This window comes from Symphalangus syndactylus, chromosome 24 (assembly GCF_028878055.3).
Source record: "Symphalangus syndactylus isolate Jambi chromosome 24, NHGRI_mSymSyn1-v2.1_pri, whole genome shotgun sequence".
Taxonomy (NCBI): Eukaryota; Metazoa; Chordata; class Mammalia; order Primates; family Hylobatidae; genus Symphalangus; species Symphalangus syndactylus.
The window spans coordinates 16,724,693-16,796,781 of record NC_072446.2 but is presented as its reverse complement, the minus strand read 5'-3'; the positions used below and the strand labels follow the sequence as shown (position 1 = coordinate 16,796,781).

Here is a 72,089-nt window from a genome sequence, read left to right as displayed (position 1 = left end):
TTATTATTTCTTGATCATATGCTAAACAAAGTGTAGATAATTCATGAGTTTTTCAGGGAAAGTATGGGAGATTCCTAGAACTGACCCCCCAACCCCACCCTTTTGGGTCATATAAACTTCCAGATGTTGCCATGACATTTGTAAACTGTCATGACACTGGTAGGAGTTTTCTTTAGTATGCTAATGTGTTATAATTAGCATATAATGAGGAGCCAGAAAGGCCACTGGTCACTTTCATAGCCATCTTGGTTTGGGTGGGTTTTGTCTAGCTTCTTTACGCATCCTGTTTTATTAGGAGTCTGCACGACCTGTATCTTATGAAAGCAGTCCTGCCAAATTCTAATCTCCTAGAGGTTTCCATAATATCATGGAGTTGGAGTGGAGAAATGTGCAAAAGCTGATAATATAGTTCTACTCATGCACAAATCATTTTGGACAGCCCTCGATTACAAATGTGCCCAGGGTATGGAGGGTGGTAGTAGCAGGACAGGTAAAAGGTGAATGATGCTGTTCTTTGGGTCCTTCATATTTTGAGATCCAGAGAATATGGATTGGCCCCCAACTGACTTCAAAAGGAAATGTCTCTTAGATGACTGGCACCAATAAACCAGCCCTTGTGGTTTTGCTAGAGGCAACTGACCTGTCTAGTGATGGCCCCTTTTAGTGGCTCCGAGTGTTACCCAAGACTTTTCATCAGTGATAGCAGTTGCTGCTGAGGGTCACAGAGAGCCACTTTTAAATACACACTCTTTCAACTGAGACCACAATAATGCTTCAACCATTTAAAATTTGTCATGTGCACTTCAAAGAACAAAGTCTCCCTCTGTTACTACATCGCTGCTTAAAAAAAAAAACCTCTCAAAATCAATTTAGCTCATTGCTCTTCAATATTCAAACTCTGTCATTACAAAATCCAAAACATTCTTTTGAAACAATTTTTATAAGTATCGAGCTTGCTAATGGCTTTCTAAAACCAGCACCTATCGGAAGCATAATAAAATTCTCTTTCAGGGACTGAAGATTTTTCAGTGATTCCCCCCAAAATCAACTTAGATGTGACCTTCCTGCTTCAGGGTCATGGAACTACTCTGGGATCTTTCACTGTGCTCAGGTGAGGCAGGAAAATTAGATCTGGTGTCAGGGAACCTAAGGCCAATTCACACTTCAGCTGTGACAGGAAATATTTTCTCCATAGGGCATACGCCGAGTAAATGACTAACTTTACTTCATCCTCTTCATTTACATAGGGCATATACCAAGTAACCAATGGAATCCTCTAAAGGGTATTTAAACTCCCCAAAACTCTGTAACAGGGCCCTTGAGCTCCTATGCTCCAGCCCGCTCGCAAACTGTGGAGTGTACTATCATTTTCAATAAATCTCTTCATTCCTTCTTCACTTTCTTTGTGCTTTTTGTCCAATTCTTTTTTCAAGACCCCAAGGACTTGGACACCCTCCACTGGTTACATAAACACTATGTCCCAGTTTGCCTGGCATTGTCCCAGCTTGTGCTGTTGCCCTGGCCTAGTGCCTCCTTTCATCTTAAATGTGTCCTAGTCTAGATGATAAATTTCATGGTCATTCTCGCCATCAGTCCATGCAGGCTATGGCTGACACATCTACTTCTTTGTATTCCTGAGCCTTCCAGGTACAGGTGCTAGGCTACTCCTGAGCCGTTCCTGGGGAAGGCCATCTCCTCAGAGGCCTTGACCCTTGCATAGGATTCTGCTACCAAAGTGTAAAGGGTCCCTGCTTTCCTGGCTGCCTCACAGAATTCCTCCTTCCCCTTTCCTACTTCTCCCTGACTCCAATTAGAACTCCTTCCAAGCGTTAATTTCTTCATACATGGAAGAATAACATGGCAGCTGGCTATGGCTTTGAGCCTGTGAAACAAACGTCCCTAGGGCCAAAGAGACACAAAGAAGATTAGCAGACATCCTTTCATGGATGTGGGAGACTCTTCACAGATTTAATTATCCTATAGGGGTATGCACATTTGTTTAGGCTATTTTACAACTCTGTAGAGACACAAGTTAACTTGTAGAAAACTGGTTAGAGCAAAAATAGTTCATGTCTATACAAATGCAAAGTCTCTCCAGAGAAGGCAAAATTATTTCTCTCCCCAGTGTAGAAAAATTCAGTTTGTACCTATTTGTCAATTTATGTCAGCATCTTTAATCTATAGAAGCATTGTACTCAAATTCTCCTTTGAACCAGTTGTTACAGTTCCCTTATTAATAAGTAAAATCTTTGGCAATTGTTCATTTTTATCTGTATGAAAGCCATGATCCTTTTATTTTTTTTTCTTGAAAATTATCCTTTAACACCTGGTTAGCTGCTTGAACCAAAACAGCAGAGAGAGGAAAATAAAGGAACAACACAAGCTAATAGTTCAATAAAATATCTTGTCACCTCTGCTTATTCTTTCCTTTTTCCCATCACATACAGTCTAGGGGTGACTGTGGCTCTGTACAATACAGCTTTTAACTTGAGATGCGGATTCTATTTAGTTCTGGATTTTCCTTTCCAGTCCTTGAGGCTAATTCTTAGACTTTACACTCTGAACACCAGCTCTCAACAAATCTATGGATTCCTCCCTTGGTGGTCTACATTAACAATTTCCCCAGAGAGTAATTGCGAAGACAATTTGTGTTCGTTTTGCATAAATATGACAGAACCGAACAGAACTTGCATAGGCATTCATCTGCCATGCTTGAGCTAAAATACTACCCTTCAAAAATCCCAATTCAACCAATTTTGAGTGACTGCCCAAAATTTGTGGCCAAGCCTGTCACCTCTCTTCTCAAATGACATCCACGGTACCCTGTTGCCTGAAGAGTAGGTTCCAAACCACTTACTTCGATGCATTCAAAGTCCTTTGGCATCTGGCTCACTCTATCCTGTGACATAGCACTCCCCACGGAACACAGAAGTTATACAAAAGACCTATCATTTCCAAGCGTAACAGGTGATTTTTGTGTCTTCTATTATCAATTCATGCTGTGCCCTCCACCATGCGACCCCTTTCTCTGCCTTCTGAACTTTCACTCTGCAAATCTGAGTTTAGATTAACCTGACCGTTTGTTACCCTTTCCTCCCCAGTAAAATTCAATGGACCTCACTCACATCTGTAATCTTGTAACACTTTGACCATATCACAAATAAAACACCTGGGCATAGTTAAGATCAGCTACAACATTTGCAGGGCTCAGGGCAAAAAGAAAAATTGTGGGGTCCCTCATTCAAATTTTAAGATGTCAATAGAAGCATTAAACCAAGAGCAAGGTCCTTCTGAATACAGGGTCCGTGGGACTGCACAGGTCACACTCCCTTGAAGTCTGGTCACAGTTCTCATAAGTATTTGCTCACATGTCAGCCTGAGCCCCATGGCTTTTCACAGCCTCAGAATTAAAAATCAAATCCTAAGCTCCCCAAGTGGACAGAATGGACCCCCTCTTGGTCAACGGGAACCAAGAGAAGTTTTTTTTTTTTTTTTTTTTTTTGAGACAGCATCTTGCTCTGTCGCCCAGGCTGGAGTGCAGTGGCATGATCTCAGCTCACTGCAAGCTCCACCTCCCAGGTTCATGCCATTCTCCTGCCTCAGCCTCCCAAGTAGCTGGGACTACAGGCTCCCACCACCACACCCAGCTAATTTTTTTTTGTATTTTTAGTAGAGACGGGGTTTCACCATGTTAGCCAGGATGGTCTTGATCTCCTGACCTTGTGATCCTCCCGCCTCGGCCTCTCAAAGTGCTGGGATTACAGGCGTGAGCCACCGCGTCCGGCCCCAAGAGACGTCTTAAAAACTGAGTTCCTGGCTATGACTGGTCGGAAAGTCAGGCAAGCCTCATTATAGCTCCTCCCTCACTAACTGCCATTCAACTTGCTTTCCTAAGGGCTAAACAGAAACCAGCCCTTTTGAAAGATGTGCCATACTCCCCCCTCCCTTGTTGCGGTTTTGACAAAACAACTGACTGGCATTTCTTCTTGATAAGGGACTGGCTCTGGCCAGTCTGTAGAGACTGTGCATGGGATGCCGCTGTGTCCCTCATATCACCTTTTCATGTATAGAGCCAAACTGGAATGCATTTAAATGTTAAGCCTCCACCCCAAAGTGAACATGGGACATATGCAACACACATTTACTTATTACACACGTGTGCACCCTCCTTTGTGAATGTTTATACTTCCTCCTGTTACCTGTTGATAGTGTATACTTTGCCTACCTGTTCAGCTTCCATTCCTGTCTCATCTTTCCTTCTCTGAAGTGCTCGCTTCTGGTTTCTGCCAGAGGCTGTGCTTCCCAGCCTGCAGGATGGCCGGGCTGCAGGCTGCAACCCTTTATAAAAAATAAAGAGGGGAGGAATAGCATCAGGATAAATAGCTAATGCATGTGGGGCTTAACACCTCAGTGATGTGTTGATGTGTGCAGCAAACCACCATGGCACACGTTTTCCTGTGTAACAAATCTGCGTGTATTGCACATGTATCCCAGACTTAAAATTTAAAAATTAAATTAAAAAAAGGCAGTGTCAGAGGCATTGGAACCAGAGTGACTCCATCTTGAGTGAGGGCTGGAAAATGAGGCTGAAACCTGCTGGGCTGCTTTCCCAGAAAGTCAGGCATTCGGAGCCCCTAGATGTTTACGGTTAAGGAACAAATTAATAATGTTTACTAAACAGACCCAGACTTGGGAGTGTCCAGATAGCCCACCATCTGGAGAACAAAGGCGTTCCTAATTTTGTTTTAAAGATAATAGTATCGATTCTTGCAAAATATAATAATTAAGAAAATTAATCCTTACCACAAAAATTAATACCACAAACCGTTGTAACGGAACACACCTGCCCACATATTCAAGCATTGTACCTAGGGTGGACGCATTCCTCCTCTTACTTTCAGGAACATCCTACTCTGTCTGTGGAGTAGCTGTCCTTTCACCATTTTCCTTTTTTTTTTTTTTTTTTTTTTGAGGTGGAGTCTCACTCTGCCGCCCAGGCTGGAGTGCAGTGGCGCGATCTCGGCTCACTGCAAGCTCCGCCTCCTGGGTTCTCGCCATTCTCCTGCCTCAGCCTCTCTGAGTAGCTGGAACTACAGGCGCCCGCCACCACGCCCGGCTGATTTTTTTATATTTTTAGTAGAGACAGGGTTTCACCGTGGTCTCGATCTCCTGACCTCGTGATCCGCCTGCCTCGGCCTCCCAAAGTGCTGGGATTACAAGCGTGAGCCACCGCGCCCGGCCCACCGTTTTCCTTTCTCAATAAAATTGCTTTTACTTTGCACTGAGGACTCGCCCCGAAGTATTTCTTGTGTGAGATCCAAGAACCCTCTCTTGGTGTCTGGATCAGGACCCCTTTCCTGTAACAGCAGACTTTGGAGGGGAAATTGTTACAATATTTTTGAAAAATAATGGACATTATCTAATAAAATTTAAAATATATTAAAAAAATAAAGCTGTCCTTTCCAGTATAAACATTGTGGTTCACCAGTTGATAGCCCTGCCCCCATTGCAAATCTGCAGTTTTCTCATTCTGAACCTCTTGGTCACTGTGAGTTTTTTTTCTCTTGCTGATGTAACAAATTACCAAAAACTTGGTGGCTTAAAACAACACAAATTTATTCTCATACATTCTGGTGGCCAGCAGTCCTAATTCCCTGTAACTGGACTAAGATCAAGGTGTCAATAAGGTTGGTTTCTTCCGGAGGCTCCAGGGAAGAATACATGTCCCTGCCTGTCCCAGCCTCTAGAAGCTGCCAGCATTCCTTGACAGATGGCCCCTTCCTTCATCGTGAAAGCACATGACTCCAGTATTTTCTTGCATTGTTACATCACCTTCTCTCTGATTCTGACTTCTCTTGCCTTCCTCTTATAGACTCCTATGGTTACATCAAGCCCACTTGGATAATCCAGCATAATCTCCCCATCTCAAAATCATTAACTTAATCACATCTGCAAAGCCATTTCGTGCTATATAAGGTAATAGTTACAGGTTCTGAGGATTAGGACATGAATTTGTTGGGGATAGGGGAGGTTATTTTTCTGTCTACCACAGTCTCCAAGGCAGGGTATCAAGTGCAGGGCTCAGGCACACAACACAGAGGCAACACAGTGCAGGCTGGAAGGCCCAAGTGCTGGATCAGCAGGAAGTCCTAAGCAACACATAGCGAGGCATGATTGGCCTGGGTTCGGAGGGGTAGACTCTTTTCACTACTCTCCCTGTAGTTGGAATCTTGGGCAATCAGCCTTGTAATATTGTAAGAAGAGGGGTGAGCAATGGGGAGGTGGGAGAGGAACCAGAGGCAAAGTGGCAGAGTGTTGAGTCAGAAATGGAGAGAGAAGTTGACAGGGAGAGGACACTGAGGGGACAGAGTGGGGGCAGCCTTGTAATCTGAGCCTGGACACTAGCTGTTCAGAAGAACTGCATGGCACTAGTAGAATCTGGAAACCAGGAGGTTGAGAGAGAGGGCCCCCAGTCCCGGATAACTCATTGCAAGACAGCCTATAGGGCTGAAATAGGGCTGCAAGATTTAGCAAATGAAAACACAAGATGCCAAGCTAAGCTTGAATTTCAGATGAACAATTAATTTTTTAGTTTAAGTTGGTGCCATGCAATTTTATCTGGCAACAGTAACCTAGAGAGAGCCATTATAGGCCATTCAGCATAAAAACGCTATTCCTAGGCCACACATAGACAGAATTAGAATTCACTGGGCATTCTAAGTCCTAACAGGGGACCTATTTACCACTTTCTTAATATGCTCATGCTTTCTCTTTCTCAGCCATCTGCAAGGAATGAGCTTCTTCTATTCCAGCATGAGAGAGCTTGGTCATCCTTCAAGTCCCAGTCAAGGTTGAGAAATTGATTCACCTATCCCCACACTCAGCCTGGACACTAAGAGCTGAAAACAGGTCCCCTTCCCAGGTAAACTGTTTGAATGTTCATTACAGGAACCTCCCAAAAGATCTATCAACTTTTTAATGGAAAACATCCACACACAGTTTAACCCTAAGATTCTTTGAAGCCATCACCCCAAAATTGCTATTTCCACGAATTCTGGTAATCCTTATCCAATCCTAATCAAGACCCTCTTTCTTAAAAAAAAAAACAAACAAAACAAAACAAAAAAACTTTCTTAAAATTTCCAGTTCTCAACAAATTCTGACCTTACTTTTCCCTCTCTGAGATAGTTTCAAAGTTTGGGAGATGATGGTCTTCCTTACCAGGGCAAGCGAGAAACTCAGCTTTGTCTTATCAATAAGTTGTCCTGGTGATATGTGAGGAGCCAGCTGTTAACAAGGTGCCACCTCCTTTGGGAAGCCCTCCTGGTTAATTCCAAGGGTAAGACCTCTTCATTAGGTCCCATCAGGTCCCTATAGCAAGCATCACAGGCTTCCTTGGAACGGAGTTACTAGTGAGCACAGCTGAACAGAGCTGAGCACCCTCCCACTGGCAGAAGACCTGTCTCCTATGAGTCTATACGTTCCGTGGGAACCAAGGCCCTTACCTCCCTTCGAGAGCTGCTGAAACATCACTGACATGAGGCAGACTAATAAGAGAAAAGGCACACAAATGTATTTAATGTGCATACACAGAACCTTCAGAATGAAGACTCAACCCCCACAACAAGGAACAGAAAAGTATATACCATCGTGAGGTTACAGAAAAAAATGCAGGCTCAGCACATGGCCAAAACCAGATTATTTTGGTAAATCAGGTTTTAGTGGCAAATCAGGTTATGGGAGGGAGAAAGGAGGAGGCTTGGCCAGCAAAGGCGGCCTTCTTATGTAGATAAAGCCTCATAGGTAGCGGCCCTCAGAAAGAATAGACAGTAAATGCTTCTTCTCAGACTTTTACAGATGTCAGACTCTCAGTTTCTCTCTCCTAGACCCTGGAAAGGCCTAGAAAGAGAAGGCCTGGCTGCATTAATGGAGATTCTCTACAAATGCAAATTTCTCTCCCCTCTCTGCTGCCTCTGCAACAGCCATTTCAAAATATGTCAAAGAAATGTATTTTGGGGTAAAATATTTTTTATTTCCTTTAACTTCCAGTATGTCTGACCCACAAAGGGTAATCAATATACATGTATGAAAGAAAGGTTAACAAGGAACTAGAGAAATAATGTTTGATTGTAGTGAAGTCCTATAAAAAAATCTGTGCTTCAGTGGAAAATGATGCTCTGCCTGCAACAAACCAGTCAGGGCTACCTAACTCTGATTCTAGGGGGGCTACTTACAACTCTGTAAATTGGAGATAACTTCTAGCAGTCCAAAATAATTCTTATGTATGGACATGCAAATCCCGTCCAGTACAGACCCAGCTGATCTCTGTATTAGTCTATTTTGCATTGGTATAAAGGAATATTTGAAACTGGGTAATTTATAAAGAAAAGATAATCGTTTGGTTCATGGTTGTGCAGACTGCACAAAAAGCACAGTACTGGCATCTGATTCTAGCGAGGCCTCAGGAACCTTCTAATCACGGCAGAAGGTGAACGGGAACATGTTACATGGTGAGAGAGGGAGCAAAAGAGAATGGCAGGGGTGTGACACCCTTTTTACAACCGGCTGTCACGTAACTAACAGTGAGAACTCATTCATTACCATGAGGAAAGCGCCAAGCCATTCTTGTGGAATTTGCCCCCATGACCTAAACCCTTCTCACTAGGCCCCACCTACAACATACGGGGACACATTTCAGTGTGGGATTTGGAGAGGACAATTGTCAGAGGCATGTGAACCACAGCAATTCCATCTGGAATAGGAGCTGGGTAAAAGAAGGCTGAGACCTATTGGGCTGCATTCCCAGATGGTTAAGGCATTCTAAGTAACAGAAGGAGACAGGGGGTTGGCACAAGACCCAAGCCATAAAGACCTTGCTGATAAAACAGACTGCAGTAAAGAAGCCTGCCAAAACCAAGACGGCAATGAGAGTGACCTCTGGTCGTCCTCACTGCTACACTCCCACCAGCACCATGACAGTTTACAAATGCCATGGCAACGTCAGGAAGTTACCCTATATGGTCTAAAAAGGGGAGGCATGAATAATCCACCCTTTGTTTACCATATCATCAAGAAATAACCATAAAAGTGGGCATAGAGTCCCACTTTTATGTCTATGGAGTAGACATTCTTGTATTCCTTGACTTTCCTAATAAACTTGCTTTCACTTTATGAATCACTCTGAATTCTTTCTTGAGCAAGATCCAATAACCCTCTCTTACGACCCTCTTTTGGGGTCTGGATCAGGACCCCCTTTCCTATAACACAACCATCCAAACTATATGAATGTCCCTCCCTTGGTATGGAAAAAGCTAGTGTTGCCTCCACATGCACCCTCATTCCAATATTTCTGATGTATAAATGTCTGTTATTTCCATTTTCATTTGAGCCAGTTATAAAATCTTTCTGGCTTTCTCATTTAATTAATGAGCTCAGTAAATTTTTTAAACATGTATTTCTTTCTATATCTGCACAAAAATTATTTTACATTTTTAAAAATTGCTTTTTCACAAAGTCTAATTCTAATATAAGAAACACAATTAAGATTTTTAAAAGCGGGGTCATATGGAGGGAGGGAGACTAGGATGTTCTTTCAATGTTCCACTCAGTTGGATCAAACTTTAGAGAGGTTTCTGACTATAGCCCTCACACCTCCTTTTATCTTAGAGAATTTACTTTAGAAAACTTTCTCAAGGACTTGGGAGCCAACCCTTTGAAATGTCATTATCAAAAATGACAGGGCCCCTATCTCCCAGTCTTTGCAGGTTTGTGGGTGAGGAGGAGACAAGTGGCCTAATCTAGAAAAGTGCTCATTAGCAAATGCAAGTGGCATAATCACATTGACCAGCCCCACTCCCTCACACTCCAGCACTTAACAACTTGCCCACCTTTTGTTTCAGTGGAATTGAGTTCAATCTTTTTTTTTTTTTTTTTTTTTTTTTTCAGATTTATTTATTTATTTATTTATTTTATTATACTTTAGGGTTTTAGGGTACATGTGCACAATGTGCAGGTTTGTTACATATGTATCCATGTGCCATGTTGATTTCCTGCACCCATTAACTCGTCATTTAGCATTAGGTGTATCTCCTAATGCTGTCCCTCCCCCCTCCCCCCACCCCACAACAGTCCCCGGAGCGTGATGTTCCCCTTCCTGTGTCCATGAGTTCTCATTGTTCAATTCCCACCTATGAGTGAGAACATGCGGTGTTTGGTTTTTTGTCCTTGCGATAGTTTACTGAGAATGATGTTTTCCAGTTTCATCCATGTCCCTACAAAGGACATGAACTCATCATTTTTTATGGCTGCATAGTATTCCATGGTGTATATGTGCCACATTTTCTTAATCCAGTCTATCGTTGTTGGACATTTGGGTTGGTTCCAACTCTTTGCTATTGTGAATAGTGCCGCAATAAACATACGTGTGCATGTGTCTTTATAGCAGCATGATTTATGGTGCTGGGAAAACTGGCTAGCCATATGTAGAAAGCTGCAACTGGATCCCTTCCTTACACCTTATACAAAAATTAATTCAAGATGGATTAAAGACTTATATGTTAGACCTAAAACCATTAAAATCCTACAAGAAAACCTAGGCAATACCATTCAGGACATAGGCGTGGGCAAGGACTTCATGTCTAAAACACCAAAAGCAATGGCAACAAAAGCCAAAATCGACAAATGGGATCTCATTAAACTAAAGAGCTTCTGCACAGCAAAAGAAACTATCATCAGAGTGAACAGGCAACCTACACAATGGGAGAAAATTTTTGCAACCTACTCATCTGACAAAGGGCTAATATCCAGAATCTACAATGAACTCAAACAAATTTACAAGAAAAAAACAAACAACCCCATCAAAAAGTGGGCAGAGGACATGAACAGACACTTCTCAAAAGAAGACATTTATGCAGCCAAAAAACACATGAAGAAATGCTCATCATCACTGGCCATCAGAGAAATGCAAATCAAAACCACAGTGAGATACCATCTCACACCAGTTAGAATGGCCATCATTAAAAAATCAGGAAACAACAGGTGCTGGAGAGGATGTGGAGAAATAGGAACACTTTTACACTGTTGGTGGGACTGTAAACTAGTTCAACCATTGTGGAAGTCAGTGTGGCGATTCCTCAGGGATCTAGAACTAGAAATACCATTTGACCCAGCCATCCCATTACTGGGTATATACCCAAAGGAGTTCAATCTCTTTCTTACTGCAATAGTCTTTACCTCTATTGCAATAGTCTTGAATGGTCTTCTTTACCTGCTTAACTCTATCCGGTGCAATTCTTCTTAGATAAGAAAGGAAAGAAGGAAATTGAAAAAGGAAAAAAAAAAAACTTAAGCAATAAAATCCCAATTCTATTTGGAAGATGAAAATAATACATTTCAGGGAGTTTAATTAATTTGCAAATTCAGGAGCTGCACCCAGATCTTCAGTCTGTATGAGACCGGTGCTTTCAGCACTCTCTCTCATGTTTAATACTGTGTTCCATTGACAGAGCAGAAATATCTACTTATAAGAACAGCTCTCAATTTTTGAGTATGCTTTATTCCGCCAAAACCCCCCAGGCCAGGCTGTTTGTGGCCTTGGCTAACAGATATGCCAAGGGCCATACAACAGCTTTTTTTTGCCTCTGTGTTCTGTATGTCCAGAGGCGGGCATTGGATGAAACATCTTGGATTGTCCCTGACGGTCAGAGATCTGCGTTACCAGAAAGCCCTTCTCGGGATTTGTATTCTGGCCACGTGTGGAACTTAACTGCACATCAGAAACGTGCCGGTGATTGCAAGCAGCTCTGTAAAATATTTATTCAATATTAGCTTGCAGTGTGTACTCCCATTAGGTAATGGAACTGGAGAGTTTTGGCTCAAAAGAAAAGAACAAGTGTGAGCATGAAAACATTAGGAGTTAACTAAGTTTTCTGAATTTTTAAATCACAAAAGATATATACCAAACCCTCAAAATTAGAAACGCCGTTACTTTTGCAGTCACTAAAGGAAGAAAACAAGGGATGAAGTCAGCACCGTGGAGGTGACATATTCTGCATTCACTTTTTGTCTTTGCAAGAAGATATGATAAATATTTTCTTTGATAAAAAGTAATCTAAAGATTGCAGATAAATTAAAAATTCAACTGACAAAACTGTTTTTTTTTTTTTTTCCTAAGAATGAGATCTTTGGGAGAAAAATAAGATATTTTTATATGGGTGGCAGATTCATTTATTCACTTAATCAACATGCATTGAGGAAATTAGCTAGCTAGGTGCTAGAATATATTTTTAAATGATGCTGATTTATAATATAGTGCAAAAGAAGCTATCAATAAAAATTATCACATGGATATTTACTTATGTATTTATTTATTTTGAGACAGAGTTTCGCTCTTGTCGCCCAGGCTGGAGAGCAATGGCATGATCTCGACTCACTGCAGCCTCCATTTCCTGGGTTCAAGTGACTCTCTTGCCTCAGCCTCCCGAGTAGCTGGGACTACAGGTACACACCACCATGCCGTGCTAATTTTTATATTTTTAGTAGAGATGGGATTTCACCTTGTTGGGCAAGCTGGCCTCAAACTCATGACCTCAGGTGATCCACCACCTTGGCCTCCCAAAGTGCCAGGATTATAGGCACGAGCCACCTTGCCTAACCAGAAATTATCACATGGATAAATATTTAAATACAAGCTGATTTAAGGCTTTGCAAGTAAACAATGTGTCACTTTGATAGCACACAATAAGAGTCTGACCTCTGCTTCAGGCTTCCGTGAGAAAGTGATTTTTAGTCAAGAACCTTAGGGATGACTACAAGTTGACTAGGTGGAGGAGTGAAAGAAGGGGCCATGGTGGGCGACCATGTGTGCGTACTGAAAACTAAAGCCGGACCACTGGCAGTTGCCAGACGAAGCAGTGATTTATAGGTAAAATTAACGATTTTGGTCTTCCTCTCAAAAGCAATAGAAAGTCATGGCGGTTTCGGAAGGCTGCCTTTTGCAAAGATCGCTTTGGCTGCAGTTTGGAAAATGGTTTCAGAGCAGGTGGAGGACTGAACATCAAGGACACTAGCTGGGCGTTAGTGACCAGCTAGTCAGGTGAGAGATTCTGGTAGCTTGAATAGGAAGGTGGCCATGAATAGGGAGAGAAATGAACAACTCTGAATAACAATGAGATTTAAATTAGCACCCATTAAATAACTAAATCAAAGCCAATTAGAGCCCCTTCTGGAAAACTGCATGGGTGACGGGAATGTCCGGGCATTTTGGTAGTTTGTTAGAGTGGGTGTGTTGATAAATAAGAATGCTTTCTCACCTTTAGGCAGTTATTACTAAATCGCTCATTCTCAAACCCTTTCTCCCAAATTATCAACGTCTTTCTTTAAGACCAGAAAGGGTATTTTTTGTCCATAATTATTCATCTCAGAATTGTCATTGAGGCCATGTGAACAAAGTCCTTTTGCTCCAGGCAATTCAGAGAGACTGCAGAATCCTCCACTGAAATGGTATTTGCACTTATCCTAGCAAAAGGAAGTTATGAGTTTTTTCACTATTGCTATAAGGCAGGTTAAAGCCATGCAGTCTGTTTATCAGGTTGTAGAATTGTTCTAGTCCTGGAATTGTGTACCTTAACCTATGCTTTACAATTTTGTATAAAGTTGGCTAAGAGGTGCGATGTTTTTCTGGAATAGAAAAAAAAAGGGTATTGAACTAAATATCATACAGAAAAGTGGCAACTGAATGCCACCATTGCTTGCTGGTATATGATGAGGTAACAATTCTAAAGTAGTGTGTTTTAAACTTTAACATGGCAATCACTTCCCAGTAGTCCTAAATCCGGGATCTGGGATGGAGCCTAGGAGTCTTCACTCTGAATGATCCCTCTGGAAGATTCTGACTCAGGTAGTCCTAGAAACACACATAGCAAATACTCTACAGCATAAAAGCTGCTTTTAATCCTCAGCTGAATTCAAGAAAATATCAAATGGTTCAAACAGGTCCAGTGACTCTATTTGAAATACAATATTTGGGCTCAGACAGAGCACCTCTGAAAATCCATCCTTTCTACAGATGAAATGTTTTCTGGGTATTCTGCTTTGCTTTCTTTAAAATTCTACACAGTATTACATACACTTCACTGACTTAACATTTTCTCCTCCATAAACTTCGACAAGTTGTTGATGCATTTTGCACAGAAACATTTTTTTTTTTTTTACTTTGAATAAAACCAACACTTCCTGCATGGATTATAGGTTTAGGAGAACAGATATTTTTTAAGTAAAAGAATTTCAAAATTGTAGCAAAATTAGTGTCTAGTGCTCTAAACTTTGCCTGTGATGAAGAGATTAGGGTTCAGGGAAGGTGGTGGCTTCTGCCTACACCCCAAGACAATAGTAACGACTTCTCAGAAGTGAAAAAAATGAAATCCTATTAAATTGATGGGATTAACCATCTATTAAGAATAAACTACCAGTTTGTCAGAAAATATGTTAACAGACGCTAATTGTTGGATATGGAAGAGTTTCTTAGAAATGATCTTTGTGTCCTAAATAAGAGAAAAATAAACTAGTAATTAAAACATGGTCTACACACAGTGTCACTGTGGGCATTTGATAATCTCGCTAAGCCTTGCTTCTCTTATTGATAACGCATGGACGGAGAAATAATTATGTCGAACAAAGTATTTATTTTATATGGATTAAATAACACTCACTATAATATACTTAGATGCTACTTAATTTCATTCTGTGGTTTGGTATTTTTGTTGTTTTATATTGTTTGACTAGGATTAATAACATTAAAAGTCAGTTTCTTTCCTATATAGTCATTTAAACCAGTTAAATTTTATTATGGAGAAGATTCCATTTGCATAGCAATAAAAACTACAAATTACCTAAGAATAAACTTTTTTAAAAAAAGTTTAAGGCTATAAGAAAAAACTATAAAGCTTTACTAAAGAAAGACTAAGATAAACTCAGTATTATAAATCTATCCATTCTTCTAAAATTAATAATCTCACCAATATCACATTGAATAGAATTCTCATAAAATCCTCATGGTATTTTATTTTTTTATAATTTGAGAAGTTGATTCGAAGTCCATCTGAAAAAGTAAATGTAGAAAAAGCAGCAAAATTATCTTGATAAAGAATTTGCGTTACCAGAATCAGCATATATGATGTAAAAGCCACAAGATTTTAACAATGTGAAATGGATGCAGATATATTGATGCAGATGTGTGTGTGTGTATATATATATATATATATATATATATGTGTGTGTGCGTGTGTGTGCGCGTGTGTGCATGTGTATATATTTTAATTTAAGCTAGTTTTAAAAGAGTATCTCATTTGCTCCTAAAACAAAACAAACAAAAAAGACTACTACAGTGTTGATCAATATTTGGTCCCAAGTTTTTATGTCATGAAATTATCTCATATAAATGTTCGATGTATTTCTTATATAGAAAAATGCCAAAAGGTACACTAAACATTATATCATTATGACATTATTTGTAATTGTAAAAAAAAAAAAAAAATAGACACAACCCAAATACCTTCAGATAAGGTGTATCTGAGCTTTTTTAGTATAGCTGAGAAATTGCCTGCTATGTCTCACCTTCTCTCAGATGAGAGAAGGTGGTAGGGGTAGGGGAAGCCTGAAAGTACTACTGTATTAGTCTGTTTTCACACTGCTATAAAGAAATGCCTGATACTGGTAATTTATAAAGAAAACAGATTTAATTGAGTCACAGTTCCACATGGCTGGGGAGGCCTCAGGAAACTTACAATGATGGTGGAAGGGGAAGCAGGCACCTTCTTCACAAGGCAGCAGGAGAGAGAAGTGTTTGAAAGAGAAACTGTCGGACATATAAAACCACCAGATCTTGTGAGAACTCACTATCAAGTGAACAGCATGGGGGACACTGCCCCCATGATTCAATGACCTCCCACCAGGTCTCTCAATCAACATGTGGGTATTATGAGGATTATAATTTAGGATGAGTTTGGGTGGGGACAGAGTCAAACCATATCAACTAGGGAGTAAACAAAAGCCAGCAGGCTTCAAGTCAAAACTTGGATCATCACAAGGTTAGTTGTTATTTTTAAACATAAGAGGCAGGGAGGAAAGCCTGAAAGTACTAGTATATTCGTCAGTTTTCACACTGCTATAAAGAACTGCCTGAGACTGGGTAATTTGTAAAGAAAAGAGGTTTAATTGAATCACAGTTCCAAATGGCTGGGGAGGCCTCAGGAAACTTGTAATCATGGCGGAAGGGTCAGGTCAACGTCAGCATTGCATGGGGCATCTAAAACTCCAGGGAAGAAAACCCACAGTTGCAGGAAAAGCATTTGATAAAATTTAACACCTACTTATGGTTAAATACTCTCAGCTAAATAGGAATAGAGTAAAACTCCACCAATCTCAGGAGCACATCTACAACAACCTGTATCTGGTATCCTGCTTTTATTAAAGATGCACAAAACTACCCTACAGAAAACGTAGAAGACTGTATAACAGAAAGGTAGGCTAGCACTCTGTCTGCATAACAAAGCATTGCTGAGAGGAATCCAACACAACCTAAAGAAATAGAATTATGTACCCCTGTTATGGTTTGAAGACTCAATGTTGTTAAGGTGTCAGTTTTTCTTAAATTGACCTAGAGATTTAATGCAGTCCTACCAAAAATCCATGCAGGCTTTTTTTTTTTTTTTTAGAAACTGAAAATCTGATTTTAAAGTTTTCGATCATTTATAAAGTATACAAGTAAATTAAGAGGATTAAGAATATCCAAATAAATCTTTGAAATAAAGAGAATTAGAGAACTTACATTGCCTGATTTTGAGACTTACTATACTGCTACCATAGTTAAAACAGCGTGGAACTGCTAACAATCCACAAATAGACCAATAGAATAGACTACAGAGCCCAGAAATAGAACCCTACATATATGATGTTTACATTCATTTAATTTTTTTAACCTAAGTGTCAAAAGAATCCAACAATGAAGGGAAAGTCTTTTCAACAAATGATGATGGAATAAATGAGTATCCAGATAGGAAACCGGTATTCCTCAACCCACACTTATCATACACAAAAATATCACTGGAATGTAAGCATAGCCCTAAACCTGGAAACTAAAACTGCAGACTTTAAAGGAAAATATCTTTATGACTTGAGAGTAGGCAAAGTTTAGAAAACCCACACAAAACAATAACCATAAAATTGAAACTTGATAAATTAGACTCTATCAAATTAAATCTGCTCATAATACACCATTAAGAAAATTACTAGGCAAACCACACACTGGGAAAAAATATTTACAAAACATATGTCTGACCAAGACTTTTTATGTATTACATATATATGTTTTAATATATAAAGAATAGGTGCAAATCATCATTGAAATCCCAACTCAATTTTTTAAATGGACAAAAGACTTGAATTGTCATTTCACAAAAGGAGATACACAGATGGCCAATAACGAGGCTAAAGATGCTTCACATCATTGGTAGTCAGGCAAATGCAAATTAAAACTACAATGAACTACTACTACATACCCACTAGGATGGCTCAAATAAAAAAGACTGACAACACCAAATATGAGCAAGACTGTGATGCAGCTAGAGCTCTCATACATCGTTTGCTGGAATGTATGCTCATACAACCTTTTTAAGAAAATTTCTGAATGTGCAATTACCCTATTACCCAGCAAACTAGGAAATTTTACTCCTAACTATTCCCTCTAGAGAAACTAAAACATATGTCCACACAAAGGCTTGAACAAGAATGTTTGTTCATAGTGGCTTTACAGAAGCTCAGATATTCACAAACAAATGAATAGTATATTCATACAATAAAATATTATTCAGCAATAACAAGGAACATAACAACTCACATAATGTGAATGCATCTCAAAAACACCATTCTGATTAACAGAAGCCTTACACAAGAGTATAAACTCTGTGATTCCATTTATATAAATTCTAGAAGAGGCAAAATTAATCTATGATTTTTCAAAAATTCAGAAGAGTGGTTACCTCTGGGTGGGGTTAACATTGGGAAGGGGCATGCAGGAACTTTCTAGACTAATAAAAAGATGTCTTGACAAGGATTTGGGTTATACAGTTTTGTTGGTCTTCTGTGGTTGTTTTAAGAAATTACCACAAACTTGGTAGCTTAAAATAATATAGATTTATTCTCTAACAGTTGTGGAAGAAGTTCAGACAGAAGTCTAAAATCAATTCCAATGTGCTGAAACCAGGTGTCCTAGAACAACGCCTCCTTGAGAGGCTCTAGGGTAGAACAGCCCATTTTCTTGCTTCTTCCAGCATCCTGAGCTGCACTTTTTGCTTTTTCAGCTTCAAGCCTGTATACTGAAGTTCAAGCCCTTTCCTCCATCTTTAAGACCTGTAAGGTAGCATACTCAAATTTTCTCTATCCCTGTTTTTCTCCCTCTTTCTCTTTTTCTCTCCCTCTTTCTGCCTTCTTACCTCCATCCTTCCTGTTTCTCCTGAGATCATCACATTTCTTTCTCTCTTCTCTGTGTATCAAACCTCCCTTTGCCCCTCTCTTATAAGGACATTTGTCATAGCATTTAGGGCCCACCCAGATAATTCAAGAAAACATCCCCATCTCAAGATTCCTAATCAATTATATCTGCAAAGTCTTTGGCATCTTAACATTCACAGTTTCCAGGGATTAGGACCTCCTGTCTTTGGGGTCCATTATTCAGCTTGCCACAAGAGGTTCATGGATTTGTCCAAACTCAGCAAACACACAACTAAGATTTGTGCATTTCATTGTACATAAATTTTACATCAAAAGAAACCAGCTATGCATAATTATTGAACTTTGATTATAATATCAGGTCAAATTACTTAGGAGAAAGTGTATGAAGGTTACATAGATAAAGAAGCAAGTATAGCAAAATCTTAATGTTAGAATCTAGGTGGTGGGTATGTAGGTGGCCATCATAAAATTCTCTTAACTTTGCTATATTAGAAAATTTTGAATGCATAGTTTGCAAAAATTTTCTCCAATTCTGTAGGTTGTCTGTTTACTCTGTTGATAGTTTCTTTTGCTGTGCAGAAGCTCTTTAGTTTGATTAGATCCTATTTGTCAATTTTTGTTTTTGCAATTGCTTTTGACATCTTTGTTACAAAATGTTTGCCCAGGCCTATGTCCTGAATGGTACTGCCTAGGTTATCTTCCAGGGTTTTTATAGTTTTGGGTTTTACATTTAAATCTTTAATCCATCTTGAGTTAAATCTTGTATATGGTGTAAAGAAGGGGTCCAGTTTCAATCTTATGCATATTAGCCATTTATTGAATCAGGAAGTCTTCCCCCATTTCACATGGACACAGAGGGGAACAACACATACTGGGCCCTTTGGGAGGGCAGAGGGAGGCAGGAGGGAGAAGATCAGAAAAAATAATTAATAGGTACTAGGCTTAATACTTAGGTGATGAAATATGTACAACAAACCCCCATGACCCAAGTTTACCCAAATAACAAACCTGCAGTTGCAATGCTAAACTTAAAAGTTAAAAAAAAGATAAAATTTTAGGTAAGTGCTTTGCCTGAAATTGTCATAATCCTTTGAAAAACTCAAGGCATGTCCATTCTAATATACAACTGTTAAAAAGAATGAGTTGAGTAGCATAATGTATGGCCCTATATATTTTTTGAAAATATCAAGTTGTAGAACAATAGATACAGTATACAAATAGGTGGCATATAATATATAGCTGATTTTTTTGTATATGCAAAAGCTTCATAGGTGTCACAAACTATCTTGATAAATGGAGAAATACTCTTTCCCCAGAATCCAAATAAAATAAGTAGTCTTCTTCATAAATCTTAATACTCATTTCACTTTTACATATAAAAGAATGTACACATCAACAATAGCTAATGATATATGCTACTCCTTATTGGGCTCTCACTCTACATTAGGTACTTAGTATTAACCATGTATTACCTGAAACATATCGAAAAGAAAGGCACCATCCCTACTCTGATTGTGCAGATGAGTAACCCCAACCAAGCTTGGAAGGATTTCACCTGGGGCTTCTATTTATCATTAAACAAGAATAAATCAATTTTCTATAATCTCCCAAGTCTTTTTTGAGTACAGATTATTTGTTCCAGTTCCTAATTGATCTCTCCTGAAAAAAAATTTCTAAAACTTCAAAGTAAAGAACTATTCCCCAATCCGAAGTTCAAAATGCTGCCCAAATATACAAGGCCCCGTCTAATTGGACATTACCCTATGCAGATGAAATCTCTTTCTAAACCTTCTTTAACACCTACAAAGTTTAATACTTAACAATCTCATGGAGATATTTATTGAATGTTTACTACATACTAGACACTCTGCTTATTTTTCACTGTCTCATTTACATATTACAAAAATCTCAGGAGGTAGGACCCCTATGATACCACTATTATTTCTAGTTTGCAGATGAGGAAGCCAGTTTTCAGAAAGATTAACCAATGTGCTGAAGGTCTCGCAGCTGGGACTCATACTGACGTCAGCCTAGCTTTAAAAGAATACTCTCCACTGTCTCTTAACAACAACAAAATAGTCTACTATAAAAGGTACTAATTAAACTTCCTAAAGATCTTGAATAACTCTCATACATCAGAGATGGATTCCAGGGGCACTAGAGACGATATTGTTTTCCTAAAAGTCTTTGTTCATCATTTTTATGCATTTCTGCTAGGGAAATCTCATTCATTTTTTTCCCTGAGATGCATTTTCTATCTATAGAAGATAGTTAATATTTATACTATATCCTACATTAGTGATGTTCCATATATATTGATATTTGGACCATGAATCATATATTTCATTATAACCCATACATCAGAGAACATGAAAGAAACACTCAAACATACACAATACTGATAATAATGATGGCACTCAAACATATACAATACTGATGATAATAATGTCTAATATCTAACACTTTATTTCATGTTCCCATCATTTGACAGATTCAAATCCAAAAATGTCTTTTGGAGCAACTTGGATGGAACAGAAGGCCATTATTGCAAGTGAAGTAACTCAGAAATGGAAAATCAAGCAATGTACATTTTCACATAAATGGGAGCTAAGTTATGGATACGCAAAAGCATACAGAGTGGTATAATGGACTTTGGAGACTCGGAAGGGGGAATATGGAGGGGAAGTGAAGGACTAAAAATTACACATTGGATACAATGTATACCACTCAGGTAATGGTGCACTAAAACTTAGAATTCTCCACTATATAATTCATCCGTGTAACCAAAAACCACTTGTATCACAAAGACTATTGAAATAAAATCAATAAAGTGGTTGATGTAGAAAAAAAAAGTTAAATGTAGAGCAGAAAAAGTAAGTACCTATGGAAAATATCTAGGTTTTTTTTCTTTTCACTCGCTCTTCTTATACTATCCTAAATAGGAAGTATTTATTTAATAGCTTTAGTTTCTCCCATACCATTCTCCTCTTATAGAGACAAAAGTAAACATGAATTAGTTTCTTATTTTAATTACAGTTTAATACTAACAACACCTGTTGGCTCCAAACCGAGAAACTTTTTTTCTCCTGATTCTCATCTGCTGATTTGAAATTACTTTGGCAGTTTGTTTCTATAACAATTTCACTATCTGAAAAAATCTCACTCTCAAAGTAAAAGTGATTTGATCGCATTATGCGGATTTGTTTTCTCTCAGGTTTTAATATCAAGTTAGCATGTAAGTGCTTTTTCTACAATGAGAATTAAACATGCTATGTATAAGTTATGTTGTTTTAATAGTTAATTTAATCCAAAGCTATTACTAGCCTAATTGGGTTTACTTGTGCCTTGGCTTAAGGTCTAGAATATAATAAACTTAAGGGTCTGAACACAGTGAGGTTAATTATGCTTAAAACCTGCAAAGCAGCAAGTTTTTGGTCCATTACACACACACACACACACACACACACACACACCCCAACAGGAAAATGAGTCAAAAAAATTCTTCCAACAAGAAGTGAAATCACGCCTTCCTTCTCGGGTCTGTGTGCCGCCATAGCTCAGGTTATAACATAGCACTTGCTTTTTTCCCCACCTCTTGGTAGAGCTTTCTGCCAAATTATTTGTCCTCAAGGGCTATTCAGCTCACAGTTCTATGTTCAAAATGGTTTGCCAGTGCCTATGAAATTAAATATAAACACCTTACTCTGGCTTTCCAGAATTCTCTAATTTGAACCCAATTTATCTGCACAAGCTCATTGCCCTCTACTTCACTGCATGATCTTTAGCTTAATTAAGGTAGCTTAAGTATTGTGCCCTCAACACTCAAGCAACTTCCCACCTCTGTTACTACCCACCCCTTTTCATGCTGTCCCAATTCCCTTTGGTATCCTCTTGATCATCCTGCTTGCCATTGTTCTTTAGTCTTGCAGGGGACAATGGCACGGTAAGGCAGTCAAGAGCAGGACACAGTCATAGCCCAGCTCACTGGACCTAAGTGCAACGCCACTGGCTTACCTTTTGAAGGCATTTTATTTGCCTTGAATGCATATTTTCCAAAAGTGAAGGTTTAATGGATCCAGTTGTTCACCATAAAATATAGAATTATCTTATAGGACGCAAGTTAGTGTCAAGGTGGTTAGCTTCCCTTGGGTCCAGACCATCACAAATCTTTAGCCTGTGCATCAATCAGTCTTTCATCCAATCCACGGCTATGGCCAAATGATTGGGCTGAGAGAGCAGAGTCCAACAGGAATGTGTGCAGGCATAGGCCAGATCAAGCCAGCAAAAGACACCTATAGCATGGCAAACACTGAAGACTTATGGACTCCTTTCTGTCAAGTCCCCTTTTAGTACCCTAAATCCCACAGACAGATACTTCCTTATTAAGAAATGAAAGTGGAGGAGAGTATGGATTCAGCAATAAAAAGGAATGAACCACGGACACACAAAACCTCACTGACGAATCTCAAACATTATGCTGAGTGAAAGAAGCCAGATACAATCGAGTACCTACTGTATAGATGTATGGATAAAAAGACTTTGAACAGGCAAAACTAATCTATTGTGATAGAAATCAGAACAGCAGTTGCTTCATTGGGGATGCAGGGGTTGTCCGGGCAGAATCCTGTCAGATGGGAAAATGATCTGTGGTAATGTCAATGATTTACATCTTGATATGACATGAATTTCACAGGTATGCACATTTGCCCAACTCATCAAACTGTATACTTCAAATTTGTGTATTTCACAAAGAGGACATTATTCTTCCATATTTAAAATGAGATTTGGAAAGTCAATACAAGTTCTTATGCTGTTTTTCCCCATATGTAAATGAATTCTCTCATTTTCATTGGACTTTGAGGTAAGGAGCTGCGTAGGGGTGGTCCCTGAAGTCAGAATTTCTGGGTCCAAACCCCAGTTCCATCAATTTCTGGCTTTATGACTTTGAAGTTGCCCAAGCATTAAGTTTAAGGCAGTTTTATCCAAAGAACATTATCATCATAATCATAAAAACCTCACAGAATTATTGTAAAGATTAAATAAAAGAGATAACACATATAAAATCTTAGGTCTCAAGGACTAAGTATTCATCTATTAGCTACAAGTGTCAATACCAGATTTAAGCACCTTAAAAGGTAAGGCTGTGCTTTCTTAGTCCTTTTCTTGGTCTCACCACACATTTCTGTGATGTGTGCTTCTCAAGCACTGGGCTGTATGTACCAGGGGTGTGAACAGTAGATATGGAGGTTTGCCAAACTATATAAAAATGACAACATAACTTGATATGTGGTGGGGGGGGGAGTTAAAATACCTTAGATATTATAAATACATGATATGTTTGTGGAATAGAATGAAATTCCTAGGTATACTGAAGATAAAACAAGAGAGTTCAAAGTGGTTTCAGACATTCCCCTAGTGGCTTTCTATTATCCCCAGAACTACCTTCTCTATTCTCCACTGATTTCAAGGTAAATTCAGTGGAGAAGTATTAGAAGTAACATGATACTGCTGAATTCAATCAAAATATATATTATAGGTCATTTGAGATTCATATTTGGAATATCTGCTAGTTCATATTAATTTATTGGCTTGACTCCATTAATCCACTTAATCCGTTAATTCCTCAAATTTCAAGCAAGTAGCAGTTTAATTATCCCATGAATGAAGGGAGAAGCAATGTTGTACACTTTGTATATTTTTTTAAAATTAATTTAAAAAAGGAAGTGTCAACAAGTACTGACTGGAGCCAATGTCATTGCCTGGGTTCTTTTGCCAAGTGGCTGTCCATTAATGTTGGATCATACGACAGATGTGATCCACTATCGATGTTGTCCAAATGGCAAGTTCCGTCAGTGAAGACTTTCAGTGAACAGAATGCTGAGGACCCATTGGTTCTTAGTGCTCTCAAAATTCATCCTGATTTAGCGTCAGGTGTTGTGGATACTGTACACGTGAACGCTATGCACTGATCTGTAAATAAACTCCTAAAATACCAAAAACAAACAACTTAGGTACAATCAGATTATTTTAAGCAGTATTTTTCTTAGGGAGTGAGATAAGGACTGGGGCCCTTTTGGAAATTCTATTTTACACCGATGGAAACTGCCAAGATACGAAGGCTTGAGAAATCAACAGCCTTTGGGTTAGCTTAGCGTATATGCTCCCTGAATCCCAATACAAGAGCTCAGAATGGGCATCTGCTTAAGCACCCTGAATTGCTGTGTGTGCACTCCTATAACACGCAGACACACACTCCTGCCTGGGCTGATCATCGTTCAGCACCATCTGCTTCACAGTCATTGGGTTTCCAAGTCATGCATGTAGATCTTCTAAAGCGTAATTGTTGATTTCCACACCCAGCCTTCCTTCGTCTGCTGCCATTTCTTCCATAGTTGGCACAATCATTCTGCAAGTATTCATTGACCTCCCACTATCTACAGCATAGCTTAGAAGTTAAAAGCGCAGACTCCAGACTCAGACTCCCTAGATTTGATCCTGTACCATTTCCTGGCTTTCTGACCTTGGTCAATTCCCTTAACCCCTCTGTACCTGTTTCCTCTTCTATAAAATGGGTCTGATAATAATTCTCAGCACATGGAATGTTGTGAGCATGAAATGAGTTAACAGACGCAAAGCACTCAGTTTTGGCTAGCACATAGCAAACACCCGATAATTACTGCTGTTATTGTTCGTATGGTCGGGGACTGATACTGAGGATACAGCAGTGAGCAAGACCGACTCTGCCTTACTCCTAGAGGCGCTTATGGTCTAGTATGGAGAACAAAGCATTTAAAATGAAGGGTTATGGCATGGAAAGGCAAAACAGAAATACACAGGAAGAGCACCTAAAACAATCAGTCAACACTATGTACTGGTTCTTCCCCCAGTCTACGTAAGACATTTGTGGGAAAAGTAAGAAGACAAGACATATCTTTGTGGTTTAGTTGCTATAGGAGTAAACGTAAGGTACACAGAAAACATGAGCACCAAGTCATGGAGAGATGGCTGGGAACTTCAGCTACAACAGTGATTCTCCATGGACTTTTCCCAGGTGACATTTGGCAATGTCCGGAGACATTTTTGATTGTCACAATGTGTGGGTGGGGGAGTTTGGCATCTAGCAAGCAGAGGCCAGGGGAGGTGCTAAACCTCCTGCAAACACAGGACAGCCCCACAACAAAGAATTATGCAACTGATGTCACGAGTGCCAAAAAGAGAAACTCTGGTCTAGAAGGAGAGACTGAATTTTGATGAGTTTATAGGACAGAACGTAGGTCTGCTTTTGTGTCTGCTTTTCTAAATACATATTATATACATCGATGTCTCCATTCAGACTGAAATTGCATTCATTTTAATATGCCACCCTGGAACAAACCTGTGGTAAAGAGTTATAGCTGTTTTCTACCTCTAACTATTGAAGGCTATGAACAAATACCTTTTTTAAAAAAGTGACCACACTGTCTTACACCAGCATAACCTATTGCAAATCATCCCTGGCCCTCCTGGACTATGCCATGGTGTCTTTCACGTAGTTTGTGTTTCAAGTAGACAAAAGCTTAAGGAGATAAACATCAGGAGTTGAAGTGACACCCTGTTAACTACTAGATTTGAACTCTCCCCAGGATTCTATAGTAAGTGCTTAAATATATTATATTGTTATATGGAGCCCAAAATTGCACATAAAGATAATTCCAAGTACTGTACTTAACTTTAATCTGATTTTAAAAGTAGTTTGCCAATTGCTTAAATTAAACAGATATTTTATCAACGGGGGTTCCTAATTATGCTGTTCCTCTTATTAAAAATTACTCCCTGTAGCATGTTAAATTTCTGTAAAACAAAGAAAGTTTTTTCACCTTATTTTTAGAATGAACTGTGCAATGAAAAAGAAAAAAAAAAAACAAATGAACAACATACCCTGTTAAAATAAGTATTTATCTTGGAAAGGCAAATGTATGGTTTCTGTAAAGCTAGATTTAAGTACATCAAGCCTTTTAAACTCAATGACTTACAGTCTGTGTAAAAAACCACCCATCAAAGTGGTAGAGCTCATTTAATTATTTACAAGTGTGTCTTTTTGCAGTAACTCATTTGGGGACTACTTTTTCCTTTTTTATTTTGTGGAAAATGTCAACGTTAAGCACTGGGGCCAATATTCATTAAATTGTGAATACAGCTTTAAATGGATACAACCTTTGTCAATTACAGCTCAATAAAGCTGGGAAAGAAGAAAACAAAATAAAGTCAAATGAATAAAAACCTAATGTAAACTATGGATCTTGGGTAACAATGAGGTGTCAGCGTAGATTCACCCATTGTGACACATGTGCCACTCTGGTGTGGGTGTTGATAGTGGGGAAGGCTGTGCATCTGCAGGGAAATGGGGACAGGGGATGTATGGGAACCTTTTGTACTTTTTTTTTTTTTTGAGACAGAGTCTTACTCTGTTGCCCAGGCTGGAGTACAATGGCAGGATCTCAGCTCACTGCAACCTCTGCCTCCCAGGTTCATGCAAGTCTCCTGCCTCAGCCTACCATGTAGCTGAGATTACAGGCACATGCCACCACACCTGGCTAATTTTTTGTATTTTTAGCAGAGACGGGGTTTTGCCATGTTGGCCAGGCTGGTCTCAAACTCCTGACCTCAGGTTATCCACCCGCCCCGGACTCCCAAAGTGCTGGGAATACAGGCGTGAGCCACCATGCCCGGTCCCTTTTGTACTCTTTACTCAGTTTTGTTGTAAACCTAAAACTGCTCTAAAATGTAAACCTAAAAAACAACTATCAAAAACACTGTAAGAAAAGCAGATTAGTAAACTCATAGAATGTTAGTGTTGAGAGGGCCTTAGGAATAATTTAGTTTAGTATATTCAGTGTATAAGCAGGGAAATCGAGGCCCAGAGATGGGCTATGCCTTGCACCCAGCACTATGGTGAGTTCATAGTAAACTACAAACATCTGAGATAGAAAAATTCTGCCATGGCCCTCAGTGAGGCCCTTGTTTTTAATCCCTTCCCCTGTGAACATGGTAGAATAATGTAAAAGTTCTTAGGTCTAGTCCAGTGAGATAGAACGCTCACACAAGTCAGGCAAAGCAGACCTGTCACTCACAGATAGGCAGCAAGGATAAACGGAAGTCTAGGAGCCATGACGAAGCCATCCTCCAAGGCGCAGGAAAGCTGCTCCGGGCAGATGGAATCTCATCTGCGCATGCCCCACATCGCATCGCAGCTGAGAAACCCCACCACTGCTCTGGGTTTATATACCCTAGGCAGCACCTGGCTGGCTGAGCCCACGTGCTGCAGAACACGCTGTTCTAGGAAGAATGCAGACATAGCCTGGGTTGTTCCGCACCCTTCCTCCTTATCTCAGGGTGCTACATTCTCGTACATTCTAGTTATTCTGAGAACTACAAACAGCAGGTGGGAAAGCTAGGTCAGCCAAGGTCATCCAGGAATCTGTCCTCCTCCGAGTAATATTCCCTTGATTAGACTACATTATATGAAAAGGTCAAAGGATATATTTGTAGACATAATTAAAAATCTTAATTGGTTCACTTTAAGTTAATTAAAAGGGAGACTATCCTGGGTGAGACTGCCCGAATCAGGAAAGCCCATGCAAAGAGGATGCAGCGGTCAGAGACTCAGAGGGGTAGAGACACCCTCTTGTTGGCCTTAAAGAGCAAAACTGCCCTGTTGGGGGCAATTCCTCATAACAGGAAACAGTGAGTGGCCTCTGGGAGCTGTGGGATTCAGTCTTATAATAGCAAGGAGCTAAATTGTTCCACCAGTGACCTTGGAAGAGGACCCCAAGCCTCAGATGGGCGTGCCGCCATGGCCAGCACCTGATTTCAATCTGGTGAGATTCCAAGCACAAGAATCAGCTGTGTACCCAGACTCCTGATCTATGAAGACCGAGATAATAAATGAGTGTTGTTTTAAGTCACTACATTTGTGGTAAATGATATAACACAGAAAATTAATACAATAACCTTGTTCTGTGATTTTCCACATTTATGACTGCCTCCCTCCCATCTCTGGGCCAGACCATTCTTAGATCCTTTGAGATGATATAAACATTTCAAGACACAAATTAACGGGGCAAGCCAAGGAGTTTCACATGCCCTTCATTCCCCCTATCCAATCGCCCATTATATAATGCCCAGACAGCTTAGGCTCGACTTCCAGGCCTCAGCTGAGGATTTAGGTGGGAATTCTGATAGTCCTAAGACTCAGTGCTGACTTTGCTATTTTGGCCTATGAAGACAATTACTACAATTCATTAAAACAACGAAATAAGTTTAAATCCATACATCTATACTGATTCTTTTTTTTTTTTAGTGGCTCTTAAATTTTTATTTCATGAATTTCTCCTTGAGATGATATTGCATATATAATTCAGAAGATAAAAAATAACTGGTTTGTAATACACAAATAGAAATGTCTAGATTTTCATTCTGACCACAATTCATATATCTTCAGTATACATGAAAAAGGATCATATTTCAAGCCTGTCATAAGCATAAGATAATTGTCCATCTTCTATAATATTAATTAGTTTACTGAAAATGCTTATTTGGGGGGATAAGACAGGGTTCTCAATGCTCAGTGTTGCCCCATCATACAGCATCATTATTTACAAAGCATTTTGGATTTTGAAATATTTTGTTAAATTTTACTAGTCATTTCTTTTTTTTTTAATTTTATTATTATTATACTTTAAGTTTTAGGGTACATGTGCACAATGTGCAGGTTTGTTACATATGTATACATGTGCCATGTTGATTTCCTGCACCCATTAACTCGTCATTTAGCATTAGGTATATCTCCTAATGCTGTCCCTCCCCCCTCCCCCCACCCCACAACAGTCCAGGAGCGTGATGTTCCCCTTCCTGTGTCCATGTGTTCTCATTGTTCAATTCCCACCTATGAGTGAGAACATGTGGTGTTTGGTTTTTTGTCCTTGTGATAGTTTACTGAGAATGATGTTTTCCAGTTTCATCCATGTCCCTACAAAGGACACGAACTCATCATTTTTTTATGGCTGCATAGTATTCCATGGTGTATATGTGCCACATTTTCTGAATCCAGTCTATCGTTGTTGGACATTTGGGTTGGTTCCAACTCTTTGCTATTGTGAATAGTGCCGCAATAAACATACGTGTGCATGTGTCTTTATAGCAGCATGATTTATAGTCCTTTGGGTATATACCCAGTAATGGGATGGCTGGGTCAAATGGTATTTCTAGTTCGAGATGCCTGAGGAATCGCCACACTGACTTCCACAATGGCTGAACTAGTTTACAGTCCCACCAACAGTGTAAAAGTGTTCCTATTTCTCCACATCCTCTCCAGCACCTGTTGTTTCCTGATTTTTTAACGATGGCCATTCTAACTGGTGTGAGATGGTATCTCACTGTGGTTTTGATTTGCATTTCTCTGATGGCCAGTGATGAGGAGCATTTCTTCATGTGTTTTTTGGCTGCATAAATGTCTTCTTTTGAGAAGTGTCTGTTCATGTCCTCTGCCCACTTTTTGATGGGGTTGTTTGTTTTTTTCTTGTAAATTTGTTTGAGTTCATTGTAGATTCTGGATATTAGCCCTTTGTCAGATGAGTAGGTTGCAAAAATTTTCTCCCATTGTGTAGGTTGCCTGTTCACTCTGATGATAGTTTCTTTTGCTGTGCAGAAGCTCTTTAGTTTAATGAGATCCCATTTGTCGATTTTGGCTTTTGTTGCCATTGCTTTTGGTGTTTTAGACATTGTGGCAATAATCAATAGCTTACCAACCAAAAAGAGTCCAGGACCTGATGGATTCACAGCTGAATTCTACCAGAGGTACAAGAACTGGTACCATTCCTTCTGAAACTATTCCAATCGATAGAAAAAGAGGGAATCCTCCCTAACACATTTTACGAAGCCAGCATCGTCCTGATACCAAAACCTGGCAGAGACATAACCAAAAAAGAGAATTTCAGACCAATATCCTTGATGAACATTGATGCAAAAATCCTCAATAAAATACTGGCAAACCGAATCCAGCAGCACATCAAAAAGCTTATCCACCATGATCAAGTGGGCTTCATCCCTGGGATGCAAGGCTGGTTCAACATACGCAAATCAATAAATGTAATCCAGCATATAAACAGAACCAAAGACAAAAACCACATGATTATCTCAATAGATGCAGAAAAGGCCTTTGACAAAATTCAACAACCCTTCATGCTAAAAACTCTCAATAAATTAGGTATTGCTGGGACATATCTCAAAATAATAAGAGCTATCTACAACAAACCCACAGCCAATATCATACTGAATGGGCAAAAACTGGAAGCATTCCCTCTGAAAACTGGCACAAGACAGGGATGCCCTCTCTCACCGCTCCTATTCAACATAGTGCTGGAAGTTCTGGCCAGAGCAATCAGGCAGGAGAAGGAAATAAAGGGTATTCAATTAGGAAAAGAGGAAGTCAAATTGTCCCTGTTTGCAGATGACATGATTGTATATCTAGAAAACCCCATTGTCTCAGCCCAAAATCTCCTTAAGCTGATTAGCAACTTCAGCAAAGTCTCAGGATACATGATTACTTTTTATAATCAGAGAGAACAAGATAAAAATTATCAAAGGAGCACTGGAAAATATGCAATATATAACTCTCTATTAATGAGAAAACTAACTTAATAATATTGTAATAATGAGAAAACTGACTTAAAATACAATATGTCATTTTTAACCATTGTACATCATTGGAATTCTTTTTATATGCATTTGTTTATATGCCACCTGCTTACCAAAGAGATTTCAGGCATTTAATTGTGAATCCACCAAAGTTGGGCTTTATTTCTAGGCACTGTCCCTTAATTTTAACTAAACTCTTAAGTGAAAATACTCTCAGGCACACAACTTGCCTACAGCATATCCATCAGTACCTAGATTCCTATACTAGAAATCAATAGGTCACCATTTCTATTAACAAATAATAAAAAAGAATATTAATCTAATTCAAAACTTGTCAACTTTTCAAAAACAATTAATCAGTGTTCTTCCATGCACTTATCCTCATTCATTCAACAAACATTTGTAGAATCTCCATGTGCAGGCAGTGTACCTTGGGAACACCATGACCCAGATCCCAAGGAACCGTGTGCTAATACTACTGGGCAAGATCCTACGAGGCACACAGAAGATGAAGAAAATGTACCTGTCCTCACCTGCTACCAGTTGTTTTATGAGATAATAAATGTATTAAGTAAAGCAGGTAGTTGAGACACAGCTATAGAATTCCTGAAGAAAAAAAATACATGGAATATTTTTCAGAAGTTGAGTAAGGAACAATAATGAAGAAACTCTCAGTAAAGTGGAATGCACTGTCATATTACCAGGAAGCCCCGATTTAAAACAGATCAAATTATCACGTCCGCATTATTAAAATAAGTCATCAGAAATAATACCCAATAGACATGGCCAAATGTCACATTTACAACTAAGAACTGGGATTGATATCAAAATTCATGCCCTGGTTCATTAGTAAGCACTAGAGCAAGTGAACAAAAAGTTATATATATATATATATATATATATATAAAGTTATATATATATATATATAAATATATATATATAATATGAAATAATATAGAAATATATAACATATATCATCTGATATAATTAATGTATATTAATATATATTAATATATGATATATTAATATATAACATATACTATTATAATACATTATAATACATATAATATGTCATAAAATATATAATATGATATATATTATACATTGTAAAATAATATTACTGTATATTAATATACAGTAATATAATTACTATATATTAGGCTACAGTAATATAATTACTATATATTACTACATGTTAATATATAACATTAATTATATCACATATATTATAAAAATAGCTGTTTTTATATTATATACTATATAATATAATTACTATATATTAATATAAGTAATTATAATTACTATATATTAATATAAGTAATTATATTACTTATATTAATATAAGTAATATAATTACTTATATTAATATAAGTAATATAATTACTTATATTAATATACAGTAATATAATTACTATATATTAATACACAGTAATATAATTACTATATATTAATATACAGTAACATAATTACTATATATTAGGCTACAGTAATATAATTACTTATATATTACTACATGTTAATATATAACATTAATTATATCAGATATATTATAAAAATAGCTGTTATATATTTATATATTATTTTATTATATTATATAGGCAGATATTATATATCATATAATATTTACACTATTTTATATTAATATATAACCTATCATCTGATATATTTAATATCAACTGATCTTATATGTATAATTATATATTGTGATGAGCTGAGTCACAATTTTTGTGGAAAAACTTCTGATTACACAGAGCCGCAGTCAGACTTGACTCAATATTCTGAGCCAAATAATTGCTGTAAAAGCAACCCACTCTATCACATGAGTAGGAACAGGACAGTGACAAATACTAGAGAAAGAAATCTTCAGGATAGGGAGGTTTTCTCACTGTAAAGAGAGAGGTGACTGCACAATCTGAGAATCCCGGAAGAGCCTTGACAAGCACTAACACAAAAGAATCAACAATATACCAGCAAATTTGCCTGCAGTTGTTAAAAAGAAAGGCTACTGCTCACAACAGAAATTTCTAGTTAATGCAACTGAGAGGACTAGATCACTGCAGAATGACTGACCTGTAAGTAATCATCAATAAAAATGTGACAGAGGGCATCATAATTTTGAAGAGTTTGCAGTTTTGGGAGCAAGGAGGATGTAATAAGCTGAATAATGTTTCTCCAAAATGCCTGTGTCCTAATCCCTCAAGCTTGTGAATGTGTTACTTGACGTGGCAGAAAGAATTTTGCACGTGGGATTCAGTTAAGGATCTTGAGAGAGGAAGATGATCCTGGGCTATCCATCCAGGTGGCCCCGGTGCATTATGAGAAGGGAGAGGAGGGTCAGAAAGAGAGAGAGATTGGAAGATGCTACGCTGCTGGAGTAGGAGATGGAAGATGGGGTCATGAGTCAAGAAATGCAGTGGCCTCTAGAAGCTGGGAAGGACAGGGAAACAGAGTCAGGCATAGAGCCTCTAGAACGAATGCAGCTCTGTCAACAGAGCTTGATTTTAGCTCTGTGAGACTTCCGACCTTCAAAACTGTTCAAAAAATAAATCTGCATTATTTTAAGCCACCAAGTTTGTGGTAATTGCTACAGCAACAACTGGAACAAATGCAGATGAAAACCTATTGTGGTTGGTTTTGTCTGTTTGATCTAGAGTTTAACAGAGATGGGGATACAGTCGAAATTTCTAGGTGTCCTCCAAGAGCCATTCTTCCATCTCCTATAGAAACAGAAGCTCAGTTTTCAGTTGACCTACAATTTCCTGGAATGGAGAATTAGTGCTAGCCTCCCCCGTGTCCTCCTCCCAAGAATACAATCTTCAGCCCCAACCAATGTGAACATGTGTCTAATTCCAGCCAAGGGGACACAGAAAGAAGCACTGTGCATGAGCACTGGGAAATGTCTTTACAAGACACCTCCATCCCCACTGTCTCCTTCCCACATCTGGGCTAGAACTTGGACAGGATGGCTGAACCTCAAAGATGACATGGGAACAATAGCCAGGCATGAGGCACCAACCGGGAGAAGAAGCTTGGATCCCATCTCTGGATTGCAAGCATGTGAAACAAACAAACAAAAAAAGCTGCTACATGGTTCAGGCAACTGTTATTTTAGGGTTTCTGTTACAGCTGAATGCCATCTGTAACTAAGACAGAAATTAGCTCCAGTACAAACATGATTGTATTTTTATTTAAGCAACATCTAGTCCCACAGGCCAGCCATGCATACATGCTTCCCTTCCAGGCCACCAGACTCCTCCTCACTCTACCTTATTCCCACCTCTAAACATTTCCAACTTGGCTTTCATATGGTATTAACTAATAAGTAGTGGCAATGATAGCTAACATTCAGCGACTTTTTTTTTTTTTTTTTTGGAGACAGAGTCTCACTCTGTGGCTCAGACTGGGGTGCACTGGTGCCATGTCCACTCATTGCCACCTCTGCCTCATGGGTTCAAGAAATTCTCCTGCCCCAGCATCCTGAGTAGCTGGGATTACAGGTGTGTGCCACCATGCCTGGCTAATTTTTATATTTTTAGTAGAGATGGGGTTTCACCATGTTGGCCAGGCTGGTCTGGAACTCCTGACCTCAGGTGATCCGCCCACCTCAGCCTCCCAAAGTGTTGGGATTACAGGCATGAGCCACTGTGCCCAACCAACATTCATTGACTTTCATGTGCCAGACACTCATTAGTTCTTTACATGCATTAACTAAATTATTTTTCACAGAAACTCCAAGAGGCAAGTAATATTACCTCCATTATACCAATTAATAAACTGAGGTACAGAGATTTAAAGTTACCTGAATATATCTGTTATCTTATTTATCTTTCATTTATTTTTAAGATAGCTAAGATAGGTAAGAAAACATAGGCTTTTAGGAATAAAATAACAATTCATGACAGAAGAACAGTGCAGGTTTGATCTATAAAGGCTCAAGCTAAAATATGATTCAAGTTCAAATTAGGTCATTGGAGAGGATCATTCTTTTTTCTCAAATTATTTGCACAAAGAAGGAATAGGGTGCCTTAAAATAAAATAAATAAGCAAATAAAAGGAAGCTAGAAAGGAGGTAGGGGGAAGAAAGACAGAGCAAGAGAAAGGAGGAAGTGGGGGAAGGAAGACTAGCAAGAGAAAAGCAAGCAAAGAAAACAGAATATTGATTTTTCCTGCATTACTAGTTAGATGCAGTTTCTGTAAATTCCAATATCCAATTTTAAATATGCTCTCCAGTTTGGAATGATTATTTTGCTGATACTGTAAAGATGTATTGCTTCTTCCACTGAGTCACCCTGGTGCCTAAAACTCACCTCTCCACCCCCATCCTTGCCCTGAACAAAGATTCTCAAACCGTAGACCCAGGACCAGCAGCAGCGGCACCAGCGGCGGCGGCGGCGGCGGCGGCAGCACCTGAGAACGTGCTGGAAATGCACATTTTTAATCTCCATCTTGCACTTACTGATACAGAAATGGGTAGAGTTCTATAGTTTCCTTTAACAAGTGCCATCTCCCCCTCCTGCCCCAGGTGATCTTGATGCTCAGAAAAGTTTGAGAATCACTTCCCTAAATCACCCGGATTACAGGAAACTCTGTCAGTCTGAGAGTGGCCACAGGGCACCGTCATCCGTAGGTTGCTACCTGGATTCCAGAAGCACAAGGTGGAGGAGACATGTCATATGCTGACATGTGGCTGACAGATCATGTGCCATGGACTTAGTGATTCACAGGCTGCTTCTCACCTAAACCACACTATAAACTTGTGTATTAGAAGCTATCTTACTCCATTTTGTGCTGCTGTAACAGAATACCTGAGACTGGGTAATTTATAATGAGCAGAAATTTAATGACTCAGTTCTGGATGTTGGAAAGTCCAATATCAAGGTGCTAGAATCTGGCCAAAGTCTTCCTGCTGCGTGATTGCATGGCAAAAGATGGAAGGGCAAGAGTGCAGAAGAGAGAATCTACTCCCACAAACCCTTTTTATAATGACATTGATCTATTTATTAGGGAAGAGCCCTCATTATCTAAACACCTTCCATTAGATGCAGTCTCCCAACACTGTCACACTGGGAATTAAGTTTCCAATACATGAATTCTGGAGGACACATTCAAACCATAGCATATGCTATTATCCTCTTTTGATACATAAAGTCACAAAGAATTAGAGATCCTGAAATATAATCTGCCAGCACTTAGCCAAATAAAGTATACACCCATGTACCAGCAATTTGGCTCCTGGGTGTATAATCCAAAGAAATTATCACACAGGTCCACAGGAAATCTGTGTAATAATTTTCACTGAGGAAGTTAAGAATCAATCTATGTGTCCATCACTGAGAGACATGAAAAACAAAGTGAGAGGTAAGAAAGAAACATAGATGGATCTTAAATCCTTAGTGCTGAAAAGGACAAAGGCTCATTCAGAAGAAAGAACCATATTTATCCACCTATGTTAAAATTACACACACGTACATGCACGTGTGCATGCCCACACACACTTCACAGTGTATTTACATCACATACAAATGTGTGCATGATGGACAATACTTGCATCAGTTTTGCAAGAACAAACGTAAACAAAGAGATTGAAATTAAATACATTTGAACGGGTGCCTGTGGGTTGAGTAGGTGAGCTGCAGGGAATTATGGGGACAAAATGACAAATGAATGACAAATTAAAATGAAAGAGGAGCCCTGTAAGAAACTGTGTAGGGAAAAAAAATCTCTAAAACTCCCAAACTATGTTTTTCCTCTGCTCGCACACTGCAACAACTATCATCAACACAGAAGACTTCTGTGATCAACCGTGTGGGTTTTCTCCCCACCACCAAGCAGCAGACACCAGCTGGGTGACCTCCAATTCAATTATGACCCTACCCGGAGATAGCCTCAGATTCCACAGGTTGAAGGCTCAGTCTCTGAGACTGCCCCATTCCACAGCCACCAGTAGCAAGTCTAGGCCTCCAGAACTTCTGACCAACATCCTTCAAGTCGGGGTTTGCACAACTGCCTCTTTGGGTTTAATATGCTACAGTGGTTCACAGAGGTCAGGGAAACACAATACTTACATTTACAAGTTCCTTATAAAGGATATTACAAAGGATACAGATGAAGAGATGCCTAGAGTGAGGTGTGGGGAACAGGGAGCAGAGAGCTTCCATGTCCCCCTTACCAGGTGCCACCCTCCAGAAACCCCCACCTGATCAAACACTGAGAACTCTCCAAACCCAGTCCTCTTGGGTTTTTATAGAAGTTTGATGACATTAGCATTTCTTCCCCTCATAGTATAGGGTGGGACCCTCTCTGGGGAGGATGTTAAGACCCACAATCAGAAAGGTGGGGGGAGAGTCAAGTCCTGCCTTGAGACAGGTGAAAGAAGAGTGGGGGAAGGTCAGAGGCTGCCCCTGAAGCCTTCAACACCCCAACATTGCAACAGAAGACTGTAACAGGGCTAAAGGAGTTAGAAGCCAGGAGCCCTGGATGAAAACCTACATATATCATAACACCACAGGACAAATGATAAAGTAATATGACATCAACTAAGAAATATGACTAAATCCAAGTTTTTAAATATGAGGAGAGAGAAAGTAAAAGAGGAGAAGAAAAAGAGGAGGAGGAGGAGAGAGAGAAAGAAAAGAGATGAGAGAGAAAGACACACCACACTTTTCCCAGGCATTCAACTGGTCAGTGACTGCTGGAATTTGACACCAGCTCTCTGTCAGAATTTGAACACATTAACCCATTAAGCATTTCCTTAATGAAGAGCCAAGCTGTTTTCTTTTAAATATTGCCTTTAATGAAGGATTTATATTATGTAAGTTTCTTCAGATATGTATTTATTTATTTGCTGCATGAATATTTACTGAATTTCTAGTACATCCCAGGCTACACAAGTAAGCCTGGTGCTCGCAGTGTAAGAGTCTCCAGGACCTGGCTCTGGAATGTTTATTTGGTTGTCTCCTACATTGCCTTTGTATATCAAAAAGGGCAAAGTGCATAAAACATCCAAAGAATATCTCCTAGTAACCCACATATTCATTGGATTCTTCTCTGACAATCATAATCACAATGAGGGACCTGGGAGGCAATATCTAGCAAAAGCTTCTAGATCACTTAATAAGAACTTCTCTAGCAAGAAGATTTAGACGCATAAAACAAGAGTTGAATGATCGAGAACAAAAAGTCACACCATCGGCAATTTTCTGTGCTGCAAGAATATACATGAACTCGTGATACATAACACTTCATTAAATTGCATGTCAAACTTGTTCTGGCAGATAACCATTGTGATAGTAACCTGTTACTTTTAGATGGCTCTTAACAGTTGAAAAAATGCTTTCTCCCACTGTTTCATTTGAACTTCACCATAGGGAAAGCAAGCCTCATGATGCCCATTCTGTATGATCTGAATTTATTTAGATGCAATTATTATTTGAATTTTATCTTTTTCATATTCGAAATAAGCATACGTAAAGCCAAACCAAACAATAAACAAAAGCATTTCCTGTTCATCTTATTTTTTTTACTGCCCCCTCTCTCTGCCTATACAGAAGTCTACCATAATTTTTTTTTCACAATGAGTAGCCACTCTTTTTCCCTCCACCTAAATTGAATAAAGCTACCAGTGTTTTAAAACACTGAAATTGCAGAAATCAATCATCTTCATTTACTTCCCATCAGAGGGTTCTTATTAAGTGATCTAGAAGCTTCGCAGTCGGCTTTAGAGAGATTAGTGGTCCTGATTAACATATCACAAAGACACTCAATTTGGCAGACCAAAAACAGAACATTGGGAACTTCAGTCTGTACTGAGGTTTGTTGGGGAACAATGGATGGCTAGTTCATCATTTTCTTCCTTCTTTTTAGGTTCATCTCTTTGGGAGACGACATGGCATTGTGACCTGTTAGGAGGTAATCCTGTTGCAAAATTCTGCCAGGAGACTGGGGGAACTGCAATGATTCTCCTCTCTCCTGCTAACTTGCTGTGTGACCTGGTAAAGGAAATTTCGTTTATGTAATCTTTTCTAGCCTTGATTCAGCTACTCGGCTGCATCAAACCTTGGCTTGCACATTTGTACAGCAAAGATAGAAATAGGACTTAAGGCCAGGCATGGTGGCTCATGCTTGTAATCCCAGCACTTTGGGAGGCTAAGGCAGGCAGATCACGAGGTCAGGAGTTCCAGACCAGCCTGACCAACATGGTGAAACCCCATCGCTACTAAAAATACAAAATTAGCTGGGCGTGGTGGCGCGTGCCTGTAATCCCAGTTACTCAGGAGGCTGAGGCAGGAGAATCACTTGAATCCAGGAGGCGGAGGTTGCAGTGAGCCAAGATTGTGCCACTGCACTCCAGCCTGGGTGACAGAGTGAGACTCCAACCCCCCCACCAAAAAAAAAAAAAAGGACTTAGCCACCTAGGGTTTTCCTGAGGATAAAATGACAAGAGCCTAGTAAAGGACTTAGCACATAGTCAGGCTTTTCAAAAGATTTTATTTTTAGAGTGGCTATTTTCTTTTTAAAACTTTTTTTCCCAATATTTAAGTTTTAAAGCATTTCCAAATTAAATTACATGTGACTATCAATGTGCTATATTTAACGTGGTAGTGTTGTTCTTCTTTCTCTTGTAAAACAAACAGCTGTTTAAATTGAAAGTGTATTTTACAATTAAATGATTTATTAAAATCAAGAAAATTTGGTATTTGTTTTATAATGACAAGTTGGGAGTTAAAAAGTCTTTAAAGTTGTTTTTTCCTCAATGATGTCTTTTATCAACTGTGTTGGATCATTTTATTGTATCTTTTGGAGAGACTAAACCTCAGCAGTGACTTCTACATTCATAATTGGTGATCAAATTTGTGAATGGTTTTATTATTTGTTATCTTTGTGCAAAATGATTTGACCTTCCCTTCAGGGAATTTGAATCCAGCTAATACAGTTACCTTATAAAACCAACCACAATGAAAAAAATCAAGAAAAATACTATGTATTGTTCATGCTTCAAACTGTATGTTCCCAGAAACGAAATGCCCCAAAAGCAGAACACAAAAACCTATAGCAAATTAGTCCATAAAAGTTAAAATATAAAAGTAACATGGATTCCAGAAACAAGATGATCGATCTTTTTTTCATATAAAACAGCAGACTGGGCATTTATGAGCGATAGTTTTTGAAGTATCCATAACTAAAAAGACTACCTTGGCTAATTTCCTTTTTCCAAGCACCCCTTAGCTTAGCACATGCTGTTTCCTCTGCCTAGAATGTTCCTCCTCAACAGTCCATGCCATTCAGCCTCCTGTTCCTTCCTTCGGGCTCTGTTTCACTTTTTCTTTTTTGAGACAAGTCTCACTCTTTTCGCCCAGGCTGGAGCGCAGTGGCGCAATCTCGGCTCACAGCAACCTCTGCCTCCCGGGTTCAAGTAATTCTCTGCCTCAGCCTCCCCAGTGGCTGAGATTACAGGCTCCTGCCTGGCTATTTTTTTTTCTTTTTCTGCATTTTTAATAGAGATGGAGTTTCATCATCTTGGCCGGGCTGGTCTCGAACTCCTGACCTCGTCATCCACCCAACTCGGCCTCCCAAAGTGCTGGGATTACAGGTGTGAGCCACCGTGGCCGGCCCGCGTTTCACTTTTCTAATCTCAGTTCAGCCCTCCCTCTCTCAGGCAAGCCTGCCTTGACATCCTCTCCCACCCTAGACATCAGATATTTCCACAGCCCCCTTGATGCCCTCCCTGACATTGATAATGCTTATAATTGCTGACTTTGGTGATCAGTGTCTGTCTCCCCTGGTGGGCTCTGAACCCAAAAGGAAAAAGATTGGCATATCTGCATTGCAAGGCACTTGGTCTGAGCTCAGTGACTATTTCTCGAATCAATACAATGGCTAAGGCACACTTCTGTTAAGATTGGCATGTAAGGTATGTCCTCCCACCACAAGTTAACCACCTTTTTTTCTTCCTCTGACGAGTTAACTGCTGTAGACAGACATGTATGCATGCTCGCACACACATGATCGCTTCATTAAGGCCACTGCAAACCCACCAAGGATTAACGAGCAAAACTGTGGTCAGAAGTGCATATGGGCTGTGGGCTGATGTTACTCGTGATTCACATGACTAGCTTCTCATGCCTGGACAGCAGTGTGTGCTCCTCATGTTTCTGCCTCAGCAAAATACCAACTGCTCCCCATCCTGGGTCTTTGAGGTGTCTGGGAGCTGTTGAAACTGTGAATGTCAAAGCTATAAATGCCAAGGATCAACTGTAATTTCAGAACATTTTAAACCACGAGATCTATGACAGGCACAATGATTGTGCAAGTATCTAGGTTAGTTTATGAGACAAATAATTATTACTCTGATATGACTGGGTTTCCATGTCGTTCTCATTTGCAATCTCTAATGTTACTTAGGATGTCATTTTTCTCCTCTAGAAGGAGTTTACATTTAAGTAATATCCACTGAATTAGAGGACAAATAATCAGATCATTTGAACAAAACATCATTCAATGTTAAGTTTTTTTAAAATAACTTTATCAAGTATAATTGAAGTAAAAAAGTTGCATAAATTTAAGTTGTAAAATGTGATCAGTTTTGACATATGCATATATGTATAAAGCCATTACAATAATCAAAACAACAAATCTTTTTATCACTCCCTAATATTGTTTGGCTCTGTGTCCCCACACAAATCTCATCTCCAGTTGTAATCGTCACATGTCAAGGGAGGGACCTGATGGAAGGTGATTAGATCATGGGTATGTTTCCCTCTGCTGTTCTCATAATGAGGGAGTTCTCACAAGATGTGATGGTTTTGTAAGTGGCAGTTTCCCCTGCTCCCGTCCTTCCTGCCACCTTGCGAAGAAGGATGCGTTTGCTTCCCCTTCCATCATGATTGTAAGTTTCCTGAGGCCTTCCCAGCCATGTGGAATTGTGAATCAGGTAAACCCTCTTTCCTTTATAAATTATCCAGTCTCAGGGAAGTTCTTTATAGCAGTGTGAAAATGGACCAATACACTCCTCCAAATTTCTTCACACTCTATGATCAGAAATCCTTTCCTCCACCCCATATCCAGGAACGACAGGCCTGCTTTCTTCTCTTGGATTAGTTTATATGTTTTAGAACTTTATATAAATAGTATACTACAATGTACATTCTTTTCGGGTCTGAGATTCTTTCAATTCAGTATAATTATTTTGAGGTCCAGTCATGTTGTGGAAGATACCTATAGCACATTTCTTTTTATTGCTTAATAGTATCCATTGCATGGATATACTATGACTGTTTTTCATTCTCCTGTTGACAGACATTTGGGTTTGTTTCCAGTTTTTGGCTATTATAAATACAGCTACTATGAATATTAGCATACAAGTTTTGATGTGAACATACATTTTCATTTTCTTGGGGGGTAAATACCTAGAAATGGGATTGCTAAGTTTTATGGTAAGTATATGTTTAACTTCCTAAAAACTTTCCAAGCCGACTCCAAAGTGAATGTACCATTTTACGTTCTCACTGGCAGTGTACAAGACTTCCAGTAGCTCCAGATTTTCTCCACTTGAAATTAATTTTGTTTGTTTGTTTGTTTGCTTCCAATCTAATATAATGTGGGGTATCTCGCTGTGGTTTTAGTTAACATTTCCCTGATGACTGTTGATTAGCAGCATTGACCATTCATATACATTCTTTTTTCACATGTCTGTTCAAATTTTGTGCCTAACTTTTTGAGTTATTGTGTTGTTATACTTCTATGTTGTAGATGTAAGTCATTTGTTGAATATATGATTTGCAAATGTTTCCCCCCAGTCCAAAGCCTGCCTTTGACTTTCTTCTTGGTATCTTTCAAAAAGTTTTAATTTTTATGAAATACAATGTTTCAGTTTTTTGTTTGTTTGTTTTCTGTTTGTTTGTTTTTAAGACAGAGTTTGGCTCTTGTTGCCCAGACTGGAGTGCAATGGCACGATCTCGGCTCACAGCAATCTCTCCTTCCTGGGTTCAAGTGATTCTCCTGCCTCAGCCTCCCAAGTAGCTGGGACTACAGGCATGTGCCACCATGCCCAGCTAATTATGTATTTTTAGTAGAGACAGGGTTTCACCATGTTGGCCAGGGTGGTCTCGAACTCCTGACCTTGTGATCCACCCACCTTGGCCTCCCAAAGTGCTGGGATTACAGGCGTGAGCCACCGCGCCTGGCCACAGTGTATCAGTTTTTATTATTTTGCACTGTTCATGTTTTATGAGTTTGTTTTTTGTTTTTAATATGTTTGCTTTCAGTATAATGGGAATGTATTGGCATTTTTCCCCTTTTTCTATGAAGGCTAATATCCTTCGCTAACTGCAGCTCTCCTTACATGCAGCAGAAACTGCATCAGGCCCTGAGGCCACAGAGTCACATAGTTCTCAGTCTCTGGCCAGTGTGAGCTAACTGTCTTTAGGCTGCAGTTCCCACAGAAGCTCCCAGAGCAATGTCAAATCCTCTGACTTGTTAAAATGAAGCACCAAGTGAAACTCAGCCACAGAGTTTTCGCCGCTGCATTTCCCTAAAGAAAGATGGAAGAGCCAGTAACTACATTGAAAAGTCATATATAAAGACTTTTCAGCTTGTTATTTCCAAAGAAGTATTTTCAGAGAAATGAACTTCTGGCATCTGTTCATAAGGGTAGGTACCTTTCTCAGTGTATCCTTAGGCCTATCACGTTGTAAGTATTCAGCAAATTTTTTTGTTTTTTGCGTTTTCTGATACCAATGTTTTCAACCCAATTGGAAGGTAGAAGTGTTTTGCCAATGTAGAGGTTGTCTCTGGAATACCCGCCAGCCCTCTTGAACTCTTAAAGTAGTCTGAGATGCAAGCTGCCATAGTTTATCTTCACTGAATAAATTATTCTACTCTAGATAAGTGAAATTTCCATTAGAAAAATACTCCATGAAAGTTGGCAGAAATGCGTTCTAGACTTGCCAGCAATTCATCTTTTGTTCTTTTTGCTAAATCCCTGTGGGACCATGTATCTTCCAACATTGTAATAAACGAATTTTCATTTTTATTTTCAAAAGAAAACAAAGATTAGTATTTGAGGCTAGCCCTTCTGTTTTACAGATGAAAATCAAGAATACATTTCAGGGACACTTTGTTATATAAACACTTCAAATCACAAAGACCAGGGGGACTATCGATATCACTCTACATGCAGGTTTTATTATATTGTGTGGGCCTTGATTTACAGGGAAAATGCACCCCCCAACACAAATTTGATTTTTGTAAATGGGCTTATAGAGACAAATCTTTCTTACAAAATAGTCTATTTATTATCTGTAGGTACTTCTACCTCCAGGAAAGCTCCCGAGGTTAACTCTTCACCCCTCCTATCTTGAAAGGGGGCCATACTTACTGACTTGCTTCCAAAGAATAGAGTATGGAAAGGTAGAATAACATACAGTGGACAAGTCTAGCAGGCACCAGTTTTACCAAGTGATGAAGGTCAACCTCACCAGAGATGTCATCTGGATATAATGTGCCACCTGATGTGATGGGATGAGAAGGGCACTTCACCCCTGTGGCTTCCTTCCCCAAAATCTATAACCCCAGCCCAATCATAAGCAAAACATCAGACAGGCCCAGATTGGGAACATTCTGCTGGTTATGAGGCCAGTACTCCTCAAGGCCCTTGAGGTCATGAAAAATAAATTCTGAGAAATTCACAGAACAGAAAGGACAGAGGAGAATATGACATCTAAATGCAATGTGATGCCCTGGATTGAATCCTGGAACAGAAATAGGACGTTCATTTTTTTTTAAGTGAAATCTAATTGAAGCCTGGAATTTAGAATTTTGTTTAAGATGGACTTATAAATAGGAAATTATACCTTTTCTATTAAATAAAACCTTTTTAACTTCTGAGAGATGTGAGGCATGAGACACACTCCACTCCCAAGTCTTACCGTGCATGCTTTATTTTTACACTGAGCCTACAATAGAAAGATCTTCACACCATCACAGTGAACAAGTCAACTGGAAAATAAAAACACACAATGGTTGTCTCCTATGTTGGAATGCTGACCGCACGTCAGAAACAGGCCTAGAAAGAATTTGCCTTTTGCTTGATAATTGTGAAAAAGAAATGCAGAACTAGGAACCTGATTTTTTTAAAGCCTTATATAAATTCAAGCAAAAAGCAATGTGCTGAGTAATGGTGGACACAAGGCAAAGAGTAAATTCAGATCTGCCAGAAGGAGAACATCATCAAAATATAGTAGGAGAGATTGGAGGCAGTAAGGCAGGAACTAACGTTTACACTGTTGCCACGTGCTAAACTCTCTGCTCAGCGTTTCCTAATAAGTGTCTACATTAGTTCTCCAAAAACCAAAAATCAATGCTGTAGATTTCATTAACCCATTTCACAGATTTAAAAACTAGCATTCAGAGAAATTGAGTAACTTTCCCAAGATGTGATGTAGTAAACCTGAGATTCAAAGCAGTATTCATATCTCCAGAAATGCATATTTTGTTTATGAAAATATATTCCCCAAATGTCAGTCATTCTAAGTTATCAAAGTATCCGTGTACCACCTAAACTACCATTTCCTTTATACTCATCTGAGCAATCTGCTTTTTAACGAAAACATATGAACATGAATACATGTGTGGAGTGTGTGTGCATATGTGTGTTATGTTTGTACTCAGTACTACATATGCTACCAAAGCAAAAAGAACAAGCATTTCACTATGAAAATTTAGAAAGTCAATAGGGAGGGCCCTTTATAACAGGCAGCTTTGCTACAGTGGGGTTTCACCATAATCGATGTGCATAGAAGGGGCGTGTCAGAGAGTGGGTCGAGGTGTGGGCTGGAGAAGACGGTGGGCTAATCAGCAAATCTTTGATGTGTGCTGGAGGTGAAGTACAAGGCACAGGCAGACTGCCTTTTGACAGTCACCTTATTTCTGTGATTCAGTGAGGTCACTCATTGTTGACAAAGTGAGAATTATGTAGTTACAAACACTCCAAGGTCCACTACAATCTATCATGTTCTAACAGGCATCAAAGGAAGGTGATGCCACAAATTCCCCTTGCAATCAACTCCCAGTTTTAACTTCATTGGGAAGATTATTCCTAATACCTTTACTACAATTCTCCCAGTGTCTACTGGCATTTGTTAAATGAATCAGCACAGTGACCCAGAATCCTCACCTTTCTCAGGCTGCTCCATGTTCAGGATACATCACACAAAAGTCACCTATCCTGGGGCCAGCACAGTTCTACAGCTATTTAGATTATGTGACTCTGCTCTAGGCCTTTGTAGGGCCATTTTCCCTTCTTGGCACATCTTGCCTTTCACTTTCAGCTATGCCCTTTGTATTAGTCTGTTTTCACACTGCTCTAAAGATGCTACCTGAGACCGGGTAATTTATAAAGAAAAGAGGTTTAATTGACTCACAGTTCTGCATGCCTGGGGAGGCCTCAGAAAACCTACAGTCATGATGGAAGGCAAAAGGGAAGCAAGGCACATCTTACATGGCAGCAGGAGAGACAGCGAGTGAAGTGGGAAGCACCAGATGTCTATCAACAACCAGATCTCATGAGAACTCCCTGAATATCATGAGAACAACATGCAGAAAACTGCCCCCATGATCCAATCACCTCCCACCAGGTCCCTCCCTCAACATATGGGGATTAAAATTCAAGATGAGACTTGGATAGGAACACAGAGCCAAACCATATCATTCCACCCCTAGACTCTCCCAAATCTCATGTTCTTTTCACATTTCAAAACCAATCATGCCTTCACAATAGTCCCCCAAAAAGTCTTTAACTCATTCCAGCACTAACTGAAAAGTCCAAATCCGAAGTCTCATCTGACACAAGGCAAGTGCCTTCCACCTATGAGCCTATAAAATCAAAAGCAAGTTAGTTACTTTCAAGATACAATGGGGGTACATGTATTGGGTAAATGTTCCCATTCCAAATAGGGGAAATTGGCCAAAACAATGGGACTATAGGCCCCTAGCAAGTCTGAAACTTGTCAGGGCAGTCATTAAACCTTAAAGCTCTGAAATGATCTCCTTTGACTCCATGTCTCACATCCAGTGCTTGCTGTTGCAAGGGCCTCTCTCATAGCCTTGGGCAGTTCACCCCTGTGGCTGTGGAGGGTACAGCCCCTGTGGCTACCTTCACAAGCTGGCATCAAGTGCCTGTGGCTTTTCTAAGTGCATGGTGCAAGCTGTCAGTGGATCGGCCATTCTGGGAGCTGGAGGATGGTAGCCCTCTACTCACTCCACTAGGCAGTGCCCCAATGGGGACTCTGTGTATGGGTTCCAACCCCACATTTCCCTTCCACACTGTCCTAGCACAGGTTTTCTATGAGGTCTGTACCCTTGCAGCAGACTTCTGTCTGGACATCCAGGCATTTCCATATATCCTCTGAAATCCAGGTGGAGGTTCCCAAAGCTCAACTCATGTCTTGTGCATAGCTGCAGGCCCAACACCACATGAAAGCCATCAAGTCTTGGGGCTTATGCCCTCTGAAGCAATAGCCTGAGCTGTACCTTGGCCACTTTTAGCCATAGCTGGAGCTGGAGCAGCTGAGATGCAGGACACCAAGTCCCAAAACTGCAAAGAGCAGTGAAGTCATTTTTCCCTCTTAGGCCTCTGAGATTGTGATGGGAGGGGCTGCTGTGAAGGTCTCTAACAAGCCCTGGAGACATTTTCCTCATTGTCTTGGCTCATAAGCTCCTTGTTACTTATGCAAATTTCTGCAGCCAGCTTGAATTCCTCCAGAGAAAATCAGTTTTTTCTTTTCTACCACATGTCCAGGCTGTAAATTTTCCAAACCTTTATTCTCTGCTTCCCATTTAAACATAGGTTCTGATTTCAAACCATCTCTTTGTGAATGCTGTTAACTGAACACTTTCAGAATAATTCAGGTCACCTCTTGAATGCTTTGCTGCTTAGAAATGTCTTCCACCAGATAGCCTAAATCATCTCTCTCAAGTTCAAAGTTCCACAGATCTCTAGGGTGGGGCAAAATGCCACCAGTCTCTTTGCTAAAGCATAGCATGAGTGACCTTCGCTCCGGTTCCCAATAAGTTCCTTCACTCCATCTGAGACCACCTCAGCTTGGACTTCATTGTCCATATCACTATCAGCATTTAGGTCAAAACCATTCAACAAGTCTCTAGGAAGTTCCAAACTTTTCAACATCTTCCTGTCTTTTTCTGAGCCCTTCAAACTCTTTCAACTTCTGCCCATTACCTAGTTCCAACATTGCTTCCACATTTTCAGGTTATCTTTATAGCAGTGCCCCACAACCTCGGTACCAATTCTTTATATTATTCCATTCTCACACTGCTATAAGTATACTATCTGAAACTGGGAAATTTATAAAAAAAAAAAAAAGAGGTTTAATTGACTCACAATTCTACATGGCTGGGGAGGCCTCCAGAAACTTACAGTTATGGCAGAAGGTGAAGGGGAAGCAAGGCACATCTTACATGGCAGCAGGATAGAGAGAGCATGAAGGAGGAAACACCAGACACTTATCAACAACCAGACCTTGCAAGAACTCCCTCACTATCACAAGAACAACATGGGGGAAACCACCTCCATGATCCAATCCCCTCCCACCAAATCCCTCCTTTGACAATGGGGATTACAATTCAAGATGAGATTTGGGTGGGGACACAGAGCCAAACCATATCACCCTTCACCTGGTTAACCCATAAATATCCATTCTTTGGTCCCAGCTTGTATGTCACTCCCTGCAGAAAGCTGTCCTGGACCTTGCTATCGTGTTTAGGACCCTTCTCTCTCCCTCCTGATACCTTCTGTTTTTCCTTACAGAGGAACTGAGTTACCATTGCCTGTGAGAGTGTCCATCTTTCCCACTGGCCTAGAGCTCCTCCAGGACAGAGACTACACTATTTCCCTTTTTTTTCCAACACTTGGTAACCAGCACAGTGTATACCAGATGCCAGTAAGTTAGTAAAGAATTGCTATATAAACAAATAAGAGAATGATCAAAACTTCCCAATCATCCAAAGATTGGTGATGCTATTTAAGGATCAGGGTAATGCCCACCAATAGATGAATTGACAGAGAAAATGTAGTATACCTATACAACAGAATACTATTCAGCGTTAAAAAGGAAGGAAATCCCATCATCTGTGACAACATGGATGAACCTGGAGGACACTATGCTAAGTGAAATAAGCCAGGCCCAGAAAGTCAAATACTGCATGATATCACTTACATGTAGAATCTAAAAACAATGAACCCATAAAAGCAGAGAGTAGAGTGATGGTTGCCAGGGAGTGGGTGTGGTGGTGGGGAGGGTTAGGGAGATGGTCAAATGATACAAAATTTCAGTTAGATAGAAGGAATAAGTTCAAGAGAACTGTTTTACAACATGGTGACTTTAGTTAATTATAGTGTATTGTATACTTGAAAACTACTAAGATAATAGATTTGAAGTGTTCTCACTACAAAAAAACATATAAGAATATAGGAGGTAATGTATATGTTCATTAGCCCAAGTTAGCCATTCCACAGTATATGCGTATTTCAAAACAACAGGTTGTACACAATATATACAATTTGTTAATTGAAATAAATAAATACAAATTCATCCCTCTGCTCCTCTGCCCCAGAGGGTAACAGCTATGTGAAGAATTGAAAAAAAAAAAAAAAAAAACAGGATGAGATTAGCAATGTCCATCTCTGTCAAGTAAATGAGAGGACCCAGGCCTTATAATGAGCTCATCACTTCAGTTTACTTTGTACAGAACGGGCCTATATGGCTCTCTCATGTAACCAAAATGTATTTTTTAATAAATGTATTGAGAAGAAGGAGCAATATCTAAACTAGGACAATCCCCTAACCCAGTAATTTCATAGCAAAAATATATTCATTTGTTAACTATGTGTTTGGCCTTCTCTTAAATGTTGTGGCTGATGTGGACAACCATGAGTTAGTAGCATGGTTCGGTGGACATAACCAGCACACACAGAAGAATGAAAGATTTGAGGTGGTCTATATATAAATAACTGAGTGCTAAATTGCCTGATATGCAGGAGTCTTAGCATGCACAAATTTAAAATTTTTCAGTTTCCATTCTTCATCCGGGACGCTGAAGGTCACTGTGTGGTCCATTTAAAGGGTTGGACTGTGGGAGTGAATCCCTTGAGCTGATGCCTGACCTGTCATCTGGCCTCTACACATCAGCACAGCTTCATCATCCTCTGCCTGTCTTTTTATGTGCAATAATTGTAGTAAAGGGATAAGATATTGCAGATTCAGGTTAAGTTCATGGTCAATAGTAAAATAATACTGATATAATGTACAATTGTACAGAGTTCACTTTAAGGGCAGAATTAACTTTAATGGTTTTATAGGCAATTTTAGTTTTATATTTATAGAGTCGTAAGGGTGTGAGGAAGTCACTAAGACTTCTTAGTTTTACTTTACTCAGCTTTGTGGGGAAAACTGTATGCTTCAGAGCAACAGTGAATAAACTAAATCTGGCCCACCACCTGTAACTAAAGTTGTATCGGAACACAGCCATGCTCATTCATTTACGTATTGTCCATGGCCAATTGAGTGCTATAATGTCAGAGTTGAGTAGCTGCAACAGACACGGTATAGTCCAAAAACAAACTATTTACTGTTTGGTTCTTCATAGAAAAGGGTTCTCAACACCTGCTATAAAGATGTCTCAAATTTAGAAGTTCACAAAATCTCATATTGAATCCCTTATGAAAACCAAGAATTGATTGTTAACTTGGAGGTTCACAAGAGAAAGAGGTGGAATGGGAGAATAGAAGGTAGACAAAGAAAGATTCATAGGGAGAGAACTGCAGCTTTAATGCTGGTTAAACATTTGCATGAACCAAAAAAGACAACCCAAATCACTTTTTACAATTGTCTGCTTTTAGAAAAGAACACATTAGTTGCAGTTGTAAAAGAATAAACAGGTTGCCGGACACAGTGGTTCATGCCTGTAATTCCAGCACTTTGGGAGGTTGAGGCGGGCAGATGACCTAAGGCCGGGAGTTCGAGGCCAGCCTGACCAATATGGAGAAACCCTGTCTGTACTAAAAATACATAATTAGCCTGGCATGGTTGAGCATGCCTGTAATCCCAGCTACTTGGGAGGCTGAGGCAGGAGAATCACTTGAACCTGGAAGGCAGAGGTTGCGGTGAGCCGAGATTGCACCACTGCACTCCAGCCTGGGCAATAACAGCAAAACTCCATCAATAAATAAATAAATATATAAATACAATAAAATAAATAAACAGGCCAATGTTGAGGCAGGGAAATTACTTCCTACCTCTGGTTTTCTGGATGTTGAAGGGTTGATATTTTATATTTCAGTCCTCAAATCATAAAGTATTTGAGCACCCAGTCTGAATATACTGGACAAAATATATTTTTTGCATGTTTAACCTCCAAATGTGTATGCATTCAACAGTTATCTGGTAATTACTTATAAAATAAAAATAAAACAAAAATCAATTATCATGAAAGTAGATAATCTTTAACCTCACTTGCTCTGGTCGAGAGACATTTGAGAGCGGGAGTCCGGGCACAATCCAGAGTGGGAGTCAGATGCATGGAGGAGAGAAAAGGGAGCAGAATTTAGTATTTTAAATAATGCAGGAATCACCCTCCAACTCAGGCCGGAAGAGTGTTTTTATACCCCGAAAACTAAGGAGATCTATCAACAAATTGACCACTGCAGTTATAGGAAATGTGTAGACACAACATCTTGTAGAAAGCAGTCTCAAATCTTTTACAAAATTTTGTTGCAGGTTCATTTGCACTGTAGAAAAGTTATTATTTCCAACTTTTGCATGGAATTTTCACAGTGTTATGTAAGTCACAAAAAGCTAGAATGACAAAAATTCAATTATAAAATCTGCGTAATGGAGACAGGAAACTAGTGTAAATGCTGGAACTCAAACCATGACAATAGAAAGATCAAGAACTCCCAGCCTGTAATATTTCAGTTTGGGTTCAAGAAAATCGTTGACCGGTGTGGGCTCAGTGGATTGGCATGGAATGTGAATTTAGACAAGTCAGATTAGAGAAAGATCCAGAAGTAGGTGGAAGAAAGAAATAAATCAGACACAATTGCTGGACTAAGATGATACCTTAGCCCCACATTTCTGAACCCTGTCTGCACAATGAAGTCACCAGGGAGCTTTAAAGTATTACTAATGCCCAGATTCCATGCCTGGAGATTTGGATTTAATTGCTCTAGGGTGAAGATTGATGGTAGTTGTAAAAGCTTCCCAAGTTATTCCAGTGCAGGGTCAGCTTTGGGAACCACTAGTTTAACCACTGCATTTGGTATGAGAGACTGGTAATTGCTACTAGTCTCATGAAACAGTAAACTTTGAGCTTCCCAAATATCAATCGTTCACCTAACTATTTAGAGATTTTTGCCCTGTATCACTCAAATTACTAATATTTATAACATTTTTATTTAAATCAGCTCATTTTCTAAAACCTTAGGCTGATTTTAACTTCCTTCTAAACAGTAGTAACTGGAAAAATCACAAGTTTGGTGTGCTGGTTGCATTTTTTTTTCCTGATACTTACTAAAATATGCAGTGTTAACATGAGTGTGATACCAGTACACAAGTTGGTTTCAGGTGATAAAAACAATTTAGAAAAATTAAGCAATATAATACCTAAAGCCACCTTGTATATAGTTACTACAGAATCCACAGTATTATGCCACTCCTTCAACAGTGACCAAAAATATGTACCAAATATTCACCATATATAGTAAGTTATCATTTTGCTCATTCATTAATTTGAATTATGTTATCTCTGCAGTACCACATGGAGAAGAAAAGTTCCTTAGAAAATGAGTAAACCCGGCCGGGTGCGGTGGCTCAAGCCTGTAATCCTAGCACTTTGGGAGGCCGAGGTGGGCGGATCATGAGGTCAGGGGTTTGAGACCATCCTGGCCAACATGGTGAAACCCCGTCTCTACGAAAAATACAAAAAAATTAGCCGGGTGTGGTGGTGGACGCCTGTAGTCCCAGCTACTTGGGAGGCTAAGGCAGGAGAATGGTGTGAACCCGGGAGGCAGAGCTTGCAGTGAGCCAAGATGGCGCCACTGCAATCCAGCCTGGGCGACAGAGCGAGACTCTGTCTCAAAAAAAAAAAAAAAAAGAAAGAAAGAAAATGAGTAAGCCAGACTAATACAAGTCAGTTTTAGGTCAACAAGGCTTTGGTGTTCTCTATGCAATGTGTGTGTAATAATACTTGCAAAATTATATTATACTAGATTTTTATGAACAAAATTATAATTATTGCAATAATCAAAACTATGAAATCTTCAGGAAGTTCTTGGGGCTTTATCCTCCATTAAAACAAAGGTGTAATGATGCTATTAACTTGCTATTGATAAAAATGGTTGGGAGTGGCTACTTATTAACTTAATAGCTATACCTAGAAAACAATGTTATCTGGTGTAAATAAGTTTACTTGTTTCATTATAAATGATACTGATCATTTTTTTATTGGCTGGGAGATTTCTCTGAGCCTTTAATACGCAAATATAATTTGTGAACGTAAAGGAGAGAGTCTTAGTTTATGGAATTTTTCAAGTTTGGTTGATTCTCCTTGGACCACCAGATGAGGTTCCCCAAGAATTTGCTTTTCTACTACATGGTTTGAGAAACACCAGCCTACAATATAACTACAAAAGCTATTCCTGCATTTAGTTCCAGTTATGTGGTCTATAGGTATGTTGAATTTGCCTATCAGTAAAACATATGTATTCTTCGCTCTGTTTTGTTCGCACAGAATAGAACCCCCTTTTTAGCAAGTTGGGTTTCTGAGATGTCTTATGTGGAAATTAACTGCCAGGAAAAATCTCAGGGGAATTCTTTGACTATATGATGTATATCACACTTTGGGAGTCAAATAAGGCTCAGGATCAACCCTAATATAGAAGGGAAAAGATTTCACAAAGTTTTGTAAGCCCCACTTTTACATGGGACTGACTTCCTACTTGAGGAGTGTGGACATAACATTATTTTATAGCAATTACTTGAAGCAATAGAAAAAAAAGAGATAAAAGAAAAATAATTCTGCAATTTTTTTTAGAATAATTACTCAAGATCGTCCAAGATTTTGTTCTGCCTTTCTTCACTAAATACCATTTCCTTTTTTGAGATAAAGTCTTGCCCTGTCACCCAGGCTGGAGTGCAGTGGTGCAATCTCAGCTCACTGCAGCCTCAACCTCCCAGGCTCAAGCAATCCTCCTACCTCAGCCTCTTGAGTAGCTGGGACTACAGGCATGCGCCACCGTGCCAGGGTTTGTTGTGTTGTTGTTGTTTGTACAGACAGGGTCTCACTATGTTGCTCAAGCTGCCATTGCTCTTAAAAGTTCTTTAAAAACATTAACTTTGGAAAACCCTCATGCCATCTCGTCATTACAGATATACTATAATGTATTTTTTTTAATTTCCCTATTGTTTAACACTCAGGTTCCCCTTCCAACCACCACAATAAACAACATTCAATGGACATTCTTTCATATAAACTTTTATTCACCCACAAATATCTATGTGTCTATTATGTGTCCACCCTAGCATTAGGTTCTAGGAATTCAATGGTGAGCAAATAATTATGCTGTCCTTGCCCTTGAGAACTTATACCAATACATTTAAACTTTCAACCTTGAAAGTGCTTCAAATGAAGGTAGACTGTGGTATAGGAACATGAAATAAGATATTCTTTTGGGGGAGGCAAACTGGGAATAAATAATTCTCTGAGAAGAAAAATAGTTTTCTGCTTCTCTGAGCCTATTCTATTTATATTTCAATGTTAAGTAAGACTTCATATGATTGTGAATTCTTCAAACTATTCCAAATCTCAGGGTGTATGCCTACCACGTAAACACTCTGACTGTTCTAACAGGCTCATTGAGAATTAGAATTATTTGAATTAGATGAATTATCCTTTGGCAAGCAAACTGCACCTCATACAGGTCAGTGTTACCTTTTCCTTGTGTTACTCATAGTGACTGTCTTGGGACTGCCCATTCAGATAATTTTAAAATATTCTACTCTGCTTTGGACATTTGGAAAAGGGAAAGATTGTTCAGGGTCACTGTTTTCCATTCTTAGCCACGGCCCGAAGCACAGTGGAAGAGTCTGGATGAACTACAGGATGATTTCACCTCATGCTTCTGGAATGGGGATCTGATAAGTTTTCTGTCTTCTTCAAATGGTTCAATTTGTCAAAAAAAATACCACCAACCATTTTTTCAGTTTTATTTATTTTCAGTCCTATCATAGTTTATAAATAAGGTTTTGTCGACTTGGAACAAATAGTGCATTTTTGCTGGAACAGAATGGGAAAAGATAAGAAATGGTCTCCAATCTGACAAGAGAAGTGACGGACAAAGGAACCCACGACAAAATAGCTGCGGAATAGAAATGTCTGTGTTAAATGGCATAGGGGAAATTGTAAAAGAAAACTACTCCAGGGGCTGGATCTCAATAACACAGCATCCTGGACTTACTTCTCATTTGCATGTGCATCATTTCGTGTCTTTTCTCTGAAAGTAAAATAAAGTCTTAAAACTTCTCTGCTGGGGAACATATTAAATTACAGAATCTTTCCAACCAGAAGTCGCCATGTGAAGAAATAAAAAAAAAATCAAGTTATGTATATTGCCTCTAAAATGACCATGACTATGAATATGCAAAAGAAAGAATATGAGTTAACATGCTGATTGCAAAAGATAAAAGCACCAACTGTCCCTTAATAACAATAATGCCTCAAATTGGTGTGTTTTTCTCTGAATTTACTATTAACTATAAATCATCAAAAGACTTAATATTTTGCCTGGACTCATTTGTGTTTAATGTTCCAAGCAGACAGAGAAAGAGACAGGATGTTTTCGTAAGGAAAATGATCCAGTGTTTAATGCTTTTCAAATCTCATTCTACTAACAGTATATCTTTCCCTAAATAGCTTACGTTTTTATGGTCATTCCATCACTATGAATCTTGCTGATCAATAGTACTCTTATTTATCATGAGTTTCAATTCTCAAGAACTTTATCTAATTGAGGTAGGTGTGTAGACTTACTGAAGGTCTTTTTTTGATAACTTATATATATAACCACTTCAACAGGAGAGGAGGGTTTCTAATTGCCAGGTGAAAGAGGACTATATAAAAAGTAGGCAAATATTATGGAAAACCTTTTGTCTAAATTGTCTAGCTAATACTAAAGAAGGGTAAGCCTGGGCCTTATTTTTCAACTGTAGTATTGCTGTATGCTCTAGTTGGATGTATAGGCTAATTCCAAACCCTCTGCTAGCCTTTTGTGATTCTTACCTTGCAAACATCTAGAGTCTTGGTTTCAGATTTTTTCTTGATACTAGATTATTTAGATTCTAGAGAATAAAGCTAGAACACATTTCTTATTTTATAATTCTATGCTGGATGCAGCAGATCCAGTTAAACTTTTTTTGGTTGCACAGGACAGAAGCACATCTCAAATTTACTTAACTAAAGGGGGATTTCTCTATTTATGTAGCTAAAAAGTGCATAATTAGAATTGGCTGTCCACGTGGCTCGACCTACTGGGTCAAATGATGTCACCAGGACCTAGACTGTCCGTCTTCTCTGTTCTCCTCTATGTTGGCCTCAATTCTAGACCCCTTCTGGTAGAAGATGGCTGTCAACAGAGCCAGATTAATGGACTCCTAGGTTCAAGACTACAAGAAAATAAAGTTCCTCTCACTCCACACTTGAAGAGATGTCCTGAACTTTTTGTGCCCAAACCTAAACCAAACCCTGTGACAAGGAGGAAGAAATAGTTGAACAAGTCCCATTTCAACTGCTTTGACTTAAAAGACTGGTTCTCTCAGATAAAATTTGGTCTGTAACTAGAAGAAGAATAGATGGAAGTTAGGCAGCAAATAAAATAAAAAATCAGTCAATTAATTAAAGAAAATAAAACCAAAACAAACACATAAACATACAAATGTCTACTACAATCTAAACCTAGGAGGGAAGCTTAAGTCTTCCTTTCATGATTTCCCATAGAAAATCAATAACATCCTTTGCTATCCCTCAAAGGAGCCCATAGAGGGCTGGCAGAATAGCAGATATCTGACTCATTTAAGTTAACTTGCAGAGCATGGATCCACATTGTGTTTGTCCTACTGTCCCTTTTCTTTGCCAACTTGATAAGAGAAGTTGTCCAACAGGGAAATAATAGGAAAACAATGACAAAATAAAAATAATTCTTATTTGTAGAGCTTAAAAATAAGTCTCTCATAAGCTAACTCCATTACACGCTTTCTCATCGTTGCCTGAATATTTCACTCAGCCAAGAGAAGGAATAAACCAACCCGCCAAAGCTGCACACTCAAGTTTTAAGTGTGCTGGAGAGTGAAGCCAAATACAATTCATTCATTTGAGAGCTGCGGTAAAGTGGCGACTGAGTTTTGGGTGTTGCCATGGTTCAGATCCACTCAACTTTAAATTCTAGTCATTCTCAGAATACCCCAAAGCATTCTACCTTTAGCTATCTCAAATTCTTTTATTTCTGACTATTTTATTGCTCACGTACTCTGTGATGGGCACAGTGCTGGACATCTGGGAAGATGGCACTGCCTCTCTTCTTCACCACTTTTAAGCGAGGGTTTACCACCCTCTCATCGAAACACTTTCTTTTATTGGATTCTGGTTGTCTTCAGCATGTAACTGACAACTAAAGCCATGGGCATGGATAAGAGTGTAGAGGGAAAAGAGAAAAGGAAAGAAGCAAAGAGGAGGGTGGTGGAGGGAAGAGGGGTCATTGACTCTAAGCGAGGCATTCTAATTAAAAGGGAGAACATATAAGAACTTCAAATCCTAGCACCTGCCCACTACACACTCCTAGTTTCCCCTCTGCCCTACCACCCATCCTGCTGATGCTTATCTTAGATAAAAATTCTGAAATGAGTCAAGCAGGCCTAGCTCAGCACTGAGTATCACATCAGGAGACAGCCACCAGGACCCTCCGTTGACAGCAATTACAGGTCCGAGACATTTTCCTCTGGCACTGTATTGTATTAACTTTTTTGTTTGTTTCCTTTAAATTACAGGGTGACCTGCTTTCAGTTTGGAAGTTATAACCAGTGGCCGAATGAGAACAATACTTTCCTTATAAAAGAACAGAAGAGCCAAGGATTCTTCAAAGATTCCTGGGCACTGAGAAAACAAGTAAATACAAAATTCAGCTGTGAAAATTACAGACACTGACAAAAATCTTTTAAAAAAGATAAACTTTCTTCATTAAAATATAATTTGTTTGATCTGTATTTATATATCTGTGCCCTGCTACTGTATCATTAAAAATATTTGAAGTTGGATATATAATGCATTGATTTGGCAGATTATCACATTATCTAGTTAACTTTATCTTACATGTTACCTTCTGGGCCAGTGGTGCTAGGACTCCGATCGAACTCACTTCACAGTAAATTAGTTCATATTACGAAATATATCTGCCTCAAAGTCTATTTGGACCAAAAAAAAATAGCAATAATACATTGCAGCCGTAAATAAACACATAGCAGATTAACAAGGGCTAAGTGTTGCTCTTGTCTGGCACTGGAAGTTAACAGTATATACTTCATGATAACTGAAAAATTGGCAGGAATTGAGTATATGCAAACTAAGTATGAAGACAAGCAATACAGCTTTTAATTCTAATTATTTGCAAAAATTATAAAGCATTGTTGGGAAATTGTTAAAATGATTTGAATATTACCAAGGGTTTGAAATAAAACTGAAAAAAAATCAAAGGTTATTCAACAATAAATTATTTTACAATGACAAGAGAATCCATAAGCAGCGTCTGATGTATCTTAGGATCCCCAAATTTCAGGAGCCGTGAACTCTAACTCTAAACAATGCATTATTTATGGACTTTCCAGTCTTTGCTTAAATGTCTCTATTCATGAGCATCCCTTACTTCTCCAAAGCAATCGAACTGCATTTCAGATCACTCTGAAGGAAACAGAAAGGAGGGAGAATTCCTCAGCTGGAGTTCAAATTGGCCTTTCTACAGTTCTTTCCCAATGGTCCCAGATTCTTTTCTGACTTCATGAGGACAACACTTCAGATGTGAGAGCTCCTCTGTGTGCATCCTCTAAGTTTATCTGCTAAACCAAGATAAACATCCCCAGTTCCTCTTTTTAAGTTTTTAAGTTCTGGAGTACATGTGCAGGATGTGCAGGTTTGTTGCATAGTTAAACATGTGCCATGGTGGTTTGCTGCACCCATCAACCCATCACCTAGGTATTGAGCCCCGAATGCATTGGCTATTTTTCCTGATGCTCTCCCTCCCCCAAACCCACTCCCCTGACAGGCCCCAGTGTGATTTGTTCCCCTCCCGGTGTTCATGTGTTCCCCTTGTTCAGCTACCACTTATAAGTGAGAACATGTGGTATTCAGTTTTCTGTCCCTGCATTAGTTTTCTGAGGATAATGGCTTCCAACTCCATCCATGTTCCTGCAAAGGACATGAGCTTGTTCCTTTTTATGGCTGCATAGTATTCCATGGTGTATATATACCACATTTTCTTTAACCAGTCTATCCTGATGGGCATTTGGGTTGATTCCATGTCTTTGCTATTGTGAATAGTGCAACTTGCTTTATTTCTTTTTTCAAATTCACATAATTGTAAATGGCAAGGCTGAAGTTCTCTTAACATTGCTTCAGAGTTTTCTTAATGAGGATCCCCAAATATAAAACCTAATGCTTAAAGAGCAGCTTGATAGAAAATACAGGACACAAGTTTTTTACAAACGAAATTTAATTTAGGATTTAAAGATAAATGCCTGACAAATCTAGTCAGTTAGATGTAGTAAGATACAGATAATGTAATACATAATAATATATAAATAGGCCAAATTACACATATGTGTGTGTGTGTAGGGTATTTGTGTATACAAGTGTGCATATATACAGAGAGAGAGAGAGACAATGGTCCTCTCCATTTTTCCTGGATGGCGAACCCAGTTTAAAAACAGAAGTTTTGGCAAAATGTTAAGTGTCCTCACCAATCTTATTAAGAAATCCTAAAGATCAATAATCTCCCTTGAGGGAAAACTGGAGGTAAATGCTGAAAATCAGTCCTAGGGGTAGGAGGGCGGGCATTGTTTTGGGAAGGTGGGGCAGGAAAAGTCAAATTCCATTGGAAAAAAATATTTAATTTAGCAAATATAAATTGAGCAATTAATATATGTGCCACCTTTGTGGGCATGAGATATGCAAGCAACAGACATCATAAAACAGATGTCAGAGGCCAGTACAAATTAAACATTCATGTCCCTTTAAACAAGGATGGTTGTCAATTCAACAAACATTCACTGAGCACCTCCTATGCAACTACACTGTTCCGAGAAATAGAACACCAGTGTGGCAGGAACAGAGTGAGCAGTAGAAAGTTGAATTTCAAATCATTCGAGATGACTCTGGAACTAAGTGGTTGTGTAGCTTCAGCCAGTACAGGGAAAAGAGGGAACCCAGCAGAAGGAGCTATTTTCTTTCCTAAATAATTTGGTGTTCTGGTAGTAATCACAGATAATGTTAATAACAACCCTTCCTGAGGGTTTATTATGTCCAGACAATGAGCTAAGCTCTTTACAGTCCTTATGTCACTTAATCATCACAACAACACTTTGAGAGTAATTATTACTTCTATTTTACATGCGAAGAGGCTAAAGAGTAGTTATCCAAAACCCCACAGCTGATGAAAGTACGTGGTAAATTATTTGCAAATATGGTCACAATTCTCCCTAAAGCCATGCTTTTTGCAATGTAACCTTGCGACTTCTCCAATCAAGAGGTGAAATCTATTTCTTCACTCTCTGAATCTTGTTGGCCTTGTGGCTTCCCTTAGCCAAACGAATGCAGTGTAAGTGAAAGTGTCCCAGTTCAAGCCTCAGTCCCAAGAGCCTCAAGGAATCAGAACTTGCTTCTGTTCTGTCTCTGAGACTCCTGAGATTGCCATATGAACCCAGCCCAGCCAGCCTACTAGAGAATGAGAGACCACGTGGGGAAGAGCCTACCAGGTGAGGTCATCTTAGACTGGACAATACTGATAGGCCAACTAACTACAGAAGCATAAAAGAGCCTAGAAGAGATCAGCTGAGCCCTGCCAAGCCGCGACCCAGGCCAGAATTACCATCCAGCCAACCTGTAGACTTGTAAGCAATAATAAATGTTCCTTAAGACACTAAATTTGGGGAAGGTTTGTTATGAAATTGAAACCCAAGATTATATGAGTCCAGATACTATGCATTGAATTGCTACTTTTTGTCATGCCAAATATTGAAACAGAATCCTGTGCCTTAGAATTATGAGAGTTTCTATGGCAGATAGACGGATACTGCATTTTTCATGATTTTGCTTTTTTCCCCCGAGTCCTCTCCAACAAAAAGTCCATCTTGTTTATGCAAATTGATTTTTCCGTTCTGAGGTTGCTTTTCCTCCCGAAATCCTCATTTCCAGCTGTTCTGGGTCAGGGGTAAAGGCAAAGCCTTCCAACAAGCCTTTTGGCATTACAGAGCCTAGAGCCATCTGTTTGGCTGTAGGCTATTCACCATGGACCCAGCAAGTAACATGTTTCTGACCAGTGGATGACAATTTGATAGCTCATCATTACCCAATAAATATGCTAATCATCACCCCTGAAGTGGGACTAAAACAGTAATTTGGTTGCAAAACATTTAGTGCATGTCTAGAAGATACAGAATGAATGTGATTCAGGCTTAACTTTATAAAACTGTCATTTTGTCATTTATCCCATTTCACTTACAACCACACTTTGATCTATCCATGATCATGCACAGGAGATTAAATGGTACTCCCTGTTTTCTGATAAATAAGTAAATACTCACTTTCTCTGACATGTTATCATTTTACCTCTTTCCCATCTAGCTTTGTCAGGATAAATTTTCCTCTTCGATAGCTCTAATAGATTACCCTAGAAGTCTGAGAGAGAATAATGAGACAGAAGTTTGGATAAGAAACCATTTATTCATTTGTCCAACATTTGACCATCCAAATTGTACAATAAGCACCTTATACTTGCAACATGCCTTAAAATTTGATTCTGGTATCTATTAAACCACTTAAATTGAATAACTGTTCTTTCTAATAAAGTAATCATAATGACACCTACCTAATATTTGAAATAATATAAAAATGTTTAAGCCATTGACTGCCATTGCATTTTAATAAAGAAAATGAGTCTAAAAATCATTAAATTATTTTCCTTAATCATACTATATTTTAAATATAATAATTAAATTTAATAATTAAATGATTTATTTCTAACTCAACTTATTTCTAATAATAACCTTTAAATAAAATCCTTTTATTTAAAACTTTTATTTAAAGGTTTTTATTATAAATAAATTAGCAAAAAATGAGGACCTAGGTCTTGTGCATTACCTCTACCTTGACTATTTATCTCATCAAGTATGTGAACAGTCTCTCTTAGAATTTAGGTAGTGTACAACCTGTAAGACTGTACATGGCAGTGGATGGATCATGGATGTACCAGAAACAAGCGGTTGATTACAGCCATGGAAACTTGTCTTATTCAAAGTGTAGACCCTTTAAAAAAATAAGTAAACTCAATTCTGAATGGAAAAAAAATGATTTTTGAGTGCACATTTTGTGCTAAATATTGGATGCATGGTATCTCACTTAATGCTTAAAACAACTCACTGCAGTAGGTATTAGTGTTATCTCCATGCTGTAAAGAAATAGAAAAAAGTTAGAGATATTCAGTATCTTCCCCAAGTTCATCCAGCTAGCAAAGGTTATGATTCAATGTTAGGGTCAGTCCAAAGCTTTGGGAAGCCGAGATGGGAAGTCTTCAGGGAGGGGAGAATGAAGTAGATACTCCAGAAAAGAAGCAGAGTTGAGAGATGAAGATGTGAGTCTTCATTTAGCGAGGGGTCAAACCTTGGTTTCCCAAAGACTGTGCCACTCAAACTGTCTACAATGAAGAGATAGATTACTCCCAACTCCAATTCAGCTCAAACCAATACTTTTTTGCAAAATATGATAAAAATAAAATACTAATAAACAAAATTTTAAAATAGCTGAAAACACAAGGATTCCATTTTAATTATTAGAATAAAATTATTCTAGAAAATAGCTATAAAAGTCTCTAAACACCTTTAATATCTCCCCTTCTCTTGTGAATGGGTAGAAATTGGTTATGGAATAGGTGGAGATTAGTCAGGGAATTGGCACAGGTTTGAGGACCATACTTTGAGAAGTACAACCCCAAGGTATCTGAGCTGTTCTTCACTCCCAGAAAATCAACTTGCCTTTTTCCAGGGGTCAACACTCAAACTCTACCCTCAACTCCTAAAAAATCAAATTCCAGTTATTAGAACTTCAGCAGTAGGAAACAATCTGGTGCCTACTATACATTGATGTACAAATGAAGGACCATTAAATAGAGAAGGCTGAGTGGGTCCTCTGAGCATGATGATAAAGCTGAAACATTTTAAAAACAGCCTTAGGGATGAAAATCTTCAAAGCAACATAAATATAAATAAAAAATATAATGGCTAAACAGAGTCTACATTTATAACACATTTGCTTATTAACTTCCTTTTCTTCCTTCATAGACTTTCAAAAATCCCTGTGACTGGAAAAGGCTCAGAGGTTTATCTCTCCGTTACCATTCATGCAACTGCTTCGTCTTCTGCATCTACCCCTAACTTTCCTGCAGAACTACCATTAGATAAATAAAGATTATTTTATTTCAAGATGTTTAAAGACAGGAATTTTGTGTTTATTTTTTTTTAAACTGAGGGGTCAGGGGTGGGGAGAATCAATCAAATCACAAATCAAAGGCTAGTTTAGGAGGATGAAAAGTGGGCTATGGCCATGATAAAAAGAAAAGACCCCTGTGTTGATTGGTTAGTTAGCTAGCCAGCTGGATCCCAGCAACATTAAACAGAGTAATGTCTCAGGAGAATGGCAGCCAATGGGATACTTCCAAAAGAATCTAAATTCCTCAGAAGGGCCTGCAAAGCCATAGTGAATGGAGTCCAAACTGAGCGGGGAACTGTCCAAATGGAGAAGCAGCTTGGTCTATTCATCTCAGGCTCCCAAAATCCCAAGTGGAGGGGAGCATGCCCTTTGCTCTGCCCACTAGTCCAGATATGAAGGAAAGGACAGGTGACATTAACTTACAAATGGCCAACGGGGTCCTGCAGGCCAGGGTAAGAGCTCTAGGACAGTTTGTGCCTGCAGCGCCCCCTGTAGTTTACAAATGAGCCTCAGGTGTCTCCAAGCCTCTCTTCCCCATCCCATCCTTTTTTTCCTCCCACCCACTTTTCCCTTGCTTCTTTTTCAAATTTTCATCTTGAAAACATTCAAACTTAAAGAAAACTTGCAAAACTAGTAACCTATTGACTAAGATGGATTCATTAATTCAATATACTGCACACCTGAATCACTAATTTTGTCACGTGTGCTTTCTCTGTGCATATGCATGTATACATACATAATACATGTATGTAGCATACATGCATGATACACGTATGTAGCATACATGCATGATACATGTATGTGGCACGCATGCATGATACATGTGTGTGGCACGCATGCATGATACATGTGTGTGGCACGCATGCATGATACATGTGTGTGGCATGCATGCATGATACATGTATGTGGCATGCATGCATGATACATGTATGTGGTATACATACATGCAATTATTTTGCTGAACAATTTGGTCTTTCATCCTAGATACATCAGTACATATTTCCTGAAAATAATAATTTTTTTACATAATCCCAATACATTGATTGAATTCAGGACATTAATATGGACATAATACTGTTATCTAATACAGATTCCATATTTAAGTTTCACTAATTGTCCCAATAACATATTTTGCACCATTTTTTCTTTGACCCAGGGTACAATTCAGGGTCATGCTCTGCATTTAATTGTCTTGTCTCTTTCGTGCCCTTAATCTGGAACAAGCTTTCATGACATTGACATTTTTTGAAGGGCACAGGAGAGTTGTTTTGTAGAATATTCTTAAATGTAGGTCCGTCTAGTAGTTTCCTTATGATCAGATCGGAGTTACACATGAATGCTACTCAAATGATATTGCGTCTTTCTCTGCATCCCAGGAGACACACAATATTAATTTGTTCTATTGTTGATGTTAATGCTGATCACATGAGTGAGGTAGTTTCTGGGAGGCTTCACTGCTTTAAAGGGATCTTCTTTTCTCTATATAAAAATGATTTGTGGGAAGATTCATTGAACTGTATAAATATTCTGTTCCCCCAACAAATTCATCCAGTGGTTTTAACACAAACTCCTTCATTTTTGTTTGTATTGATGGGCAAATTGCTTATCTCAACAGTTCTGGAGTTTAACTGCAGCCTGTGCCAGCCCTGACCTGATAAGTCCTCTCAGTTTATTGCACACAATGAAACTTTCCACTCATTTTGAAACTACTTACTTGATATTTTAATGTAAGGGTTTAGAGAACAACCCACCCTCACCCTTTACTACTGAGTCATGGTGACATAGGAGGAGGCCACTATTATTTTGCCACATTACCTCTTTTCCCATTTCACCCTGTGGATATGAAGACCTTTCCCTATGAAAATGATGGCTGCTTTTTAGAAAGGATGAACAAAACAGGTGAGGAAAAGCTCTGATATCAAAAAATCAAACCAAGTCCCAGCCAATCTGCGAAGCAAAATGGCCACTCAGTCTGCAAAGCCACAGCACGCCATCCTGCTGACTTTCGAGCAAAATTAATTGCAAGAACCTGGCAGGTCTCCAAACAACCACCGTTCTTCCCTTCATTATTGAAAAATCTCTGCTGTCACTTCTTAATCAGCGCTTCGTTCGTAATTCTATAGACTGTACTTTGCTTGCACTTAGGGAGGAATTGGTGCAAATACCACTTTTACTTGGCAATTATTTTGCATAAGGATTTAAGTTGGAGCTCACAGTATGGCAAGATTTGGAATTTAGATAGCAAAAAACCCTCAGAGCTCTTTGAAAAACAAGCTGGACTCGCAGTTACACTGGGTAGACATGTGGAAACTCTCTTTTAAGGTCATGAAGGTGAAACCTGCAAATATTGGTTCATAAAGTGAAATCTGCAACTGCTCTCTTTTTCTTTTGCTAGGGGTGCAAAAATGAGAAAAACCAACAAAGAACTGATGTCCACAAAGGGAAAATACTTTTTAACATTTATTGGGAAGTTTTTGACTGGCTTGTTTTCCTGCTTGCTATGGGAACATGACAAAACAAGATGTAACTTGTTTATTTCCAGACCATGTCTTAATCTGCCAACCCTTTCCTCATCTGAAAAAACAAATAATTTAAAAGAAGCAGTGAAATGTCATTCGAATAAAGGGCTGTATGACCACTGATACTGCAGACTGAGAAATTAACTAATAAAGACAGGAAAGAGAAATTTTAAGGAGTTTGATCTAACGACATCACAGGAAAATCCTGAGACATACCTACCAAAGCTAGGTAAGCTGAGGGGTTTAAGGAAGACATGAAAAATGCCTCTGTTGGTAAACAAGACAGATAATTCAAGGCAATTATTTTTCACTGGAAATTGTCATAGCCCAGCTGATGACTTCAGGGGTTGGACAGTCTAAAACTCTGACTTTCAAATAAATTACTTTTAGTTGCAAAAACCATGATTACTTTTGCACCAACTTTTAAAACGGCCAATGGCTCAATTCTGTTTTCTTAAACATTCATTTTAGATAAACGTTTTTTAACCTCTCTTAGAAAGAATGAAATTAGAGTAGTCCTGACTTTAGTAAGGAATTGGCAGGTCATATTTTGTTTATACAAAAGGACACAGTCAATTCCATTGGTATTAATTGAGCACATATATAGGTTATGTTGACATAATGGGATTTGGAGAAGTCCCAGACACCGGGACCTTGTTAATTTATTTGGCTAGAGTTACCTCTGGCCTTAAAATTCTCCAATGGCTCCTCTTTACAGTTAGAATGGACCCAAGACCTTTTCCAAGGCATATAAGACTCCCTAACCTGGCCTCTGCTATTTGTCAGTCTCTCTTCTATCACCCACTCTTCCCCTGAAGTTCACAATCCTTCAGCCACAAGGGATTTCTCCCAGTTTCTTGAGCATGCCAACACGTCTCAGGGAATTGTGCATTTGCTGTTTCTACTGCCTCCATAGCAAGATTCTTGCATGCCCGCTCTTCAGATCTCCACTCAGAAAACCTTCCATGCTCACAGTATCCAAAGCCCCTTACCCAGCCACTCTCTCTCTCTGTGAACCTGTTCTCTTTATACCGCAGCCCCCACTCCCTACAGGAGACCTTTTTGATGCTGTTCACTACAGTATCTGCAGTACTTAGAATAGAATACCTGTGTGTTGAAATAACAAAAGACCAAATGAATGACTGTATAAAATATGAAGGTAATACGGTATAAATAACATTGGAGTCTGCTTACTACTAGCCACCTCTGTCTTGAATTTTAAGTATTCAGGATCAGATTTAATGTTTTCCAACAGACTGAGAGTTCTTTGAGGCTGGAGATTATACCTTATATATTCTTCTTTCCCCCTGTGGCACCCCTTGTTCAGAAAAGTTTGCTAAATATCTACAGGAAGGAAAGAAGAAAGGCGGGGAGAGAGGAAAGAAAGAATTTGTCACCAGATGGACAATGACTTTTTCTGCGGCAACACACTGAAGCAGACAACCACAAATTTGTTTCTGGGGCTTGCACAATAAGTATTCTACTCTCAGTATTAATTCAGAGCAGAGAAGTGCTGTCAAGTGTCTGAGGGAGCGTGGAAGGTGGTATTGGAGAATTCTCTACTGGGCAGCTCTTAAACCATGGGAAGGCAAAGCTGAGGAAGTGAGAGACATGCTTTCCCAAGAGCACCAAAGAAAGATCTTTTAAATCAGGGTACCAGATGGTCTGCCTTATTAAAGGGTGCCTCTCAAAGACAAATTCTTTCTTTATTCCTTTAATGCTTACCTTGGGGAAAGGTGAACCACTTTTGAATCAATCTCTCTAAGGTCTCCTGTTTTCAGCCTTAACCTCTGCTCAAAAGCAGGACATTCAACCTCTGCTGTCTTCCAGGTGTGTATGAGGATGGAGCAGACACATCCTCAGAAGCCGCAGGGCATCATTTTTGTTCATAAGAGCAAAGACGCATCTCAGAGCTGAGGCATGAATCCCATTTCCATCTAAAGCTTGGTTATAGGAGACAGCACCCAAACTCCTGCGTTTACTTTTGAAACATTTGCTGTGTTCCTATAATACCACTCTCCTACCAGGATGCTTGCTATAAAATGCCCTAGAATGGTGTCCCATCATCCATTCTGTAAAGACAGCATGATGTAGTAAAAAAAAAAAAAAAAGAAAGAAAGAGAGATATTCTCTAAGTTTGGCCACAAAGTACCTATGGCACCTGGAAAAGTCAAATCATCTCCATGGACCTGGTTACTTGAAGTATCTTGAAAAATAAAATAAAAATAAAAACATGATCTAAAATTACAGCTAAAGGTAGCTTCTTCTGATTTCAAAGGGATTCCTTATTGTTTGGTTTGATTTGGTTTAACTCAGTGGCTTTCCAAGTTCTGTTCCTAGACTGGCAGCATTAGTATCGTCTGGGGAATTCATTGGAAATAAAAATTCTCAGGCCCTGTCCCAGATCAGAAACTCTGAGAATAGGACCCTTAATTCTGTGTTTCAACCGGCCTTCTAGGTAGTTCTTATATAAGCTCATATATGAGAACCATTGGTCTAAAAGAATACTTTTATGGGCCTTGTTGTGCACATATGTATGTGGCTTTCCTGCTTCTGACAACTCTCATTACCATCTGTTGTCCTCAGGGTTCCAGTGACTCTCATGCCACTCATCTCTAAGGACAGCACACATGACTTCACTAAGCCAATCAGCATTTTACTTCTCTGTCTATGTAATTGGTACACGATAGGGGTTTGGGTGAAGAGGTTAAAAACAAAACAAAAACAAAAACAAAGAGTTTCAGGATTTTGCTGGAAAAGAGACATTCCCAGTGAGAAAGTAGCTTGTGGGTAACAGCAATGTGGGGACCATAAAGGGAACTGGGGTTAGGATAAACCAGACATCATGGATGGAAGACGAGACATAGAAGGAAAGTAGGGCTTTGAAGACACTGTTAGTGCGGGACCAAGCTGTGCTTAGTGTCAGTTCTACTGCAGCTCTACCTTTCCTGTAACAAGAGCCAATTAGTGTCATTTATTTTTTAAGCCTGTTTGAACCATGTCTGGTGTAACCTGCAACCTGGTATTCTAATGGTCCACTTTGCGTGTAAAACATGAGGATTCCTCTACCCTGGTCTTGAGAGACAGGATGAAGCAAAATGTGAAGAAAATAAAGTATTCCCCGCAAGAAGAATGTGGAGTTGTTTTCTGGCTAAGACTAAAAAGAACGCAGAGAGGGTACGAGATGGGGGAGGTAAGGGGACCAGAAAGAAGAAAAATATTTGAGAAGAGGATGTAAGTTTATGACTAAAGTTAGATACTTGTGGGTACGTGGCCATTAAGAAATGACCTTCAGTGGAGATGGGCTGATATATTTTCAGTAACAGAGTTCTAAGCATGTTCCATGCACTAGATTGATTTAACCTTCACACCACCCTTATGTGTGAGTGACTCATAAGAATCACTCAAGGTTAGATGTGAGAGATAAAACTGAGATCCACAGCCAGGCAGCTGGCTCCAGAGTCCATTCTCTTCCCATTAGGGCATGCTTGTGCACTTCAGCTGAAATTCTCTTTAGTGCCTAGGGAACCATCCCCAAAATTCTGCTCTACCACTCAGCCTGGCTTAGTGCTGCTTGGAGAAGAATGAGGAAAGGCAAGTGGGTCCTAGCACGGGGTAGAGCCATGCAGAAAGATTGTCATGGCACCAAGCGTGGTGGTCTTGAGACAGGCAGTGGCAGAGAAACTGGCAGCAGCACAAGTAACTCAGGAGGGAGTGTGCAATAGTCAACCCCTCTCAGTCACAAAAGAAGTTCTGCTTTGGATGGAAAAAGGGAATAAAGAAGAGAAACAAAGTTTTTAGAAATGGTGTTTACATAAGGCTTCCACTTGGTCTAAACATCTACAAGCCTGTGCATCTGAATTCTTCCTTGATGTTTAGGAGTCTCTGTAATTTGAATAGGCCTTATTTCAGAGGCTGAACTGGTGGAGGAAGACCGAATTTGGCTTACAGTATGTTTTATTCATCCTGCAAAGGGCTTATTAAGAAATATAATTTATTTGTAGTATTTACAAATTGGGAAGCAACATAGGAAATCCAGATTTCCAGCTTCCCTTGAATCTCAGAAGATCTAGAAAAATGCCTCTATTCCTACAAGAAAATAACTGCCCAAGAATGAGTAAGGGCTGGCCCCTCTACACAGGGCTTGTGGCCTCATAGTTTCCAGCACTCTTATTGTCATATTCTGTTCAGTTTTATTCATTTTTGTCACCCGTCTGTCCCCTGAACTCACTAAAAGTTGCACCCTCTGCCTTACTTAGAACTTGATCTCAAACTTCACCAAATATATTATTGTGCTAGTCTGGCTACACACCCTCCTGATTCATACTATAATTCCTCCTCTCTGCCATACATTTACTCACAATCTATCCTGTAAGAGTGGAAATCCATGTCTTTCCTTCCCCTTTCATCTCCACTTCCCTGAATTTATCTGAGCATTCAGGAGCCAGATTGCACCCACCATATTCAGAAAAGCTTCAGATTACGTTGATCAATGTTGGGCTCTTCCTTTTCTGATCAGTGGAATTTATTTTTCAGTGAAGAATTCTAGATCATATATGCAATGATATTCCATTTTGTTTTAGCATTTCTCTTCCTTGGAAGTGGAGATAGAGATGGTAATGTTGCAGAAAGTGTCAATTAACTCTACTAAGGGTACTAAAAAGGAGGTAAAACGTGCTAACTTTTACCTAGACAAGAGTTTATCAACATCAAGACTGTTGACATTTGGAACCAGATAATTCTTTGTCATGGGGGGCTGTCCTGTGCATTGCAGCACGTTTAGCAGAATCCTCAGCCTCTACCCACTAGATGCCAGTAGGAATGCCCCCAGTTTTGACAACTAAAAATGTATCCAGACATTGCAAAATGTTCCCTAGGGCACAAAACCACCCCTGGTTGAGAATCACTGGCCTAGAGGAACTCAAAATCTCATTGAAGATATAAGAGTGACCAATAAGTAGTTAGAAAATCATGGCAGCAGAAAATGGTTGTATCTGGGCATCACATTCATCCCATCTTCTTTCAGTAACAATTTTTCTGATTTCTTTAAAAGAAACTATCTTTTCTTCTTCTGGACATAGTCTGGAAAATTAATCAATGTGTCCTGATCTTTATTCCCTTTCAGCTAAAGGAAAGACTCATTACCTAAGTCTGGGCCAACTAGGCACACTCTCCCTTGAATTTCTCTCAAGAGTGGCAAATAGGACTCAAGTTTGCTGAAATTCATTCATTGCAGAAGAAGCGGTTGAATGAAACTGTCAAGCAGTCTCTGCAATCAACACCTTCTGGAACTAATTTCTGTTCTTTCCAGGTCTGGTTCCTTCAACTCTTTGAGAATTCTTCAACCCTTCAGATAAACTCCTTTTTTAGTTATGTTAGTCAAAGTTGGTTTCCGATGCTTGCTACCAAAGAATACTTACTGATAGAATTACTCATTGTACCTTAGTAAGATAGGAAATAAGAAAACAGAAAAGTCTGAACAGAATCTAAAACTTAATATATGAATATGTGCACTTGTATAAACAAATGCAAGTGCATTATGATCTCAATTAATATATCTAATTATATATAACTATA

General features: G+C 39.1%; 1 long non-coding RNA gene across 1 annotated transcript; it reads left to right on the top strand.

Annotated features, from left to right (window-relative positions):
* The first annotated feature begins 39,052 nt into the window (after positions 1-39,052).
* On the top strand, positions 39,053-61,285 carry LOC134735935 (uncharacterized). The gene is made up of 3 exons (XR_010119541.1): positions 39,053-39,173; positions 58,290-58,407; positions 61,188-61,285. It is a non-coding gene; the product is annotated as an uncharacterized lncRNA (long non-coding RNA).
* The last annotated feature ends 10,804 nt before the right edge of the window (positions 61,286-72,089 follow it).